The sequence below is a fragment of the Gossypium raimondii genome, chromosome 2, assembly GCF_025698545.1.
Source record: "Gossypium raimondii isolate GPD5lz chromosome 2, ASM2569854v1, whole genome shotgun sequence".
Classification (NCBI taxonomy): domain Eukaryota; kingdom Viridiplantae; phylum Streptophyta; class Magnoliopsida; order Malvales; family Malvaceae; genus Gossypium; species Gossypium raimondii.
Window position 1 is genome coordinate 44688193 of NC_068566.1, and position 71619 is coordinate 44759811.

The following is a 71619-nucleotide window of genomic DNA, read 5'->3' on the forward strand; positions in this document are numbered from 1 at the left end:
CTGGGGGTAAAAGTTCACTGGAGTCAATGAAGTGACACAGCACACAAATTTCCTCCACTAAAATCTACGATTCCAGTCTAATTGCTGTTGGAACTTGAAAAGGATTGGAAATGGGATTGTTGTGATAAGAAAGTAGGCATAAAATGAAATATGATGGTCCATACTTTATAGGATCTTGGCCTGAGTCCTGAAACTGAGATATACATGGGATTTGAAGAAATAGTCACTGAAAGAGTTAAAAAGTAGGTGGGGACGAAGAAATCTTGCCTAGATATATAGATGTGGATGTGGAGAAAGGGAAAAGTCTGTACAAAAAACTAATGAATGAATGAATATATATTGTTATTATGCTTTTGTTCGTATCTAATAAAGTCTTGCAATTGGGAAGCCAACACTTGAGACCTGTTTCTCATGGTTTACTTTCTTCTTTTCACCCAGTAAACACATATGATGCAGACTCAAAATTCACCTTCGCAACCCCACCAAAGCTTTGACAGTGATAGGAAATGTCAAGGTGACGTGTGGAGGCAACCTTCCACCCTGTCAGTCAAACTTGTTTTCTATTATGTAACTTACAAAGCTGGCATCCCATTTTTCTGATAGCGACACATGGGTCTGATGACATACATGGGCTTTCAGAATTGTTTTGGATAGGACTCTGATTGCAAGCCCGGTGAGGACTCAACCCAACCCATGCAAGCTTCATCTCGATTCTCTTCTCTCTTTCTCCATCAACTGTTTGTACACGCCTAAATTGGACAGGGAATAAACAAAAGTTTCTCTAAAAACATGCATGAATTAGTGTTCCAGTTACGGTTTAGGGTTTATGCATTTGATTTTGATTGGCATGTAGATGGTAGTATGCCGATAGGATGCATTTCTTTCCAATAAAAAGATGATGATAATGATGATGATGATGGTACTTGTTTAACTAGATTTTTGTTTTTGGCCATCTACTTGTTTAGTCTAGGCTAGTATACCTTCTTGAGCATTACTCCAAGTCGCATTTCCATTTATTTCGTAGCTTGGAGTTTCTCGAATGCACATTCATTATTTTTGTTACTAAATAAAAACTCGTAACACATTATCAAATATTTATACCTTTCTACCAAAATTACACATATTTATGTATACAAGCTCATACATATTTGTTAACCAATAACGTGAATAAGAGAAAAAAAAACAGTGACTGAATGAATGGAGGAAAGATGAAGGTTAGGGAAGAGGTTTATTTGGGAAAGAGTCTGATAGTTGGAGAAGGAGAATTGAGTACGTAGTATGTATGGGATGTTTGTATGGCCCTTTTATAGTAGGGGACAAGCTTTGTTATATGTCCTGAGATTACTGACACTAAAGCCTAATTTGATACTTTTAATAGTGACGGTGATACAATATCTTAAAATAAAACGTTTTAGGACAATTGACAACCAATTACTTTGAACTTCCATGTGATCCTCACATAATCTCAACACAGATATCCAACCTAAGGTTCGCCAACCTGAGGTTCGCAAATGGGTTCAAGGTCTCTATAGATACATCGTAAGGTTCACGAGGTATACTGTAAGATTTGCGAGATCCGTTACATAAGTATAACAATATTATGCGAAGTAGTATACCACTATTGTCCCCCTTGGAACGTATGGCTAGTTAGAAGTTTTTTTTTAGATCAAACATGAGTCTTTTATTTAGCTTATCTTCAGGACTTTTAAATTAATTTTATATCATTGGTTGATAACAATTTCCGTATTTTTAGGTTATAGATTCGTATATAAGTTTCAAATTAGATAAAAGAAGAAAGAGGAAGAGATTGTGTTGTAAAAAGGGAGAAGAAGAAAAGGAAACCATTAATACAAACCGTGGAAGCAAAGCCATTTTAGTGCTTGCATTAACAGCCATGGTGATGATGACGGCGTTAGCAACCCATACGCAAGCAGCAAAGTTTAGTTGCGTTATGAGATGTAATGTGATTAAATGCCTTTGGAGTTATTCAATAATGAATCGACAACAATGTGTCCATGATTGCTTAAGTCAATGTGGTCATTGACCAAAAACCACATCGGATCCTCAATAGCATCAACTACGACTTTAGACCTTGGTATATCAAATGTTTTTTTTAATAGTTCCATATAAATTATTAATTATTAAAATTTTAATGAAATATTGTTTTTAATAAATTCTTTTTGTTTATTTTTGCAAAAAAGTTTATTTGATGACTTCACAGATAAAAATGAACACAAGTTTAATATCAAAAAATAGGAATTTTTGAATACAAGTTTAATAAAAATGAATACAAGTTTAGAATAAACACATGTAAGTTTAGATGAATACCTATTAAAATGTTAATTATGTATTAGCGGGCATTTAAGTGGAAAGAAAGAGAATGATAATCATTCTCATCTTCTCCACCGAAATCTCACCGTAGTAGGAAGAAAAAAAAGCTCTAAGAATTTCTTCAGCTTCCAATTTTGCATGATAAGCTAATTCAAGTCTATTTTGCTTGAATTTAATGTTTTTGAAATTTTTGTGCTTCAATCTAGCTAATAGTGATGTTTGTTTTCAAAACTGTTAAAGATTTCTTGATGTTACCATGGTTGGATGCTTGAAAAATTTGGCGTTAAATGTTTAGATTCGATGAAAAGTTATGGAAAGGAGGTTTAATTGGTAAAATGAAAATGTGTTAGACAAATAACAACTAAAATGAAAACATTTCAAAACCATCTTAGAATTTCTATAAATATGGCAGTAAAAAGCTTAATTGTTTAAGTGCTAGGTTTAAGGGAATGCTAGAGCAATGGAAATGATCTGATTTATGTGTTTCATAAGCTGACGAATGATGTTAGTTAATAAAAAAATGAATTAAAATTATGTTATAGATCAAGAGTTAAATTCACCAAAAGAAGATCGCGGGAAAGGAAAAGTAATGGAGTAGACTATTGTGGCGAATTATCATTCCGCCAGGTAAGTTCACGCAATAGGAACAGTTCTCCATTTTAAAATATCCACAAGAAATGCTTCAAATTGAATATCTGCCTTACTTTTTGACTTAGGGATATCCGTGAAATAATCCGCAGTTTAATCATCTGAATTTGTGCGTGTGAGAAAAATAATCCGCCGAGGCGATCCACCACCTATTGCTCCGCAGTATGTTCCGCTACGAAAGTTTAAAGTATGTAATTGTTTTATGAATTCGCATAGTAACCCCTTGTGACTCGGGTCCGACAACCGGACCGAGTAAGGGGTGTTACATTTTAGGTGCTTGCTTCAAACTGTACAATGACTTAACCAATTTGCAAACTTTATTTTTATTTCCAGGAAGTATAAAACCTTTTGATTGTTTCATATATACTTATTCATTTAAGTCACCATTTAGAAAAGTTTTGTTAACATCCATTTTATGCACATGCAACTTATAAATATAAGCTAGTGCCATAAGAACTCTAATGGATGTTATCCTCGCTACTGGTGCATAAGTATCAAAGTAGTCTAAGCCTTCCTTTTGTTTAAAACCTTCAACAACTAATCTTACTTTAAAGGTTTGTATATAGAACCATTAGTGTTGTATTTCCTTTTGCATACCCATTTACAATCAATAGGTTTAGAACCTCTAGGTAAATCAACTAAGATTCATGTATTATTGGACAACATTGAGTTCATTTCATCATTTACAACCTCTTTCTAAAAAGATGCATCTCTTGAAGCCATTGCTTCACTAAAATTCTTAGGATCTTCTTCTAAATTTAAAAGAATCGGTGTTTTGTATAACACTTTGGTTTTATCTTCTTCAACTAAGAAGACGATTGAATCTGGAGAAACAAAGTCTAAATAAAGTCAGAATGTAGATGTTATTCTTTTCTCATTCTTTGGCTTCTTCTTAGTTCAATTGGTTCTTTTCTTTTCTTTTCTCATTTCTTTTATCACAAGCAACATTATCACAATTTTGTTCACTACAAGCAGTATTACCGAAATTTTTTCATCATAAGCAATGCTATTAGAAACAAACTTATTTTCGAAGAATTCTACAAGTATGGATTCAACAATAACATTACATTTTGAATCAAGTAATCTATAAGCCTTAAAGTTTTTTTTACATAACCAACAAAAACACTTTTTATACTTCTAGGGCCTAATTTTGTTTGATGAGAATCAAGTACTTTATCATAAGCTATACACTCCCACACTTCCAAATAATTTAAACTTGGTTTTCTGCCATTATTCCATAATTCATATGGTGATACTTTTAACTTTTTAATGGAACTCTATTAGTAATATGGCTTCTTGTTAATAATGTTTCACCCTCAAATATTATTAACTTAACATGTAACAACATACTATTAACCATTTTCACTAACGTTCTATTCTCTCTTTTTTTTTTTTACTATTCCATTTTGTTGGGGAGCATATGTTGTCATTCTTTGATGAATTATTCCATTCTCTTCACAGGATATACATAATGAATCTGGAAAATATTCAGCACTTCTATCACTTTGAAGAATTTTAATTTTTCTTCTCCTTTTGATTTTCCACCAGAGTTTTAAATTCTTTAAATTCCTCAAAGGCTTTATCCTCTGTTTTAATCAAGAAAACATAGGTGAATTGAGAATAATCATCAATGAATATTGTAAAGTATCTTTTTCCTCCTCTAGTTAGCACACCATTCTCATAACTCTTTATAATAAGAAGTATAAATGAAATAATTATCTACGTCTAATGAATATTAGAGTCCTAAAATACATCAAACTTATATTGATTTTTATGGACATCCACTTAATAATAAAATATTTATAAAATGTTTTTTTCAAAATTTTATAAATATATATAGAGTCAAAAATTAAAAATCTTAAAATTATATAATGGTAAATTATGATTTCTTTTTAAAATCTAAAATGATAAATTTGAGGCCTTAAACAAGTAAATTATTAAATCAAGTTTATCGTTCTAATTATCTCGTTTTCCTCTTATTTAATTTTTTTAAAAGTTCTTAAATATATATGATATTTATGTTCTTTAACTTGGAATTTAATCATATTGTCAACAAGATTTCAATATGGTTAGTTTAATTTTTTTTTAAATTTAGCTCATATAAATTTTTCTCGACTCGAATTTCATTTTACTTGACTCTATTCTAAAAAAAAATTAAACCAAGTTAGAATAATAAAATAGTACTTGCCTCAAGAAATTCAAAATTTTTTCACTCGATTCGACTGAATGCTCATCCCTACTCAGAATGATGGGACTATAAAAAAGGTTCAGGCGTCAAAGTGAATCATAGTTTCTTTGCGAGTGATAACCAACTCTTTATAATAATAAAAAAAAGGCTAAAGCAAGAAAGGTAGAGGAGTAGCTAGTGAATTATGAGAATAGCTTTGGCAGAAAGTAAATCTTGAGAAGTCTCTTCTATGTTTAGGTCCAAACACTCTGATAAAACAAAAATGGAATTAATGCAATTTTAGAGGTAATTATGGTTAATGATCCAGATTTGCATTTGGAATTGCTATTTGTTGTGGGAAAAAAGAAAACAAATGCAATCAAGAGATTCATTTGCATACACCGAAGGATCCAGAGCTGGTGGAAAAGGCTATTGTCTTATGGTGTCAAAGAGATATTTATAAAATATATTTTACAAGCTTTGCCTACTTATGCCATTATGAGTACCATTTGTAGGTTCAGGTGGGCAAGGAAAAGCAAGGATCGTGGTTGGTATACGTTGGCTTGGGATACTATGATGATGCCTAAGGTAATAGGGGGCTTGGTTTTAGAGATGTTTAATTGTTTAACATAGCCTTGATCATGGAGGTTGATGAATAGTTGGTATACTCTCTGCTTTCAAGTACTTAGCTCAAAATATTTCCCCAGTGGAGATGTCATGGGTATGAAGTAAGTTGATAAACCATCTTTTGTTAGGACCAGTTTACTTGGGAAAATAAATAAAATGCATTAGTGCTTTTACTAGCAAATAGAGGTAGGTGAGAGTGTCCAGACATAGATGGTATGACCTTGTCTCATTGGTACATTATTGTGCGGAGCGAGGGTGAATATAGTGTTGGCTCTCAATTAAACTGGATAGAATGTTTGTTTTGTTTAATGGTAGTTCTTTTAATCCCAACAGTTGATATGAGGACAAGTGAAGCAAGGATTTGGGGATATTGAAAATATATTACTGCAAACAAAATCGTTAGCACTAACAGGAAACCAAACTAAGTGTAAATTTCCTAGTAAAGATTGAAGGGATCATAGACGATCCCGCTCAAAATCCAATCTCCTAGATAGAATATCGCACTAATGTAATTTAATAAAACACCATAATTTTTAGAGAGTAAGAACATGAGAGAAAAGAGAGAATTGAATTTTCTTATTTTTCTGTGTTGTGAAAAATAAGTAGAATAGCTTGCTATTTATATTATTTTCAGAATGGGTAAAATGGTAAAATAGCAGTGTCAGTTTTCAAAAATAGTAGAGGATTTTCCTCAACCGAAAAAATTCTACAACAGAAAATATTTTTAAAAAATATTTCTGATTTTGTATTACCAACATTGCCCCACTAATGTAAAAGAATTGGAAAATTTTGTAAACATGAGAAAATGTAAAACGTGAGAAGAGCAATAGAGAAATTAGACGCTTAAGCACTAGTACCTTATGGATTTGAACTAGTACGTAGTGAAATGAGTGATTCTTCTTTTTAACAAGTGAACGAATACTGAACTTGTTAAGATAAAGGTTAACTCATGACACACGACTAATTTCAGCTCCAATTGAGTTTCACGATAGACCAACAATTTAGCCAATATACCTCAGGATGTTGGTAAGTACTAGAGGTGCTCATGGATCGGGCGGCCCGGCCTGGCCCGACGTCCCGCCCGAAATATGGGAGGGTTTGGGTAAAAATATAGGCCCGACATATCGGCTAGGGCAAAAAAATGAGGCCCGTTTGGGCCTCGGGCACCACTTTTTTTGCCCGGGCCCGGCCCGATATAATAAATATATTTATTTTTTAAATTTTTTTAATTTTAAAATATTTTTAAAATACTTTTTTTTAATTTTAAAAATAATTTTTGGTATTTATTAAAAAAATGGGTCGGGCCTGGGCTTATGATTTTTTCCCTGGCCGGGCCTGGGCAAAATTTCAAGCCCATATTTCGGGTCGGGCCGGGCCCGGGCCTAGGACCCGGGCCGAAATTTTTTATCGGCCCGGCCCGACCCATGAGCACCTCTAGTAAGTACTCTAAAAAATGACCCAACGTCTTTTATAGAAGGTGGCTAATCATTCACACTTATGTAGGTGATTTCATCAAGTCTATCTTAGTATAGACCACCCGGACCAAGGTTATGAAATTATTCAGAGCATTTAACAAGCTCAACCTCTCAGTTTTATAATTTAGTGAATTCATCATGTCCGTCTCAATAAAACCATCCCAACTTTGGGATATGAATTCATTAAGTGAAAGAAACTCAACCTCACACGTCAGTGGATTCATCAAGTCCATCTCACTAATAGGGGTGTGCAAATTTCGGGTAAAATCGAATTAATTAGGTTAATCGACTGAATTTCGTTAATTAATCGGTTAATCGAATTAATTTGGTTGGGGGTCGGTTAATAATTTTTTGGAAGTTCGGTTAACGGTTAATTAGGTTCGAAATCGGTTGGTTAACCATATTAATCGAACTTAATAAATAATATTATAATATATAAGTATTCAGTCGGGGGTCGATCAGTTTGGTTAATTTTTTGGAAGTATAAATTAATCGGCCGGTTAATTCGATTACTTTTTATATGTTTTATACTTGTTTTAACCAAAAATAAAAAAACATATAAATTTCAGTTAATTCGGTTAACTGACTGAATTAACCAAAAAGGTTCGATTCGGTTAATTTTTTTTGAAAAAAATTCGGTTCGATTAATGATTAAGGGTTTAAAAGGGTCAGTTAATTCGATTAATGGTAATTTGGGTCGGTTAACCGATTGAACACCCCTACTCACTAGGACCACCCAAACTCTAGGCTATGAACTCATTAAGAACAATAAGCTTATCCTTATACATGTACATTATGTGCCATAGGGATAGGTAAAGAGGTACACTATGAGTTTTTTCATGGTTTCGTTTGACCACATTGAACTTAGAAGACTAAGTTGGGTAACACCATGAATTCCTCAACCAGTGGGTTTAAAACCCATCCCTTTCGACGAATCAATAATCATTTTCCTACATAACCCTTTAGTTAGTGGATTAGCTAGGTTCCTCTCAGATTTTACGTACTCTGTAACACCCTAGGAAAATTCCACATTGGCAAAGCATGGGAGAGACCTGCGTATATACAGGGGTAGTAACACTTAAGTGGAAAGAGGCCTTTTGAGGGTCTATGACCTTTTCCAAGAACAAAGTTATGAGGGCCATGTGCGCTCAAGGCGGACAATATCTTACCGGGATGGGTGTTGGCTATGAAATTTATCAATGTAACACCCTAGGCAAATCTCACATCGGTAAAACACGGGAGGGACCTGGGCTATATAAAGGAGTAGCAACACTTTAATGGAAATAGGCCTTTTGGGGGTGTATGGGCGCTCCCAAGAACAAAACCATGAGGCCATGTGCACCCAAAGCGGACAATATTTTACCAGGCTGGGTGTTGGCTATGACATACTCCATGGCGAGTACTCCATTCTTTATTAAGTGTCTCACATATTTATGTCTTATGCATATATGCTTTTTCTTACCATTGTAAGCCTAACTTTGAGCAACACAAATGGCAGCCTGTGAATCATGTAATAAGGATACATGAAGTGTAGGTTTCCCTCATAAAGGAATCTTTGTAAGCAGATTCCTGAGCCACTCGTCCTTTGCCCGACTCAGTCAAGAGTTATAAACTCTGATTCCATTGTGGAGTGAGCAATACATGTCTGTTCAGCAGACTTCTAAGAAATATTTATTCTATCTAAAATAAAGACATACCCACTTGCAAAGTTAACTTTATCAATTACCCAGTTTGCATCACAATATCTCTCTAGGACTGTAGTGTATCTGAAAAATTCCAACTTCCAAGTCATTGTACTTTAATTTCACTTAAAATAATTTAGGGAAAGTTTAACTTTGATAGCATAGTAACTTGCGAACCATGACACTTTTCCCAAATTACTATGTCGATGCCCTCATTGACATGAAGCCATACTTTTAGTAACCTTGTTGCGTTGAGTTAACATTTCAGTCTCAAGTCCATCTTAGGCCTTTAGGGCCTAAGGTTATTACCATTCAATGTGCATCGGACTTAGTATCATCTCAATTGTTGGTGTAGTCTTGTCTATACCCATTCCTCCACCGAACAATTGGATTAAATGCTACAACATGTAATCATTAGGTTACAATCTTTAAGAACCCTTAATGGTATGACTCTTTGTCGACTGAATATTACCATGCATTTGATACTTAAAAATGCATCCCCTAGATGTGGCACCAACCGCACTCTTGCGACCCCAACACTAAAGTTCTCAACATGGAAAATCCGGACACATTGGTCATCCCCAACTTAGGCCTTCTCAGTCCCTCCATGGTCACCCCATTGGATGTGGTCATCTTGGCCAACCACAACACATGCGGCATCACCGAACTAGGTTGATCTCAATATCAATTTTGGACTTTAATGCTCATTCAAGCAAAATCTATCACGCCGCTTCTTTCCCTACACAATCTCATAGGTTGCTTGAAAAAGAAATCCCCCCACTAGTTTTTTTGTTGAAGCTCTTGGACTCGATAATCCTCTAGTCTACTTTGGTTAAAAATTTTGTGACATTTGGACTAGCTCCACAAATCTCATGTATTAGTAACTCATCATGGAAAAAGGCATTGTAAGCCCTATCCCAAACACAAGGATCCAGTGGTCCGTTCATGGTCCTCTGACCAACTCAAATTCAAGGGTCCTTCGACCCACTTAAACTCAAGCTCGCTAGGGCTTCCAAGCCCATCTTGACCGTAATGACCATTGGCCAACGCAGATGGAGCTTGCAACCAATCCAATGTTACGTAGGCACACTCTTGCACTACTCAGGTGCCTCCAAACCGATTGCCTCAATATCACACCAACTTATTTAAATCAAAATTTTCCTTTGTTGTCTTTTTTTCCCTCTCTTTTGAGATTCAAACCCTAAGACCCTTTAGGAATTCACAGTACCCAGAGTTTACAATTAACTCTCATAGGCTTAACTCGAAACTTGGAACAGGCAAGCCAGAGTTAAACCACCTGAGATCTGAATCAACAAAGCCAAACCCGCGTTCCAGCACCTTAAAGCCCCCCATTCAGGTTACAAGCTTGCATTACCAAACTCGATTTCTAAATTTCCTGTAGGAGTCTTCATTGGTTCCAACAACGAGAAACGAAAATGATTCTCATGTTCAAACAATAGCAAAGGAATCAATTCTAAATTGTTGGAAATATACTACTGCAAACAAAATCATTAACACTGACAGGAAACAAACTAAGTGTAATAAATAAAACAATCACTGTGCCGTGGAAGAACCACTGCCTTAGAAAAAATTTCACCCTGATCAATGTAATCGAAAATAAACGTCACCCCTAACGTTAACACAGTACTTCCAAATTCGTACACCTGAATGAGGAAGATGAAACTCAAAAGGATTGCCCTTCTCGTAAAAGTCGGGAAATAAACTGGAAGAAACTCAAGTAAACCACATTAGGTTTAATTCCCAGAAAAAATAGAAGAGGTCACAAACGGTTCCACTTAAAACTCAATCTTCTAGACAGAATATCGCACTAATGTAATTTAGTAAAACACCAGAATTTTTAGAGAGCAAGAACATGAGAGAAAAGAGATAGCTAAGTTTTATTGTTTTTCTATGTTGTGAAAAATGAGTAAAATAACCTATTATTTATATTGTTTTCAGAATGAGCAAAATGGTAAAATAACAGTGTCAATTTTTAAAAATAGTAGAAGATTCTTCTCAATAGTCAGAGGATTTTTCTCAATCGAAAAAATATTCTACAACAAAAAATATTTTGAAAAAGTATTTCTGATTTTGCATTACCAACTGGAGACACTAAAATTGAGGATATATTTTACTAAATTAAAATTACTCGATTTTCGCTGTTATAGGTGGTATTGGAAACTCGTTTAGAAGAACCCCACATTTCCTAAAATTAAGTTGTTTGCATGGTGCTTGGGGCATGAAATCCGTCCTAAGACTGCAAGGATAACTTATACTCCTCTCTAATGATTCTAGGTGCCGGTTCTGTGGCACACAAAGAGAAGACATTATCCATGCTCTAAGAGATTGTCTAGTTTTTTTATGATAGACTTGGACCAATTTATTGATAATTAATACTTCTGGGTGTATTGATTGATTGGAGCATTCTATAAGAGTTTTGGATTGTACTGCATTCACGAGTTTGTTGGTTCTTCTTTGGCACATTTGGAACATCAACAATAATGAGGTAATTCATGGAAAGCTCACTCCTCCACCTGTTGCATTTGACTATGCGAGAGGCTCGCATAAAGATTTTGGGAGGCATAACAATCGAGACAGATGCGTTGAAGGTGAAGACAGAACACAATTGTGGACGACAGAGAGGTAGTAACAGGTGTGGGCATTATGGTGCAAGATTGTGATGGGCTTATGACTCTACATAAAATAGAATGTTTTTGAATTTTTGAGCTTATGACTGCTATAATATAGGTGAATCAACCAAAGAGAAAAAAAACTGAAGTCAATCTATTTTTTTTCTTGGGAAGTAAAATGCAGCGAGTCTTTCACTCACGCTTCCGTTCATTTTCCATGTCGGGACTGAAAATATCACCACAAAGTATCATATCTTTGCAATTAATCCAAATTTAATGAGAATACATAATCCAATTAATGTTAAAATAGGTTTAAATGCTATACTACTATATCTATGAATCCACCAATTTGGTCTGTCACCAACATTCCTTTGAATATCGTTGTTGTTGTCGTTCCCACAGCCATCTTTTCATCGTCCAAGCGGCCAGTGGACCATACGATCAGTAATTGTATACTTTTTCAGCGTAATTTGCCTTTTCTTTTGGTTCCGCCCAAACAGCAATTAGCTTTACATTTAACAAAAGCTCGGATAGTACTTGGATGACATCTTGAAGGCTGCAAGGTCTTTAATGTGCTGCTGCTGCAAACAATCTGTTCCACTTTCACCCTCGTTTATGTCGGTGTTGCATCCCCATACACGAACTGCAAGTTTTCGACATTTAGGAGATGGTTCTTGCAAATACGTCTTATACCAGTTCACAATGTCTGCCTTTTGGATGCTTCTGAGTTCCTCTGCTTCCGCCTTTGATAAGTCAAACATGTACCTGACAGTTGACCCCATAAACAAACAGTTAACATACAGCATGGAGGAGAAGAGGAAGGCACAATGCTATTTTACATATAATATATACACATCTCACACCAGCAAAACCCTCAATAATATTCTCCACTCAACTGATACATCACTGAACCAACGCAGAAGCACAAAAGCAATAGTCTTGGCGAGGAGAATAGCCAACTTAACAGCCAATATTGACTAACATGACTACCACCTACTCTGCACAAGGTTGTCATATAATAGTTGCATGCCACAAACCGAATAATTCTTTCCTCTTCAACTTCTACTTATTCACCTAAATATAAAATTGTAGCGCTTAGAAACGGAAAATCATGTTTCACCAACCAAAGTACCATACGGATAGTACCTATTATCAACAATCTGATTCCAAAGGCGATTGGTTTCATATAAGAGGGATGGATCTTTTTCCAGCAGCTTAGCTGTTAGTCCACTCCTATAACTCTCAAACGATTCATCATCAAGGCCTGCCTGCAATGCATTAACAAGTAAAAACAGACAAACAATGTTTTTATTAAAAGATAACATAAGGAATACAGCAGAGCATGCAATGAAAAGATAGCTGACTCAACACTGACCAACAAATCTGCCAAGCTGTTTATGAAGTTGTCTGTTCTCTCCTGCAAGTAAACCGGACTATACTTGGAAGACTGAATACAGAAACAAAAGCCATAAACCCGATAGGTCACTCGTGGGCTACATTCAACAACATAACCAAGTTGCTCCTTTGTCCTATATTCCAAATTGAATAAACAATTAGACAACTCATTTTAATTTTTCAACTTAGCACTGACCAAAAAATAAAGGGAAATATATATGAAATGGCATGCTATCACATCCAATTTACACACGCAGACATCCCTAGAAACACACAATCCACCAAAGCTTGCAAAAGCATGCATACAAACAGATTTTAGTACGTAACTAGAGCAACCTAGACAATAAAGACCACAAACAAGGCATGACTGCAGCCTTCACAGAATCAGGACAACCCTTTTTTACAAACAGGAAAAAGATCAAATGAATTTCAATCAACCAGCTTTCCCCAAAAGACAAGGAAAATTTTTCACTTAATTTGCCCATTTTGGTATGCTTATGTGCTGAACACCTAAGACAGGCTAGCAGTATCAAAGATTGATTAGCACATTTTCAGACTTTCAGCCTCAGAAAAATACCTTAGCTGATTAAAAAGCGGTTCTTCCACAATTTCATCAAAGAGATCTATCAAAGCCTTCAATTTTACTGCTTCCACCTCTCCTTCAGGCTCAATTTGGAAATAAAGCTGCAACGCAAGGCCAAATGATGTAAACAATAATAGCATAAAGCATTAATAAGCAAAGAAGATATTTAACTGATATTTCATAGAGAAACTGACCATCATCATTTACCTCGAGCACTGAGTTCGTTTCAAATTTATTCTTTACACTGACATCTCTCACAAAGTTGGCACCAGAGGGAAAACATATCACTTGCTCCCTATGTCTCATTGTGACTGGCATCGGTTGTACAGAAAAGTTGCTTTTGAAGATATTTGATATGTCAACTACTTCTTTTTCTAACAAATTACCATGGAAAAGGCCCTCAATATAAATCTGTCCAACATATGCAGTTAGAATTTAAACAAACTCAAACAAATGTCCTTTAAGAAGTAAACAGGAGTAACTATCAAAAAATAAACCCAAAGATTGAATTAACCGATTCATGTTCCTATCAATAGTATCATGAAACATCAAGAAATAGCAAAACAATCAACTTTTGGAATCTGTCGTTCTAATTTCATAGTAAATGCATCACAGATGGGAAGACTAATTGTATTTTTACGTTTTCTTTAAAATATTTTAGCTCCATTCATGTGTACATATTGTAAAAAGAATAATACATAAATTACATTTAAGATTCAAATGGGAAAATAACTCTTCTTAGAACAACCACTTCCCACTTTCAGAGGCGATTTAATTGTAAGCACAAAATGCATTCCAAATAAGAAAGTTAATGATACTTTATCCAATCTTGAGATCATTAACTACAAGAATATTTTGGGCAAAAAAGAAAATACAAGAAAGTTCACCCAATCAAAAGAAAATTTAAGCTGATGGAAGAAAACAATCATATGAACTTGCCAAAACCCAAACACCATGTATCAGTGTTACCTGGGAACGGAGCTCAGGAATAAAGGCCCTCAAATCGGATAGAGAAATGTCATTTAGAGAAGAAAGCTTCTCGTCAACATCATAAAAACTCTTGCATAAAATCTGCAGTCTCAAGTAGGATGAGTGACTTAGAGGCTTCATGTTAGAGTTTCTTAAAGTTCTCTCCATGTTCTCCTTAATAACCTGTCCAATGCAGAGTCAAATTATGAAACACAGCAGAAGACCTCAAGAGATCTATAAGAACCAATTAAATTATCAATAGGTAAGCGAATAGTAGAATTAATAAATAACCTGTTCTTCTAGATAGTAAGAAAATAGATTAGTTCAGAGTCAATCTTTAAGGTGCCAATCTTGATCAAACAGCACTTTGCTCTTTTCCCAAATATTGACAGCCATATTAAATGTACACCAAACACATCACAATTTGAGGAGATGTGTGTACCTTAAAACGGTCATCTGTAGGCAGAAAAGAGTTTGTGATTGCCAAAATTTTTCCCAAGAGAACAGGAAGCTTATCATTGAATCCATAAAGCTTCAGCTCTAACTTGTCACCGGACATTGCCACTGAAGTTTCAAGCTTGGCAATACTGGCCTGGAAATAAAATTCTAATCACATTCAAATTTCAACAACAAATGCAAGAACAAACCTAAGTAACATAGAGTTAGAAAGAAAATGAAAACAAATTATGACTATGTTTAGAAACCATGCAAAATAATACAGGGGGAGAAGGAAATTTTTAAGGGGAGATTATTTGTCAACAACTCAACAAAAATGTCGGTAGGAGCTTCATCAGTGCACATTACTTATTAAATTGGTGCCGCAAAGACAGCTTAATACAGAAATGTAGATGGTTCAGCTGTACTATTGACTACTAATAGTGATTACAATATACCCTCAAATTCAAAGATCCTAAAACATGTATTTCACAAATACTTTTGAGCCATACAAATATTATTAAAATTTCTGTTTAAGAAATCAAATTGAAAAACAATATACTACAAGTAGATCCACCGATCCAGTAATCCATGTCCTAAGGCCGGCCAAATACTCACCTAAAAAAACATGATTAAGGGTGGGTTTGGATGGGCGATTGGGTGCAGTGTGGTGCGTTTAGCTTACTTTTTGTCTCACGCTACAGTATCGCTATAGTATCTAGTCTCACCGCCACCGCTGTTTTTACACTAACCGCAGGTAAACGCACCGCCCATCCAAACTCACCCTAAGTAGTTTAAGAACAAGTTAACATTTCAAGGTTCCATGCAACAAATTTCAATAAAAACGTGATCAATTACTAACAGAAAAGTTCAAAATAATAAATGATAAGTAATCAACCTGATATATAATCTCATTGAGCTCATCCTTAAGGAGGTGAATATAAAGTTCAGTCAACAAACAACTCTTCAAAGTACGGTATGCCCCTTTTAGATTAATCCGAAAATATGTATTTGCCCGAGGAAGTTTGAAAGTACGATCAAGCTTGTACCAGAACTTCATCAATGGTTCATCAAAAATGCATATAGGCAATGTTTCATTTGCAGAATTGATTTCTGCAGTGTCAGCTCGAATGGAGAAATCACATGGAATGAACTCATTTTTCAAAGGCAGATGCAATGAAACATCAATTTCTGGGGGATCTTCCCATAATTCCATCAAAGATGAAGAAATTTCTTCCTCAGAATAATGTGATTCAAACCAGGGCTCCAACTGGACATCTGCAAAAAAGAGAGTATACAAAGCTTAGTTGCTTTCCTACAATTATCAGTATATTATATTGATTAGAAGCAATTATACACATTTTAGCTGAGCGGAATCACCATAACACAAGAAACATGCTAATGGTGGAAATTCACAATGTAAAAGATGCAATCCAACCATAATAATCTAACCATGTAGCTGCAAATTAAAGAAAGTTTTATAGCTTCAAATTAAATAATTTTTCTGACTCTTATAACAAGAAACATAGATAGTCTAATAATAACAACAACAACAACAACAATAATAATATGACGGCTAAACAGAGCAGAACAGAACACGGTACCTTGTGATTTGAAGAATTTTGATACAACATCAACTCTCATGTTTTTGGGAGTGAAGTAACCAAGAATCTTTCTTATCATTTCCTCATCCCAGAACTCAAAGACATAGTCTCCATAGATAACATGTTCTGGTGGATAAACAAGCAAATTTTCTGCAACAAAGAAAAACAGGGAATAGTTAATGGTGAAAAGAAGAATCATTGTAAAGATACCCTAGGAGCAGCATCAAAATACCAGATTTAGAAATAAATATAGCTTTCTTACTATATTTATCAAATTGACGTTAAAAGTTATCCCTTAACCCAGACAATGATCAAACGATATAATGTGTTCCCAGTTGCTAACATTTGTTGCTTCACAAATGATATGGATGTACCAGTAAGTGTAAGTTTGTTTAATTTACATGAGGCACATCAACAAATTTCAATGCATATAAGCACCATATCAACTATTTTCCAGTTTCAAGCCAAAAGAAAATTCAAGGATGGCAATGACATTAATGTAAGCAATTTAGATGAATCATAATTTTTCAACAGATGCAAGTTAAAATTTTGAAAAACAAGAGGAAAGAACCTGCAAGCTCTGCAGCATAATCATCCTGAGGTTCTTCCTCAGCAAAACGGAAGTCCATGTTTCCCATATCCTGCAGCTCCTTAAATATCCATTCTTGGGGGGAAAGTTGACGCAATAATTTAAGATATTGATAAACATAACCAATGATGTCAAATATCTGCGAAGAAAAAGTGAAGCACCATTAACAATTGTGGGCAGAAACACAAAATTCAAGAAGGAGCCTCAACTAATGTAAGCACGTACAATATAGAAACACAAATGCAGCAATAATCATAGTAGCAGTAACTGACTATGTACAATTTATTATAAGATTGAGCTAGCGTTAACAGCAACACAATGGGAAGATAAAGCCAACCAATATCCTCGGAATTTGAGATGGTTTTTTCATGCACATCCCACATGGAAGTATATGTAATACCGCATAAAATGAAAAACAAGAAAGAGAAGTTTTATACAGAATGTTATTTGCTTTGAAGATGTAACAATATATGCTACCTTTTCCAAACCACAATCTGTAAGATAGATGGACATGCTAAAGATATAAGCAACAGAGGATCGCTGCATTCCATCGTCTGAAACACCAGCAGATAGAGAGGTTACCCATCCTTTAGCTTTGAGAAAGTAATGCAGGCTTCCTTTGCCCTCTGGAAAAAGGAGGGGAAAAAAGATATTACATTTGCACTTTAGTACACAATGCCAACCATATACAATTTCATCAAAGTTTAAGAAGCACAAATATGTCTCAATGAATTAGCCAACAATAAAAAGAGAACAGAGAAAACAAGGAAAGGAACTTCAAGGAATAAACATGAAACTAAGATCGAAGCATTGTTTATCTTTTCTATGGCCCTAAACATGAAGGGAATAGTAGCAACCATATTAGTTATTGTAAGGCATGGAAATTGAAGCAATAAGGAGGTATAATCATGGAAATTGAAGCAATAACGGGGAATAAGCATAGAAATTGAAGCAAATGAAAAATACCATCCACATTCACAGGCAAATCAAGAATTACTTATTACTTATAAGGCATCAAAACTGGACAGTTCACATTTTCTTCATATTTGCACATGCATCCTTTTCTTCGTTATTATTATTTCCATGAGCAACCTACTACTTAAGCATTAGGATAACACAGAATTACATACCATGACCAAGAAGATGAGCCAGATAATCTTCTGGTTTCTTCAGATACGCTTGCAAAAGACAAGGCAGAGCCCACCTTAATTCAAGGATATGGACATCCTTAACTGCCTCTAACCTGTAAAGTTTACCAGCTCTCCAGACAGGACCTTCCACCTTAAACTCTGGCTTTCCTTGAGAACCTTGTCTGACGTCAGAAAATAATTCAACAACCCATTGCTGAAGTACATCCAAAGGCTCTGCACCATCAAGAAGTATTATCATGATTATGCTATTAAAGATGTAAACAAATAATTTAGATAACAATTACACCATAATTTTCTTCCAACTCACATATGTACAATAAGCACTGAAATTCCTTCAAAAAATTAGAATAAAATGCTTAAGTATGTTTAAGCTTTTCATGGAAAAGTTATAAACTTAAAAAAATTAGTTAAAAAATCAGCTGTCTAAACAAGGTAAAATGGATATGAAAAATAAAACAAAATTTTGGACAGAAATGGAGGAAAAAAGAGGCAGTGAAAACATATGCCATCCAAGTTAAAAGCACTGTTTCCCTCAGAGACTAGAAAGAGAGAGTAAACAATGGCCACAAATCTAGAGAATCACAACAAAGTAACTTACCACCACCAATTACCACTAACTTCATCAGTCCGCCATGGTAATAATCATTATACAGTTCTAGTATTTGCTTGCGTAGATCAATCCCTTTCTCAACAGCATCAATCAGGCTCTTCTTGTTTCCTTCCATTTAAGACAAGGAAAATTCCCATTTTTCATGCCAGTAGACATAAACAAATCATTCAAAGAGAGAACAATGACAAGAATCTCACCCCAAGAGAATCTATTAAAAGGGTGACCATCTTCAGATGTATGGCACTGAAGTTGCTGAAGGCGGCAACTATCATTCTGCAAAACCTGGTTAAATTCTACAATCCCATTTTTGTTTAAATTAGAGTTCCATTGAGAAATCATGAATATACCATCAGTACATGTAATAACAAGTGTAAATGGAGGACGAGAAAAAAACTATTTTCCTATTTTAGGGGGGAAAAGGCAGAGAAAGGGGGGGGGGGGGGGCGGCGCAAGAAAACAGATATAGACTCAAATTAATGGTGCACACCAGAATCCACAGCAAGCACCTCTCGCTCCATCGCTTCAAGTTTCACAAGGGGTGAAATAAAAAATTGGGAGAATCTGGTAAAGACAAGAGACCAACATAAGTCCAAAATTCTGATGACTTAGGGAATCAGTATAAACAGTGAAAGACCAAACGATTACTCCATTAAAAATCCCTATGGTGAAGCTCGAATCAAGCAATGGAAAGTAAAAGGAAAAAGAAAATTCAATAACTAAGCTCTGCCCTTTACAGTTTAATCATTTACCTTCTCATAGCACCCTTGAGAAATTCTCTTTCAACTTCAAAATGGTAGCATGTATGCTCAGCTTCAGTATATGCATTTGATGAGCCTCCGTGTTTGGATAAGTAATTATCATACTAGCAAAGATAAGTGTCAATGGAGGTAGGCCAAACAATTATGACATTACCAACTAAAAATAAACACACCGTTTAGAAGTAGGATAAGAAAAAAAATACAGTTTAAATTGACAATAAAAGAAGCAGGCAAAAAAAAAAAATTTCTTGTGAATATCATTTCTAAATTCTGATAGGCTAGCAAAAGAATGACAAGTTAGGCATCTAGAATAGCAATAGGAAAGATTATGGATGAACAGACCTCGTTTTCATCGGGAAATTCAGTACTACCCATGAATAGCATGTGTTCTACAAAGAAATAAAGAAACTTCATGAATATAGGCAGAGCAGAAATAAGTGCAGTTAAGCAGAATGGGAAGTGAATAAAACTGTAAGTAACGAAACCTAGAAAATGAGCAAGACCCTGCGCCTCAGAAGGGTCAGAGAAGCTGCCAAATCCTACACACATTGCTGCCGCTGCCTGCGACCAAATTCGCAATATATGAATCAACTAATGTCAGGACTTCAATCAATAAAAGGAGGAGAAAAGACGAACCTTTTTAGTCTGAGCAGTCTTCTCTTTCTCATTGTCGGCGTCGGCTTCGTCTTCGTCTTCGTCTTCTTCTTCGTCATCCTCATCTTCATCCCCATCTCCATCCTCATCTTCACTTTCATCTTCATCTTCATCTTCAGCTTCAGGCTCAGTCTTATCTGGCAAATGAGAAGGTTGAGGAAGTCCGTCGGGGTAAATCTGGGGATCGTGAACCAACAAAGCGACGAGACCATTGGAGAGCTGGATTACCCTGTAGAGTCGGCGGTCGTTTGCAGACTTAATTACCACACTGTCCGATGAGTACTTCAATACGCTTCCGCCGGAAACCATCATCAATTTTTCCACTTTGATACGAAGCGTGACAATTTATTAAGAGACTAAAACTTCGATTTATGAGTAAATATTTAAATCTTCCAACAGTAAACTCTAGTTCAGCACTTCATCAGCTTAACTATAAACTATCACTCTCGCCCTTTAATTAGGTCTTCCTTCGTGGACGGTTTATAAGCCCAAAGCACACACCCCGAATCTTTTTTTTTTTTTTTTTACGTCTTGGGTTTTCATTTGATGTGAGCCCAAATGTCCAAATCCATCCAGCAGTTACTGGTAACTAAATATTCACAAATTTCTTTAAAATTCAAATTTGTTTATTATTTCTATTAAATTCAAAGTATTATTATTTAAATTTAAATACAAATTAATTAAATTATCCTTCATATTGAATTCCTAAATATTTTAATTTATTAAGTATTTTATTTTTGTTTAAATAAGTGAATAATGGAGTACAATAATTAAATCTAACTACGTTATTCATAAAAGTAAAATAAATTCAAATATTCATAATTTGAATTTGAATCTTGTATTCATAAAATTAAAATAGATTTGAATAATGGGTATTTAAAGGTTATATCTGCATCCACTCCAAATCGATGCAGATAATAATTAGATTATTTAAATTTATAATCCAAATTCAAAAAATTGAGTTAAATATCCGTAAATATTCAAATTTCACTATCCATTGTCATTCCTATGTAGTACATAGGTCTAAGAGACCGGATGAGAGTGTGTTTATGATTAGGATTAAAAAATTTAGAATGAATACCAATTCAAGCTTTGCCTCACCTTAACTTTCAACCTATTAATATTATCGAATATTTCTATCCACATACAGAAAAAACTTTTGAATAAAAACCGATCGATTAAAACTTAAAAGGGTAGAGAAGCATTACATGGTGTTTAAAAAATAGTAAAAATAATGAATGCTCTAGAAGCCAACGTCTTTGCCCAGTAGCAAAAATATTAAGTTATAGGTACGAGAGTTTGATTTCAATTCTAAGCAATCTCAACCTTATCTCAATTATAAAAAAAAGAAGATAGATACTCAACAAAGTCAATATATATTAATTTTTTCGTGATTTGATAAATAGCGTAAGTTTAAGAGTTAAAAAAGACGAAAAATTAAATGGATGACTAAAATAACTTTTTTTATAGTTGGAGGATGAAATAAGTTATTATTACTTATGTGTTTTGCACCAATACATAAGCACTGCCCTTTGAATCATCATTCTCCCTAATCTCGAGCTTTCTAATGATGGATCTAAAAGCTCCTTCAAAGACAATGTTTCTAAAGTCCATGGCCTTGGCAAATAAGTGCAGCTTGTAGAGTGGCCAAAGCTTTAACAGCTAAAGGCCGGGGGTAGGTATATTCCTGCTTAAGTAAGAGCAAGCCCTTAGCACAATCCCTCTTGAACTCTTATGATAACTCATGTACTTGATGTTTTGTTTTCCAGAATATAGTAGGTGTCAAAGTTCACCTTCACTAACACCAAAGCAGGAGGGACCAGTGCACCTTTTCTCTGACCGTTAGAGTATCCTAAACATTTGTCAATGCTTCAATATATTTAAAGTAGCCAACAATAAAGGTAAAGATTCCTCTACTATTTGGACTACCTTCATGAATGAGTTTATTTCTAGAACACAGCAAAGCCCAAATTGTGATTGCTATCTCAGTTTGTTCCAGACGACGATATTTGTCAAACAATTTGACTAACCATTCTTCATTGTTGGTTTGCATGTTGTCATGTCGACAATCAATCCCAAGCTTCACCAACAATCCTTTTGCAGTTTTCACTACCCCTAAAAACATGCTTTGAGTTTTCCACTTTCAGTGAACATCTTCGGCATATAGGATTAGACATCACTCTCTTAATGCAAAATTTTATTTTGAGGCAAGAAATTTTGTACGAATTTTCCATACGATGATTTTAATATTTGTTGGGGATGTAATTTTCCATATTCTTTTGTATAAGTTTTTATAAGCATTAGGGAGATGTAGTTTGTAAAGTCCCATCAAGCAATATATTGTATCCACTATGCACCGTATAATGGCCAGTATGCTTGCCCCTCAAGATAAGCTTCTCTTCCTGATACTTAATTGGAATAGGGATGCAAAGAACACGGTTTACCTTACCAGGTGAAGAAAAAAGAGTGCAAATCTTGATTTCTTCATTAATCAAATCTCTCACCCAGTTCAAATTCCTAATCCTTGGTGATTAAATCATGCTGCACCCACTTCTAAGTAGCCATTTATCTTCCCAAATATAAATGCAGCTACCTGTTCCAGCTTTCCACCTCAAACCAAAATTCAGCAAACCCCTAGCACTCCATATGCATTTCCATATCATCGAAGGTTGTGATCCTATCCTTGCTCTCATAAAATTACTATTTGCATATTATTTGGCTTTTAGAACATGTTCAACAAGAGAACTAGGATTCACAATCAATTGCTAGCCTTGTTTTCCGAGTAAATTTGCTTATATCACAAAATCCCATGCGCTCATTTTCCTTTACAAGGCAAAAGGTAAACTATAAACACCAATCCATGTTTCTCCTTAGAATTTGCAACCAATAGTAACTAGTAATCGCTTCAAGCTCCTTGCAAAAAGAAAACATGTCCGGGCAAATCAATATCACTTGTAAAATTGATTTAATGAACACTTCTTTACCACATTGAGATAACAAATAGGAACTCCAATTATAAATTCTCTTTTCTAACTTGTCTCCGAAACTCATAAATGTTGTTTTCTTATTTTGACCCATCATGGTGGTGTTAGAATCTAATATCCTTAGTGCAGTATATTCGTCAATTTATACTTGTAATTTTTGAATAAATTGGTTTAAATAAAATTTCATTATACAATAATATCATTTATATATGTCTTTAATGGTTGTTGGATGTAAACAAAATGTAAGCAAATATTGACTCATTAATTATCTAATGTTTAACTACTATTAAGTTGCATTATGTGGTCATATAATAATGCGAGAAGATAAATTAGATTAGTAGATATTCTAAATAGCCTGTAGTCTAATTGAAATTGAACATATTGATTGAAAGATTATTATGTCGTTTATCAAGTCTAATTTGAGATATGTCTTGTCTTGAGCATCAGAGTGAATGATTCCTAAAAAATAGAGACATAGATGTCATTGTCTGGACTAACAATACATCAAACAGGATTCAAGTTGAATTTATCCTAAACCCCTTTATGGATTCATTCACTTATGATGTTCATAATGTAGCATATCTTAATCCTGAGTGGATGATGGACTATGTATGCATGATTGATATACTTTGATGTAAATGAAGGCTTGATTTCAAATAAATAAGGAACCGAAAGTTGATACGTTGGATATACGTCTTTTGCATGATATAGCATCATTCCGCAACAGTGGAATTCATATCTCAATTAAGGGTAAATGATATCATCTCATTAACATTACATGATTGATGAAAAAAGAACATAATTACGGGCCATTTGTCATAAGTGTAACGACCCGATTTATTACGGTGTTGAAAAATTCGGTTTTGGAACCCAATTTCGTAAACCAAGTCAATGAAATTATGAACAGAAGGTGATGTGAGTCACATGACCCAACCTTAGACCCATGGATGTAATGGGCTTTCTTTAACTCAATGCTTAATAATAAGGGAAAAAACAAAGCAAATTAAGGAAAGGTTGAACGAAGCTTTTCAAGACTTTGTTATAAAGGTCTTAGAAGCACATACGAGGATAAAAGCAAATCAATATTCACTTTCTTGTTTTCAAGAAAATCAATAAATGTAATCTTAGTCCAGTTTTGCTATTTTGGGTGATTTTAAGAATTAAGAAAATCAATGTTTCAAATTTTAGAATTTTTTTATCCAAGAAATCGAACCTTGAAGTTGGTGCGCGATGGATTACATGTACAAGCCCAAGTTCATTGGTTCATTTTAAATGAGCCAATTTTAGGAGCGAATGGATCACAAGTCCAAGTTCTTGAAATTTGGTTCATTGGGATGTCTACAAGCCCATCATGAAGTTTGGAAAATGACTTAGTTGAGCACAGGGACAAACTGTTAAAGTGGTCCAATTTGAAAACATTTTAATTTTTCTGTTTAATTTTACTTAATTAGTGGACCAACATGTTAATTAGTTGATGAGTTGTTATACTTAGTTGACATATTTATTACATTCCTTACATTTAGGAGATTAGTTAAGGGTTGATAGGCTATAAATATAAATACGGTGTGACTCCATTGTATTCTTTATTCATTGATTATTCACTTTTGAGTTAATAAAACTCTTTTTAATTTTTCTTTTAAAGAATTTTTCTTAGGTTTTCTTTTAGAAGAGTTGATAAAATTAGAGTTGTTTGAAGAAGGTTATGAATTCATCTTGTTTCCAAGGCTCTTAGACTTTTCCACGCACCATGTCCATCTTTTCGATCTCTCTTCTTTTTGTTTGTTTTTTTTTTCTATTTTGTTCTTGTTACTTTGAATCTAATCTTTGATATTTCTTAATTCCAAGTCTTATTTCAATCAAGAGGGGCATTTTCCTATCTTTTCTCATCAGGAAACATCCAAAAATAGGAGTTCTTTAATTTTCTTGCTGTTTGAATTCTTTTGTTACAAAACAATTTGCTTTAACTTAATTCTTCATTCTACTAAACTATTTTTGTTATTTTGTTTAAGATTTGATTGGAGGCTTCTTTAGAGTCCAAGAACGATTTCTTCTCTTCCAAGAAACATTATTCTGCTCATTCTTGGACTCCTTTTGGTCGTCCCTCCCTTTATTTGTTGTTAGGTTTTCTTTTAATTTGTTTTCATTCAATTTGTTTTTGTTTCTTTTGTTTGACAACTTTTTCTTCATCAGCAACGATCGAAATCACTCCAAACACCTGGTTACTCATTGTTTTGCCTGATCGAACCTTCTTTTTTAGATTTTCTTGTGATTTCATTCAGGTTTTAGCCTTAGTTCTTCAAATTTGTTTTAATTGTTTGCTTTCACTTAATTGACAACCTTATTTCGTTTGAAATTCATCAAAAACAAGTATTTTCTTGACCGACTTAGATTCCTTCAAGAACCCTAATTCTTAATTTGGTCTTTTTGTGTTGTTATTACCTGATTTTTGTTGTTACCCTTTCAATTTTGACTTGGATTGTTTGCGTTTCAGATTGAGTCAAACTCTAAGTTTCCTTTCATTCGTCTAGATCCCTAGATCAAATCTACGACTTGCACAAACTTGCGATCTTATTTCGCGCACGTCCATATTATTTGGTATCAATTTACTAGACATTTTGGGTCTTCTTTGAGTTTTTATAAACTGATTTCCAGCAAAACAACCTTAAAGTAGTTTTTTACCTAGATTTTTTTTTTTGAAAAGTAATATTTTTCAGTGGGTAAACATTTTTCAAATTATCTGAAATTTTACACACTGATTTTTAGCACCCTATTGGAATATAAAAAAAATCCCACAAAAAAATGATCAAAAAAGTGAAAAAAAAACCTAGAAAAATACGAAGAATTTTTTTAAAAAAATCGTAGATTGAATTTCATGCCGAAACTTTCTAGATCAGATCTATACTATTTGAGGATGTTCTAGTTTAAATTTTTTGATTTTAGAAATCGGGAACTCCTTGAACGAAGTTTGTCAAGTTGCTTAGTGGTTTTCATGTTTCACCGGTTTTTATTGAGTCTTAGCCTTAGGTTTTCATTTTTTTCTTGCTTTTTATTTTTCCTTTACGCATTCTGACATTTTATTGTTTCCTATCTTAATAGATTTAAGCATGTTGCACATTTCTTCCTCTGTGTAACACAATTTTTTTGTGTCTAGTCAATTTTGGACTCCTAGTGCCACTAGGTTTACTTTGTTAGTTCGATTCTAATACATTCTAATTGATTGCTTATTAACACTTTTAAAAGACTTAAAAAATTAATTCTTATCTTATTGAGAATGCAATTTTATTTCTAAGTGCATAACGGTGATGTTTGCTTAATTTTTCTTTCTTTAGTGTTGTGTTTTATTAAGGATTTCACAATGACTCGTGATACTCGTAGTAACAAAGGAAGTGATAATAGCAGTGAAAAGCCATCAGTTACCATGAAAAACCATGGTTTTGTGACGAATGATACATTTGGTACTATAATCGGAAAATTGCAAATGGATCAAGAGACTCGAGATGCTCGAGATCAGTAAAGGGCCACTATTCTGAACACAATCAACAAAAAAAAATTAATTTAAAATTCAATAGTTTTTATAACTTTTATAATATTTTAAATATTTTATATGTTTGTATAAAATATTTTAATAATATTTATGATTGTTTATATCTTTTACAATCTCTTATGATTTTTATAATTTTATGACCTTTATATATACAATTTTATGACTTTTACTAGAAAAATTCATGATTTTAATGGTCAACATAGTCGTTAAAACAATAATGATTCAAATGGACGTGAATTAAATTGAAGTAATTAATTGAATTTCTGATTTTCTTTTTTCATTATTAATTTTAATTAAATGAAAATTAAAAGTGTGACCTATATATAGTTTATAAGAAAAGTGTAATCTATCCTATAATAATTAAAACAAACTTGTGATAAATAAAATTTAAGGTAGACTCAGAAATTGTTAATGATGGAAGTTTGTCTTTTTCATAAATTAAAATATTATAGAACGTTTTATTAAAAATAAAATTTTATGCTTAGAATTAGATTTATTATATTTTATTAAAAATCGTGCAAATTCATCTATTATAATGGCTATAGCGATAAAAGCGATGCGACTGAACATGACCCCAAACACCATTTAAATCCTTGTTTGGTTGATTTGGAAATTTTATTGTTCTCTGATGGGTGTTGAAAATATTGCAAATAAGTGAATATGTATTAGGAAAATTGCCTGTGGGGTACTTAGAGGTGGCCCTTCTGACCCCTTGATTGGGAAAAGTAGAGCAAGGATTAATGGTTATGAAAGGAAAAAATGAGAGTTGGGTCACAGCCTGCAAACCAAAGGTAAAAGGTGGTGCTGGAGTTGGAATGAAGCTAGCATTTTACAACACATTTATGCTATCTTGAATCAGGTAAGACCCCGGCCACCAGCACATATATAAAGATAAATGATTCTGTAATTATATCTTTTTGTATAGCTGAGGGTATAAATCAGGAGGGTTTGGCTTCACCTGTAAATAGCTATATTGATTTCACTGTAGTAGATACAGTTTTGTTTCGTAGCAGTTTCCTGCAAATTCCTTTGGACGGTAAAATACGAAGTAGTTAATGCATAATATCCTATTTCTGATAGGATGGAAAGAATTACGAAACAAAGCAACAATATAACGAAGGCTTAAAGACCAAAAATAATTAGTTCAGCTTTGACCAAATAAATATTCAATAGAGAATAATATAACAATATAGCAAACTAGATGGGAAGGTGGTGATGAGTATAAGGGGAATAGGCAGGTGAGGTAGCGACAAAAGATGGGGTGCTGCTAGTAGTAGTAGCCATCGTGGTCCTGGTCCCGGTTGGAGTCCTTTGAGGGCTTCTTGACCTTGACATCATGCTCAGGGTCACGGTACTGCGCCCATCTGCTCTCTCCCCGCTTCTCCGAGGCCCTTTCTCTGCCCACTTCAGCTCTGCTTGCTTCACCATACTCGGGTACCTCCAACAGCAGCCCATCTTTCCTGCTCTTTTTATGTACCTATCCAATCACTCATAAAACGTTCTCTCTTATTGTTTGCACATCTATATATCTATATAATTCACTCCAAAACTTAACTCTTCATGGGGAAATGTTATGTTACCTTGGGCTGAATCTTCTTCCCAAACACAGAACGCACTTTCTGCCTTCTGCCATTTCTCCCATCCCAATACATACACATTGCCTACAGTACACCCTTCCACAAACCTGCATATATATGCTAGCTAGTGGTAATCTTGAATTGTTCAAAAACAGAGATATGCAGCGTATATATTTTTGAAATTGGTTTCTAAACTAGAAATTAAAGTTTCTGACAACTTATTGACCATATCCTAACTGCATAAATTCATTAAACATCAGCTTCCGGTCATATAGTGTCTCGGCCATGCAGCCGTTGCTTTTCTTTTGCACAAATTAAATGAAATTAAATATCTTGGTTACCAGGCATCGATGGCGGAAGATGTATATGTAAGTACTGCAGATGGTGCATATGTTGGAGTGAGGAATCCCAGGGCGGCGTCTTTGCCCTCTTTCCGGATAGTTAGATGCCATGCTTATGACGCTTACGTCATCGTAGGACACCCCATGCCTAAACTCCGTATGACCCCTGGGACTAGTTCGTTGAGTTTGATCCTTCCAGGCACGATGGTGATCCATTCCCATGTGGGAATCAAAGTTGTCAGTGTCGTGAACATAATGTTTATGGTGATGGTTGGTCCCTTGCAGGCCTCTGCTGAAATCAAGGCTGGGAAGTTTGGTCAAAGATGATCCTAATTGTTTTGGAGTTGGAGCATTGTCTTGCTGAAGGGGATCCATCGCGCTGGTGCTTCTCTTGTTATCAGATGCGCTTGCCTTTTGCTTCATGTCAGCTAGGTCCTGGAAAGTGAGATTAACAGAGTCATCGGGGATCCCCAGATATAGTTGTTCAAGCTCCACTCGGGCCTTGGCCAAATCTCCCATTCTGATGTTGATGATTCTTAATTGCTTCGATGCACAAGGGAGAGAGGTTTGTGGGGGAATGAAGTGTTCCAAGTTATTAAGGGGTGAAAGCGCGTTTATTGTAATGTTTCATTGAAGATGGAGACGCGTATGTATATTTAATTTAATAAAATGCATGGCCGGACTAGACGATGTTATACTTTGGCGTGAGGTTCTTCAGCCTCATTATCAAACCACAATTCTCACCAAACTGATCTATCATTTGATTGCAATTATTTTAATGTGGTGTTGGAACCAAGGAAAGCCATATATTATTTGGTTTATGATTCATGGGTTTAGTTTGAGAGATTTAATCTTTTTCATGGTTTTGATGTATAGATTTACTTTGAGGTTGATTTCTTGACTCAATTTGAGTGGATAAATTTAGTTTGAGAGATTTGTGACATAATCGAAATCGAGAGATTGGTGAAACCGGAGAGAAGAACACCCATCTCAATTATTCATTCACGAAACTAATTATGAAAAACTTAATAACCTAACCTATAATGTATGTGAGAAGATAAAAATGAAGCAGGTGAAGGCCGGACTACATATTCATATAGAGATAAACAAATAAAGATGAAATTATATATTTGTCAGAAACAATGGTTAGAATTAGTGAAGGATTGAAGTAAAGTTAAAAGTGGTAACCAAACAAATGCATGCACTTGTTGATAAGTAAACGGAAACTTCCCCTCTTAATTACCACTCATGCATGTCGCATTCCATATTTTGGTATGTTGGATGCAAAAGCTAAGTATAATATTAAATAACACTCAACCTAGTATTATTATATTAAGATGTTTGGTTGTTAAATATTGTGATATTTATTATTTACCATCTGTCTAAAACCAAATTCCATAGCAATTAAAACAAAACCCTTTCGGGATGGAATTACTTATGCCCCTTGTATTTTATTTTATTATTTTCCTTCAGAGTTGAATGCACTTGTGGATAAATAAAATTTTGAGGCTTGTTTATTAAATTGACCAAATACGAATAAGAATAATTCAATTCATTTATCTTTATGATCAAGTTTGTTTATATTTGTTTAAAACTCATTTAAAACTTATTTATTGTTCAATTAACATATATTAAAAATTATTTTGTTCAATATGTGTTTTATTTATAATATAATTATTAATATTTATATTTAATTATTTTATATCTAAAAATAATATATATGTTTATTTATTGTTTCTTTATTATTCATGAACACATTTGAGAACATGTTAATATTAAACAAATAAGCATAAACACATAATTTTAAATAAACATGAATAGAAGTCCATGTGTTCAAACTCAATTCATTTACAACCCTATACCACCCACCATTCATATCGAAAAAAGACCTTCCCCACCAAAAGAACAGGAAAAGGAGAAGAATACAATTCACTGATTAAATTATTCTATCTGCAACAAGCTGGAAAAAGAAGGAATTAAACCAACCGATTACATTTGAATAAATTTAATATGTTATGTTCTGTTTTAGCGAATTCAACTTGTTTATATCGTTACTTATAAATATAGATGATTGATAAACCAAATCACGGCCACCACCTAGCACCAGCAGAATGTATGGATAACAAGACTGCCATAATAAATGTGGAAAGAAACAGACAGAGACAAAGACAAAGAGGCGCCCCATTTACTTGGTATAAAGGTAACCAGCTTAACAAAGGTTATTGCAGTGTGTGTGTATTTGAAGATGTGAGGCTAACACCTACAGAACTAATATACCTGTAAAAGGAAAGGAAAAAAAAAAAAAAAAAAGAGCAGCAAATCTGCCAAGGACATTTTCATTGAAGACTATTTCTCTCCAAGCAGGGCTCCTTATGCCCTACATGCTCCCATCCTACAGATGCAAGAAACTCTTCATCAGAGAGGGGTCTCTCATTCTCTCTATTAACTTTTGACTGAAAATGGGACCCAAGGCTACCCTGTTGCTGTTGCTCAGTCTTTAAGCTTTCAATTCCATTTTGCTTAATGTAATTTTCTACTGGCAAGCTGGTAGCTTCAACAAAACTCATCATATTCAATCCTCCTTCAAGTTGCACATCTTCACGAATGGGGTGACAATTCAGGTCTATTTCTCCAGTGCTGGCCTCTGCTACCTCACCTTCAATTCTGCTTCGACTTCCTTCATTTTCTGAATGATCGTTTCTTGTGTCCTTCAGCTCTGTTTCATCCATTTGCTTCTTATTATCCCTTTCGGAAATTTCTGCTTCACGTTCTGATTGGCGTTTCTTCTTCCGTAGCATGAGTGTTTTAAACCGGCGTTTTACTGTCAAGCACACATTACAGGTGCAATTCGCTTTGTGCTTTCCCTTCCCACTTGGAGGCTGAATGCACACAATGCAGGTACAACCAGGACGGTGTCTAGGATGTTTTGTTGTAGCTCCAACTGAAGACTCCCCCACATCACCCATTTTGTCACCTAGAACTGCAGCGCTTGCCAGAGCATCCAAGCCTGTAGGTTCAGGTTCTGGGGCTACCTTAGGGCTTTCTTGAACTTTTGCCTTCTTCAAATCTGGGGAAAGGTTTCAAGTGGTGATAGTAGTCAAGAAGTATAATGAAAGTCAAATAGGACACCAACTATAAGGGCTGAAATAAATATACACGCATATATATATATGCATACATGTGTGTGCATGTATGAGTGTCTATGTGAGCGCATGGCACATTTATTCATGCCAAATAATGAAAATAATGCAGCACTGTCACACATACACAAAAAAAAAAAAAAAAAAATGCAGTCTGTAGCTAGTCAAGTATCACGGTATACAAAGATATGCATATGTCTACTTGCTCAAATGTGTGCAAAACTAATGCGGCATTAACACATGAATAAAGGATCATTTACAGTATACAAAACGTTCTGAAACCATCTTCCTGTAGAAAGAAAACCTACTTTGTTTTCCTAAAATTATCCTAAATAATGTGCCACAGAACCTCTTCTGGAATATTGCCCTACCTGTACCCACTTTGAGAATATTCTCCAGTTCCTTTGGGCCGGTCTCCTCTGGTGCAGAACATGCACACCTAGGAACACATACTCAATCAGCAAAGCATAAATATCAAGACTAACGTTTCATCCCACAAAATGGTCCCTCAATAGTAGCAATCTTGTTAAAAAAAATAAAACAAAATGTCCCACCTGCTAGAATCCCAAACATTATCAGAACATTTCCACTTTGAAGGGAGGAGAACATCAACTGGTAACCTTCGCCATTTGGAGCAATCATCGCACTGGGCCCATTGCTCCTGTTCCCTACAGACAATCCTCATATATTCCAGTTAAAAAAATATAGAAGAAAAGAAGCTATACAAATATGTTCTTTACCAAATATGCAGCAATGTGAGATCTTAAAAGTTGTTCCAGCATCTATGGAACTATAATTCATGGCAAACTGGTATCATTCCAAAAGCAAGAAAAAGTTTCAATAATTAAAGTAAAAGAAGGAAACTGGAAAGTCGCGGTTATGTTCAAAAGAGACTGCATAACAAACAATTTAGAGAGACAACAGATCAGAGCGTGGGTATAAAACCAAAGTTTTCCAAACTGAAAGTTTGACCACCCTACGGAAGGATTTTAATGCTTTGAAACATTGTCAGCATTCACAATCAGGAAATAGCTCCAAAACTTAGACTTCTGCTAGCAGAAGCAAGACTACTATAGAACATGTTCAAATAATCTTTTACAGTTCAGACCCTTTTGCAGATGCCCTAACCATAATCTTGCATGATCTATGAACAATGGCAAAACAAAGACAAATACTAGAACCACATTATAACTTCATCAACTGCCAATTTTTCCAATGACTAATGAGAAAATACAGAGAAATGTGTCATGTAGGCTTACCCAGATGGCCAGGCACCAAATATGGTCCTCTTTCCAAAAACAGGGGGTTCCTAAACAAACAAACATCATTGATCACAAACTTTAATTAAACATAGTATATATGAATTTGCATCGACAAATCATCACGGCATTGTTATAACAAAAGGAAAAAAGTGATTGCTACATACATCATATTCTTCAAATTCATGGTCCTCAATAGTCACAATGCTAGGCCTGACACTTGGGGGTGGACGAAGCAAGTCCTGTGCTTCTTCCCATGTGAGCCTTAACTCCAACGCATCTACACTATGCATCAGCAACCTCTTACTTTTGGATCCAATATTTCTAGTCTTCTTCTTCTCTGCATTCATTGCTAGTTGATGCACGGAATTCTCATTTGCCCTGACTCCATGGTCCTCATCTCTACTGCGACTAATATTTCCATCAGGTAAACCAAAATGTTCAGACAGAGCATTTCCAAGAAGATCCTTTCCTCCTTTTGGGGTCTGAAAAAGACCAGAGTAAGCACTCACTGTAGACAAATACTCAATTAAGTTTGAAAATCTTCATAATGATTCCAAAAAGGTTTGCATGGAGCTTGACCTGTGTATCAGAGTTTGCCGCCTTCCGGAACCCCATAACAAGTTTACCCCCAGGATCTATTCGACTAAATGTAACTGCAACGGGAGAAAAAAAGTTATTACTAGTAAATAAGAGAAAGAAAACTTGAAGTCTGCAATGCAAGTTGACTTCTCACTAGCATTATAAAGCTATTAGATTATCAAGGAAAGAGGATACATAAATGCACTAAAGATCTCAAAAATAAATAAAATTTCACACAAGGAAACTGACATATAAAGTGAAACAAACAATCCAAAACCGTGGAGCACACAAAAAAATGCAAAGCAGGAGGAAAAGAAGAAGCAAGTACTAGTTTTGCTCTTCAGTTCTAATGGAAAAGAATTTCACACAACCTTACTGAAGAAATCTAGTGTTTTCTTTTCCTGTTTCACATCATAAATAACTATTACAAAATGAATATAGATGGAGAGCAATGTTATAACTTTCATAGCTACGCATGTACCATGAGGAAAAAAATAAAGTTCCTCAAATAGGATGTAATACCTAAAGACATAGAACGGACATCCAAGCTATTAATTGGAGTCAAGGAAACTAACTCTAGACGCAGCATAAAAGCAACAGATTCAGACACCTACACGAGATTAAGGTCCATATAGAGAAACCGAAGTGATGGAGGGGTTTTATCCCTTTAAGAATCATAAAGGGACAGTTCCTAGTTATAGCCTCCAGATCCTTTAAAGGAAAAATTATCTTTTAACAATTTCAGATAAAGACACATAATAGAAGTGCATAAAGTGATCACTCTTAAGGCTTGAACCATTCTCTTTTTGTTCTCAGATCTCTAACCTAGAGGTACATTTCACCAAGCAAATTGCATTCAAGTTCTAATTCTTGGGGAAGTTGTTTCATTAGACATCGAATTATTCCCACTACAAAACCATTAAGCTATTCTGTACAGAGAACCATTAAAAGGATTCCTTTTCTATCACAATAAAATTATCAATACAAAATCAAATAAGGAACAATAGCATAGATATCAAGCAAGATTATACATCATGCTCTTAGCAGTAAAGTAACAGATTATACCAGTATCGCCTGCTCGTAGTTGCATGGACTGGATACAAGGAGTAACACCCTCCAAAACATACATCCTACTATTGTTATTTGGCCAAAATCTGAACTGAAATGTCCATTCTTTCCCATTTACATCTTGAATCCTTAGAGGAAGGCCTTCTGATTGTGAAATTGGAGGAAAATATGCCTGCATTGATTTCTAGTTCATACAAATGCAATGCCAGGACAAGAATGAAGGGGTAGATAGGGGGACTTTGTTGCAGAGGGTGGGGTGCAAGGAAAAGGCATGAAAGTGAGTATATAGAAAAACTTACTTCAGCACATGCTTTTGGGAGCACTAATCGACCAATTCGACCAGCATCACTGGCACTGAGAACCTTCTCAAACAGTGGCACAATGGTAGATTTTAAACTTCAAATTTGCAACTTAAGGTGAACAACAAATTTGAACCAACAGAGTTAATAAAAACTACATATATAAATCATTCTAGGAAAACCAGAATTTAGAAACTTAAGCTAACAATCATGGATACTCTCCCGATAGTTTCTGTAGCTCTTGGTCAGTAATCCTGGGCCAATACCGAGGAAGTAAATGATTTTTCCCACGTCCCTCAACTGGTGGCCTTGTGATACGTGCCTGAGGAATCATGCCTTTATTCAGTTCTGAACTTGTTGTTAGACCATTTTTAGAGGGTTTGGGCAATATGCGACGAGATTGCTGCCCTTGTTGAAAAGAGGACCATGTTTTGCTCGGTTCTTTTCCATCAGCTAGCCCACTGGAAAAAGGCAGTAAAAAATTGGGATTGGCAGAAGATCCTCCCAAAGACATGCTCAAATAAGGTTGTGGAAGTGAATCCTGAATATCTCTAACGTCCAAAGCTGATCTAGCATTGTCTAATTTTGCAAAGTTAGCTGGTCGGACATATGGTTGTGTAGCATTTGAAAACCCAGCACCTACTTTCTCAGTGGGGCATATGACTTCCTCTCCTCTGTGTTGCCCAAGAGATGCATTTGCATCACCTCTCTGAGATTGAGGCAAGAGGTTGCATTCATTAGCCTCCATGGATTTGCACAATGGTGCAAGTGTTCTCTCATCAACATGATCACTAACTGCTTTACCTTCAACAGCACTGGATCCAGCATTATTCATTGGCACTGCTCCAACTCCTTCAGGGATTTCATCACCATGTGTCTGCATCACAAAAGGTAAAATAACAGTAGGAAGCAACAAGAACACGACCAATTAATATTCCAAAGACCAAATTACTTAATGTGCCATTTCAATTGTTAAAATATTGGTTCCTAGATCCTACTTTCCGTGGACTTCGGTGCTACAACTGAGATCATCACTACAAATGAAGCAAAAGATTACAAAAATAAAAAGGCTAGCAGAAGAGCTACGTTGGTGTAAAGAAGCATCAACTTTTTCCCATGATCTCAAACCAGGGTTACCATATATGTTTGACTGAAACGAAAATTCATGTTAAACATCAAAAGAAGAAACCAAGTGAGTGACAGAAAAAAGTACCTGAATTCTTTTAACTGTATGAAGTCGGGAGCTCTTTGCGCAGCTGATACACCCAACACCACCATAATCTAGGAGTTCAAGCAGATAATTGGAGGCTATGCATCCACAGTGAAGATGCTGCCATATCAAGTTTAATTACTTAAAAATGATAGACAATTGATTATTGATTGAACTATAATAAGATCAGCAGGATTATCAGCTTACATTGCCGCATATTCGGCACTCCCTCCAGCCAGATTCTTCCAAGTGGAATGTATCACAATAGACACCATCCTCGTAGGCAGAGCTTAAGCACAGAAGTCAGAAGACAAAAAAAGAAAAGAAAAGAGAAAGCATTGAAAATCAATAGAATTAAACAGTTAATACATGAATAAAACAACACTATCGCCTTAATAGTTCAGGAAAAAAAATCTAAGTCTCTATTGGAAGTAGAATATCATGCACCAATGCACACCGTCTGAGAGGAGGGGAATTCCATGCAGCTCCTGATCTATTTTAGCAGTATCAGCGCTTAATTTAGGTACATTGATGATGCGTATTCTACAGCTTTTAGCAATAATGACTCGAAATTTAGAAGACCACTAATGAAGTGCAGTTTTGAATGGTTAAATAACATATATGTTTTTGAACACCAGATTAAGCGCAAAATCTCACAGGTACTTATACGATCTATAAAATTAATACTTGTTTTGATAAATTTCTGAAAAAAGGGTGAAAGTACCTGTGAGATTTTGAAAAACGTAAAACAATAAGGGTGATAAAATAAATCCAAATTTGTAGTACTAGTAGCAAGGAAAGTGTTAAATTTGAAACCCAAAACCCAAAATGTGGAACTGATAGAAATATGAAGATTGGAGTACCCGCAGGGGTAGCAGAGATGAGCAAAACCACCAGATCGCAAAGGCCAACCCTTCTTCCATTCATTGCTGGTAGCAGCTCCACAGGAGGAATTCATGCAAATCTTGGACCCCATCCAGCACAAGCTGCTCAAATCAAAATCAAAAATCAAAATCAAATCCCCTTTCAAAGTCATTCATGAGTCCAATTATAATTTCATCAATGGAACACCCCCATGCACAACATATATCGAATATTTCCAAAAAGAGAAAAAAAAAGAAGCATGATGATAACATTAAAAGGAAGCTGACCTCGTTCAACCCACAACAAATCAGTCATTCAGAGAAGCAACCCACTTCACTTGGAATGAACAAGAAGAAGAAGGAGGAGGAGGTAGTCAACCAGCAAGAAGTGGACGAGTGAATAAAACAAAGAGAAGAAAAGAGAAGAGAAGAGAAGAGAAGAGAAGCGTAACGGCGGTGGTAGATGTAATTATGCTTTGTTATTGCTATAGTTACTACTACAACTACACATAAATTTAGAATTAAAAAAAAGGAACCCAAAGAAAACGTGCCTATGTTTATGTTTTGTGAGAGAGAAAAGAGTGAGTGCATGCACGAGCAGCGTCAGAGCATGACACTTGAAGACACACCACACCGCTTAAGCCTTAAAGTTAAAACCCCTTTCAGTTCAACCCAAACCCGAACTAACTCTCTCTCCCTCTCTGCCCTTTCTCCTTTTCGGGCACTCATACACTCACCCAGCCGTTTCCTTGGATTCTGTGACCTCTTCTGTCTCATCTTATATTACTTCAACAGGGATTGGGCCTGTGGGCTGTGTTTCTTTTACCAATGGCTACGCCCTCTTTCTGTCACTTTCCAGCGTCATCAACTTATTTATGTTACTTACGACTCCGATTTAACTCATGCTTGACTCCCCTTAGTTGGATAGTACGTGCATGTGTTGTTGTTATGCATGGTTGTACAGCACATGACATGGCCATATTTAAAGATTAATCCTTCATTAGAATATTACTTGCATGTTTGCGTAGCATAGGAACTCTACACTTTAAAGTTTTTAAAATATAAAAATGGAAGAATTCGATTCAGCTTCCTCATTACATGTCAAAAATAGGCTGTTATATACTAATTTACTTAATTAATCAATTCCTAATCATCACTCACATCACAACCTTTTAAAGCAAACGATTATTAAAGCAGCAAAGCATCCACCTCCCTCGATCCTTGTTTATTGTGTTTGATTTTGGTTCTGCTAGGGTATATAAAAGATTTGACTTAATTTCTTATTGCCTTGCTTCTTTTTTCATCCGATAAGACTTTCATTCACACACAACCAATCATCTTTTTTCTTTCTTTAAACCACTCTTGATTGTTATTGGTATTATTATTGCAACTATAATAATGCATTGGCAGTTGGCATTAATGAACCCACCAATAAGAGATTAAACCATATAATTGTAATGTCATGTGTCGTACGTCAAATCCGATGAATACTATGCCTATCATGCATAGACAACTGGAGAAATGAGATGCTTGGTTAATTGTTGTTGACTTGGCTGCTTGAAAACGTTGCGTTGCGTTTTTGGGAAAAGAAAAAGACTGTCCATTCAGAATGGTCAAAAGGGAAAGCGAAATCGAAAGTTTCAAATAGTGTATCAATGTTATTTTTTTAAAGTTCTATTCGCCTCACGTATATTATGGTGTGTAAAAGAGTTATTGACAAATGAACCTCAAGAATACAATAAAGCCTAATGACTGGTTACGTTTTGCATTAACGGAAACAATCCATTGGTTACTCTTAATGGCATATGTTGGTTGCATGTTGAATAAAGAATTGGTATGAATGGCATATAAATTAGATGATAATAGAATTTGAATTAGATGTATGCAATTGATATAAACTTATATTGCATTGACTTGAATCATGAAAATACCACTGAGTATTATCACTAAACATACGATTTGTTTTACCATGCGTAGGTATAGGTACATCTCGAGGTTCTAAGAAGTGATTCCAGCACCCAAGAGGTGATCTCGACTCAACAATATTTGTATAGTTTCATTTTGTTATATATATGGCATGTACTTAGGTTGAGTTGATTTTTGCATAAGGTGTGAATACGTTAATAATTGAAGCTTAAACTGGTAACTTGGAAGTAGTCAAATGATTGATTTGCATATGTGAATTTGGTTCTTATATGTATTAATGTATGAAAGGTTGCAAAATTGAGATTTATATGTGAATGTATATGTCAATTTGGTAAATGAATGGTAATTATAAGTGTTTAATTTAATATGTATGTTTAGGTAATATAAAGGTATATATGATGAGATATGATAAGAATGAACATTTGAGAATGACATATTTGACTGGAATGGTGATTGATTGTGATGAATTTGTTTTCTAAATGGTGCAGGTTGGTGTTATGTTGGACCATTTAGAAATAGATGATCATGTTGCGATGTCAGACCCTTAACGTCATGACAAGATCAATTCAGTGAGTTGCGTTGCGACGAGGAACCCTCAAAGTCGCGACGTCAACCCAATACTTTGAATTTTTTACAATTTGATCCTATTCGGTCTCAGGTTAGTAAAAGAGCATTTATAAGATCGTATAAGACTCGAAAATGATTACATATAGTATTATACACATATGTTACTTGTATTTGAATATTTAATGATATTAAATTGAATATAAATTATTATAGTTGCTCCAGTAATAAATATGGTATCCTGTAGCTCGAACCCGACGATTGGGTTGGATTACGGTGTGTTACAATTGCACTACCCCTATAATCCAATATTTGGAGGAGGAGGTTTACAACCAAGTGCTTATATCATATAGGCCACATCTCTAACAACTGCCTCAACTTAAAGGATGCAATTGAAGCTGCGATAAGGGAAAGATAGTTGGGAAGGTTTATAGAACAAAACCTTAACTACTCCCAAAAGCAAGGAAAGGAGGAACAAGTCTTAGGAGCCTTAAAATATTGGTGCAAAAGGAGGAGCGATCTTAGGATGCTGATCCACGACGACCAACCACTTGAAAGAACAAAGACCAGAGGGGGAAAGGCAATTGGGCTCCTTCGAAGGCTAGTGTTTAGAGAAACAACTCCATTCATCATCTAACTTGAATTGAAATAATGATTGTTTATAAATGGGTGAAAGAGGTAGACAACTAAGGTGGAAGTGAAGGCTTTTCAAGATAGTAGGTACACGAGCTTTGTAGGAAAAAAAACAACCCAGAGTAGCTCGATGTGCCTTACTCTTAAGGCCAAGAGATAACACTCTACAGATGTTATGTAGAATACCACCAAAATAGACATATGAAGAAGGCAAGGCATAAGGAGGAGATGTACACTGTCGAAACCATTTTTTGAAAAAATAAAAGTTTTAAGTTGTCGACTTTAAAAAATGAAAATTGGGAGTCGCCACCAATCTTTTATTAAGGTGTGATTGGATCACCTAAAAAAACGGCTTTGGTCTATGAGTTTTAGAAAAACAGATCCGGGAGTCAGTTACATACGAGGAAGGATTAGCACCCTCGTAACGCCCAAAATTGGTACCTAGTTAATTAATTAGTGTCTTAATGTCAAAAATTTGAAAAATATAATCCTTAGCAAAAACTTAAAAACGTTACTTATTAAAACCCTTATCATTTCGAAGAAAGAAAATGTCACACCCAATGCGTTAGGGCACAACATTCTAATTTCCTCAAAAATGAATTAGTCTAAAACTCGTGTAATAAAAATTTAAAAGAATATTCATTTGTTTAAGATTTAACAAATCGCGGCCCAATACGTTAGGGCACAATTCCTCAAAATCCCAAACTTGAAATATTTCCTTTATTATTATTTTTTCAAAAAATCTTTGTCTCGAAAAATCAATACGTCACATCCAATACGTTAGGATACAACATATTTAACTCCCCAACAACAAGCTTTTTATTTTATATATTTTTTATTAATGAGCAACCTTCGATCGTTGGATTTAACGAAGAAAATCGGAACCCAATACGTTAGGGCTCAATTTCCTTGAAAATCCTAAATACGAGTGTTATCTCAATTTTGAAAATTTTAAAATCGAAAAAAATGATGTGATGCTACATTAAATATAAAATGTAATAATAAATACAACAATGACATAGAAATAAACGAAATTAATGTACATAAACAACGACATGTAAAATATCAAATGAATATAAATGAAAACATAAATCAATAAGCAAATGAAGGAAATAAACAAAAAATATAAAGAGAAAAGGTACAAAATATATATACATTTGAAATTATGAAGAATAAAAGACATAAAGATAATTTACTCATAAAATTTTGGGTTATAAAACTTATATATATATAAAATACATAATGCATTTATGAAAACAAGGAAAATATAAATATATACATATAAAATATATTCATGCATTTACAAAAAATGAAATATATAAGTATAATATAAAACGTGGAAAATATTTATAATAAGCTTTGAATGGAGTATAAATATATGTGTATATATTACAAAATGTATAAACATATAAAAATCATAGAATATGGGCAAACGTATAAATATTATGAAATATAAATGTGTATATATATATATATGTATAAAAACTATGAAAATAAAATAATAATAAAGTATGTATATAATATGTATATATATATTAAAACGTTTAAAATAGATATGTATATATATTAACATGCATATGAGCACATATATGTAGGTATAATAATAATAATATATAATATAATAATAAAATTAATAATAATAAAATTAATAAAATAGACTAAAAACCTAAAATGAAAGATTAATGATTAAATTGAAAATCAACATAATTTAAAAAAAAATGAAGGGCCCAATTAAAAGGCGCGAATAACTCATAGGGTTCAAATGAGAAAATATTTCCATCCTTTGAAACGCGTCACTTTATTAGGGCTAAATAAAATAAATAAATAAAATTCGCAGTGGTATCACCTTCTCCCTTTTTTAAAATCGTAAATAAGTAGAAAATAATCGAAAAAGAAAAAAAAAAGAAAACAGTAAGCCACCTTTAAAAAATTGCCAATCGTTCTCCATTTTTTATTGATTCTTTTTTTTTTCTAACAATGAAGGGAGAGGCCTCTATTTATAGCTGAGCCTCCCCAAATCCAACGGTACAGATCAATTACATCAACGGCTAAGATTAAAAGGTATCTACAAATTAAATCTCTAAGATTACAAAATCATATCTTTTAAGATTGCATATATCATATCTAAGATTGTATATCCTCGAAAATTATGTTTCCATATTGAGCCCGGGCTAAAATTGAGTATTGGATCTTGGATTTTCTTACTGGAACTATAATGCCTAATAACGTCTTGAAAAGCGGTTTGATAAGAGAAAAGATAATTATGAATAAAATTAACCTTTTAGGTGCGCAAAGGCGAAGACCTTCCCCCAATGGGAAGCAATGAAGGTACAGTCTGATGGTCTCCTTCATCTAAAACAACAAAAATAAAATAACAAATAATAAGACTAAGATTTTTTATATGGTTAAAAAATAATCTTATGTTTGCAAGGCATACTTAAAAATGAATCTACAATAAAATCTCACAAGTAATTTAAGTCCAAACTACCCACCGATCACTCTCCTCCCCAACACTTTCCTTCAAGAATAAAATAATCACTTAACCGATCAAGTGAAATTACAAAGCAAATGCCCAAAAGCAATTGTTCCTAATTCAACCAGATATGGTCTCAATTCCCTTCTGCATCAAGGATGATGTCAAGCCTTATAGGCAAGGCAAGTAATATTAAATTCAATCTTTCATGACCACCTTCATTATCCTCCTATATTTGAATTTGAAATACCATATTTGTTTTAAAAATTAAATATAGTCAGGCATCACCTTATCCGATCGATCAAATGATTAGTAGTATCTAATAATACAATTCGAAAGTTTCCCACAAAACACATATCTAGTTTCACTTTTACAAAAAAAATCATATATTTATGATCTAATTTTACAAATCAAAAATGTTTGTCATAAGCATCGTTGAAACTAATATGGCCACAAATAGTTTAGATAGTAAATATTCTAACAATTTTCTCTTTTAACATTTGTGACAAAATCTTACAACAAATAACACACTCAATCAACATCCAGCATCAACAAATCATCAAGCATCATAAGCAAGAAATTTAACATTAAAAAGTCATGCATAAGTCTTAACATATCAAGTGTTGGCAGTATAAAAGTTGTAGGAGTCCCTAAGCAAATGACAGTGGGCTGGCAAGTGACAACGTATTTGAACTTCAGCCCATACCCCACATGTTTATATTAATAATTTTTTAGTTAAAATACTATGTATAAATGCTTAAATTAATTAGTGTCTAGCCAAAACCATTTTGACACCAAATGTAATAGTCTTATACCAGGTTCGTACGATCGGACCGAGTATAGGAGTGTTACACAATCCAAACAAAGATTACTCTCGCTAAAGAAAATAAATAGAACGATGGTTAAGCGTCAGCTATAGAAAGTCGACATTCTTCATAGGAAAGTGAGCAGAGCAAGACATGAGCGAGACAACTGAAAAGCTTCACTTCGTTGTGGTGCATGTGTTCGGTCATGGAGCCTGGTGCTGGTATAAAATCAGGAGTCTACTGGAAGCATCAGGCTACAAGGTCAGCTGTATTGACCTTAAAGGTTCGGGTATGGATCCATCCGATCCCAACACCATCTTCAGTTTCCAAGACTATAACAAACCCCTGATTGACCTCCTCTCCAACTTACCTCACAACGAAAAGGTCATCCTCATCCAATTAGTTTAGTAGTAACCCTACAAACTTTACCGTTACTACTCTTAAAGGATTTGCTAATATATATTAATTAGTTTGGCTATGGCAGGTGATACTGGTCGGACACAGTGCTGGAGGTATGAGCTTAACCTATGCCATACACAGGTTTTCTAAGAAAATTCGTATGGCCATTTATGTCGCCGCTACTATGCTCAAGCATGGGTGTCAAAACCATCTTTTGAAAAACAAAAAATTTTAGGTTGTCGACTTTTTAAAAAATTTAAATTGGGAGTCGCCACCAATCTTTATTAGGGTGTGATTGGATCACCTAAAAAACGGCTTTGGTCTACGAGTTTTAGAAAAACGGATCCGGGAGTTAGTTACGTATGAGGAAGGATTAGCACCCTCGTAACGCCCAAAATTGGTACCTAGTTAATTAATTAGTGTCTTAAGGTCGAGAATTTGGAAAAAACGTAATCCTTAGCAAAACTTAAAAGGCTACGTATTAAGACCTTTATTATTTCAGAGAAAGAAGATACCACACCCAATGCGTTAGGGCACAGCATTTTAATTTTCCCCAAAATGAATTGGGCCAAAATACTTGTACAATAAAATTTTAAAAGAACATCCACTTATCCAAGATTTAAGAAATAATACGTTAAGGCACGATTCCTCTAGAATCCCAAACTCGGAATATTTCCTTTACTTTAAAAGAACATCCACTTATCCAAGATTTAAGAAATCACACCCAATACGTTAGGGCACAATTCCTTTAAAATCTCAAACTCGGAATATTTCCTTTATTGTTTTTAGAAAAAAAATTCATTTCGAGAAATCAATGCGTCACATCCAATACGTTAGGACACAACGTGTTGAATTCCCAGTAATGAATTCTTATTTTTTGATTAAAGAGAAATGCTCGATTGTTAGACTTAACGAAGAAAATCGGAACCCAATACGTTAGGGCTCAATTTCCTTGAAAATCCTAAATTCAAGCATTCTCTCAATTTTGAAAAGTTTGAAATCGAGTGAAGAATGATGTGATGCTATATTAAATATACAATGCAATAATAAATATTACAAAGGCCTAGAAATAATATAAATAAATCAATAAATAAAATCAATATACATAATAAAAATAATCACATACAAAATATCAAATAAATCATAAAAAACAATTCTTTTTAACATATAAACGAAAACATGAATTAATAATCGAATGAAGAAAATAAACAAAATATAAAGAATAAAAGGCACATAATATATACATTGAAATTAAAAGCCATACACATAATTTACATATGTAACTTTGGATTAAAATTTATAAAAGCAGAATATATAATGCATTTGTGAAAATAAAATATAAATTATAAAGTAAGTGTTAAAAAATACATATATTTGAGCATTTAAAAAAAGGGGTAGGTCTGCCGCTCTTGGCACGGTTTTGGTCTGCCGTCTGGCACGGGAATCTTTTTTATTTACGTCACTTTTAGGGTTTTGTCTTCTTTATTGGGTTTTGTCTTCTTGTTAGTTAGCGCTGGATTGTGGGAGTACAATGGAAGATGCGATGGCAAATCTGAAACTATTGGATGATGAGGAAGAAGTGATTCATGAAGTTACAGGAGAGGAGAGTTCTATCTTTCAGTTTTGCTTGGTGGGTAGGTGCCTTACAGACAGTGTGGTCCATTTTCCGTCTTTGCGCAATACTATGGCGGATCTTTGGCATCCAATCGGAGGGATCTGTATTACGGAGGCGGGGGAGAAGAGGTATCTGTTTCAATTTTTTAATGTGATTGATTTTGATAGGGTTAAAACAGGAACCCCATGGTTTTTCAACAACCATTTACTTATTCTTCAAACAATACCGGAAGGGGTAAATCCGGCAGCAATGGATTTAAGATTTACGGAGTTTTGGATGCAAGTCCATGGTTTACCACCGGGATCGATGGATGAATCGATGGCAAAACAGTTTGGGAATTTTTGTGGGGAGTACATTGAGTATAATACGACTTTTCCAACATTGGGATCTCAGGTTTTTTTGCGAATAAGAGTTCGCCTAGACGTTACTGCACCATTAAAACGGAAAAAGAAAGTTTTGATTGGAAAGTCTTTGATTATGTATGCTAGATTCAAATATGAGAAACTCAGCCTGTTTTGTTTCATTTGTGGAAGATTAGGTCATGGTGAGAGCTTTTTCCCTCTTCGATTGCAAATTGAACCTTCCAAAATAATTTTTGGTTGGGATTTATCTTTGCGTGCGGCGTCAAGACGTCGAAATACAATGGACAGTAGATGGTTAAGGTCTGCAGATGGGACCCTGTATGTTTCAAATTTGGGTGGACACTCCAATCAAAGTAGTCTGTTATATGAGGAGAAAATGTCAGGATGGTCTTCTAGGAGTGCGACTGAAAATCAAAACATAGATCCTAATATGGTTCAGTTGGGTGCCGAACGCTATGGTGGGAGTAACAGAGATCGATTGGGGTTTGATGGTGGGGATGTCTGAATGGGGAATGTTGGAGATGTGTCTGGGTCGATGGAGTTGTTTTCTAATGAGGAGGAAGACCCTATAACACTCTTGGAAGGCAAGAAAAAGCAACGTATAATGGAGAGCTCGAGGTTGCCATTGGAGACTATTGGTGGATCAGGACATGGGGATGTTTCGGCTAGCTCTGGTGACCAGAGCAGCCGAGCTCAATGAAAATCTTAAGTTGGAACGTTCGAGGTTTGGGGAGACCGCGAACTGTTAAGAGGCTCAGGAATAAGTTAAGAGCCATAAATCCCCGAATTTTGTTTCTTATGAAAACAAAATTAGATCCGAAAAGGATGGAAAGGGTACGGATGAAGTGTGGCTTTGAAAACGAAATCGATGTTGGGGCTACTGGTACTAAAGGGGGACTATCGCTGGGTTGGAAAGGAAACGATCTAGTGCAACTCAGAAGCTTTTCCTTGTTCCACATTGATGTTGATATAAATGATGTTGAAGGTGGTGATATTTGGAGGTTTACAGGGTTCTATGGGCATCCGGATGGCAGCTATAGAAGAGAATCACGGAGTCTACTTCGCCAACTAAGTCTTGATCAATCTACTCCTTGGGTGGTTATGGGAGATTTTAATGAAATTATGAGTTCTTTTGAAAAGAAGGGTGGGCGTTTACGATCGGATCGGAAAATGAAGGAGTTTCGTGAGGCTCTGGAGGAGTGCAATCTTAAGGATCTAGGATTTATAGGAAGATGGTTTACATGGGAACGTGGTCGTTTTGCCTCGACAAATATAAGGGAACGACTGGATCGGGGAGTTGCAACGTTAAATTGGTTGAACAGGTTTCCCGGATACAGGGTTAAACATTTAAGTCATTCTTTTTCTGATCACTGTCCCATTCTGCTTGATTCGATGGGTATCGTAAGGACCAATGAGGCTAACCATGGAACTGATTTTCGGTTTGAAGCCAAGTGGTGTTTGAATAGTTCTTTTGAAGAGATGATCTCAAAATGGTGTGGTGAAAACTCTGGCAGTGTTCTGGATAAATTAGGTAGGTTGGGCAGTCAAATACTCCGTTGGAGGAAGTTATCTGATAAGGCAGACAAGAAGAAAAGACTGGGTTTAGAAAATCGACTGTCTATGTTGTATAAACAGGATATTTCTGATGAGGTGCTGACAGAAATTACGGAGCTTCAAATAGGACTAAATTTAGAAGCGGACAAAGAAGAACTTTTTTGGGAACAACGTGCGCGGGTGAATTGGCTAAAGAATGGGGATAGAAATACTACATTTTTTCATAAGGTAGCCGTGCAACATCATCTTCGAGGTAGAGTTATGAATTTACAAGATGATACTGGAAGATCAGTTAATTCGAATGAAGATTTTGTTACGATAGCCTCAAATTTTTATAGCAAATTGTTTACTGCCTCATATGTGGAGTCGGATGATAGATTATTTGGGTTAGTTGAGGAAAGGGTAACGAAGTGTATGAATGATGAGTTGTTACAGGAGTTTGTTGAGGATGAGATCGTGCAAGCAGTAAAGCAGATGGCACCTTTGAAGGCACCTGGTGTTGACGGTTTTCATGCAGTATTTTTCCAACGATACTGGCATATTGTTGGTCCGAAGTTTCAAGTTCTTTAGCATTTTTTTGAAGGAGAGGTGAGATTGGAGAAATAAATAAAACACGCATTGTTCTCATTCCAAAAGTTGATAAGCCAAATGATATGACTCAGTTCAGACTGATAAGTCTCTGTAATGTGATCTACAAGATTATTGCAAAAGTGCTGGTGAATCGTATGAGCAGTAAGTTGGGACAATGTATAAATGAGGCCCAGGGGGCTTTTATTCCGGGTCGCCTAATTTCTGATAACGTTTTAATTGCCTATGAAGTTCTGCACTCATTAAAGATGAAGAAACGCGGTAAAAAATGTCATTTTGCGCTCAAACTGAACATAAGTAAGGCATATGATCGTGTTGAATGGGATTTTTTGGCAGGTATGATGACACATTTGGGGTTTTACAATGATTGGATTGTTTTAATTATGCGTTGCGTGTGTTCTGTGACATACTCGGTTAGTATTAATGGCTACCATGGCGATTGGTTTTCCCCTTCTAGAGGCTTAAGGCAAGGAGATCCGCTTAGTCCTTATTTGTTCCTGATATGTGTAGAGGGGTTTTCAGCCCTTATAAATGATGCAAGTAATAAAGGAAGGATGGTAGGAGCAACAATTGGAAGGGAAAGATTTGCAGTGAACCACCTATTTTTTGCGGATGACTGTCTCTTATTTGGAGATGCATCTCCCGAGGGAGCAAGAATTGTCCGGGAGGTTATTTGTGAATATGAAAAGGCGTCAGGTCAACGGGTGAATTTTGATAAGTCGCTCATCTATTTTGGGGCTAATGTGAACGATGAGACAAATGCGGCTATTGTAAATCAGCTTGATGTTCGAGTGGCTTCAAACCCAGAGAAGTATTTAGGTTTGCCGATGATGGTAGGGAGGAAGAAAAAATGGGCTTTTGCAAATTATGTGGACAGATTCCGAAAACGGGTTGACGGTTGGAGTGTGCATTATCTATCTATGAGGGGAAAAGAGGTTTTCATAAAGTCGGTTCTGCAGGCTTTGACAACTTATGTGATGCAATGTTTCCTTTTACCAAAGGCTGTCTGTCAAAAACTTGAGGGAGTTACGAATAAATTTTGGTGGACTAATAATAAAACGTCAAAGGGGATCCATTGGAGTACTTGGGAAACTCTATGTAGACCAAAATGGTTAGGGGGAATGGGGTTCAGGGATTTGTTTCTGTTCAATAAAGCCTTGTTAGCTAAGCAGGTTTGGCGTATTTTGAATTATCCCAGTTGCCTTTTAGCTAAAGTATTTAAAGCTCGTTATTTTCCGTTTTCTGACATCTTATCAGCTAAGGTCAGTTCTTACCCGTCATTTACCTGGAGAAGCATTTGCAGTGCTCGTGAAGTTATTCGGGATGGGCTGGTGTGGCGGGTGGGGAATGGAACCCGCATTAATCTTTAGAATGATCCCTGGTTGCCTGGGAAGGATAATAACAGAATTCAAGGCCATGATATTATATCTAGATGGACAACGGTTGATCATCTTATTGAGGATACCTGGAACGCTGAGCTCATTCACAAGCTAGTTGATGATGAACAGCGAGCAGAATCCTCTCTATCCCTATTTCGGTCAGTAGTCTAGAAGACATAAAAGTCTGGAAATTCGACGGCACGGGCGAATATATGGTCAAGAGTGGTTACAGGGCCCTTGTTACAGACTTGTTACAACATAAATCTAATTTATCCTCTGTAACCGAGGTGTACAAAAATTTTTATAAGGGACTATGGGCATTGGATATTCCTGCAAAAGTTAAAATACATGTATGGCAGTTGTTCCATAATCTGGTGCCTAGCTACGGGAATCTGGCTCGACGGACACTGTGTGAAGAAGCAGTTTGCCCACTGTGCAAGACTGAAATGGAATCTCATTCTCACCTCTTGTGGACGTGTAGCAGGGCATTTGGGACGATTTAAAAGTGCAGATTCATCCACCTGTCGATTCACTGGAGCATAAAGAAAGTTTTGTTAGGACTTTTCTGGCGGGTGATAACAGCACAATGAAGCTTATTGCTATTTCATTATGGAGTCTCTGGCATTGTAGGAACAATGTGGTGCATGAAGGTGTTATTTTCTCAAAACAGGAAACTCTAGGTTTTATTCGTGGATATGTATGAGAGTTAAGTTTCCATACAGGGAATTTCAGTTCTGGTATTGGAACTGTTGTGAATGAGTTATGGAAGCCACCGAATGATGGCATCATCAAGATTAATTTTGATGCTTCGTTCTCACAGACTACAGGGTTAGCTATAACTGCAGTTTTAGCTAGGAATCATAAAGGGGAGGTAATTGGAGGGGAAACTTATCTGGTCAGTAATGTGGCGGATGCTTTTGTGGCGGAGGCGCGAGCTTGTGAGCGAGCTTTAATTTTTGCACATATAATGGGACTCCGGCGGGTGGAGGTGGAAGGGGATGCACTCTCTGTAATTAAAAATGTCAGAAGTAAGGAGTTAGGCAAGTCGATTATCAGACCGATCATCTTCCATATTCATCAGTTAAGCAAGGATCTTCGAGCAATTACCTTCAAATTTATGCTTCGAAAAGTGAATGAGGCGGCGCATGCTTTGGCCATGGAGGGCCGGCGGACAGGGGTTGGCCGGATTTGGACGAACGACATGCCGGAGCTGGTTCAGAAAGTGGTAAGGAAGGATTGGCTTGCGTGGGAACAGGTGTCTTAGACGTTGGATGAAGTTTGGCTTTATTATTGGAGAAGGTTTTGTTGAATCTCCATGGTTTTGTTCAAAGCTTTCGGGTTTCTCTCTTGAAGGAGCAAAGGTTTTTTTTTCCTGAGAGAACCATATTGGCTGGTTTTGGGAGGAATATGAATCACTGCGGCTTTGCTTTATTTGCTTTATGTTTTCTTTTGTCTTTTCATTTCAATTTCATTGCTTTATGAGGAACAGCTGGTTTTTGTCTTGTTATGGGTGCTTTCTCGATTGTTGTGTTTTTGCAGTGATTTATAAAATCAGTCTATATTCTACTAAAAAATAAATAAATATATTCATATATATATACAAGTATATAAAAATTGGTTAAAAATATTAATATGTATACATACATATATATACAAAGATAAATATAATATATATAGATTATAAAAAATAATTATATATAAATAAAATAAAATAAAAATAATTACCTCATATTAAAAAATAAATATGTGAAAATATTAGCTTTTAAAAAAATACGCACATAGAAACAAGTATACATATGTATATAGCTAAAATAATAATAATTACATATGAAAATAATAATAATAATAATAATTACATTAACAAAATTAACTAATTTTAAGAAAAATATAAAAAGGATTAAATTGAACTACAAGTAAACAAATTTGGGGTCAATCTGCAAATAAATAAAATTTAAGAGGACTAAATTGAATGAGTAAATTACATAGAGGGGCTGGAAGAGAAATTTTCCCTTCTCCTCTAAAACGGTGTTGTTCAAAAGGATTAAATTGGAATTTAAAATAAATAAAAGGGTAAATTAAAAAAAATAAAGAAAACTTAATTACAAAAAACATTAAAAGGCGGAGGGGCTAAAAAAATAAATAAAATTCGTAGTGGTATCATCTTCTCCCTTTTTTAAAATCGTGAATAAGTAAAAAAAATAATCGAAAGAAAAAAATAGTAAGCCACCTTTAAAAAAGTTGTCGTTTTTTTGTTGTTGCAATATGAGCTTTACACCACCACCACCACCTGTCTTTGCTGGTGAGAACTACCACATTTGGGTAGTAAAGATGAAGACTTACCTACAAGCACATGATTTGTGGAATGTGGTTGAGAATGACACAGAACCAACCCCATTGAGAGCCAATCCCACGATTGCACAAATCAGACAGAATAGTGAAGAGTGTGCTAAGAAGCACAAAACAATGGCATGCTTACAAAATGGTGTGTCTGATGTGATTTTCACTCGAATAATGGCTTGTGACACTCCAAAGCAAGCCTGGGAGAAGCTAAAGGAAAAGTTTTTGGGGTCAAACAAGACAAGGCAGCAGCAGCTGATCAACCTCAGGAGGGACTTTGAGAACTTGAAGATGAGAGACTCTGAGACCATCAAGCAGTACTCTGATAGGATAATGTCCACAGTCAACAACATCAGGCTCCTTGGAGATAATTTCAGTGAGAGCAGAGTTGTTAGGAAGGTCATTACAGCTCTTCCTAAAAATTTTGAGTAAAAAATCTCCTCATTGGAGGACTCAAGAGATTTATCAACCATCTCACTAACTGAGTTGATAAATTCTTTATATGCACTAGAGCAAAGAAGGACCAATAGGCTGGAGGAGCATTTTGAAGGTGCTTTCCAAGCAAAAGCCAAAGAAAGCTTAAGTTCGAGCTACAAAAGGAAGAAACCATGGTTTGACAAAAGGGAGAAACCAAAGAGGGATGCAGGAAAGAAGAAATTTCCACCATGCATTCACTGCAAAAAGTCCACACATTTGGAGAGGTACTACTGTTACAGGCCTGATATTCAGTGTAGGAGCTGCAAGTAGTTTGGTCACATTGAGAAGGTTTGCAAAAACAAAGGAAGAGCACAAGCATAGCAGCAAAATCAAGCTCAAGCTGCTGAGGATATTCAAGCTAAGGAAGAGCATGTCTTCACGGCATCTTGCTTTGCAACCTCAAGCAAAGTTAGAAGGGATTGGTTAGTAGAAAGTGGTTGCACTTACCATATGGCATCTGATGAAGAGATGTTTAAGGATCTCGATAGAAGCTTTGCTTCCAAAGTCAGGATTGGAAATGGAAACCTCATTGAAGCTAGAGGCAGGGGCAATGTTGTAATCAGCACACACTCAAGTAACAAAGTAATTTCAAATGTTCTTTTTGTACCTGATATAGACCAAAATCTGCTTAGTGTTGGTCAGTTGATAGAAAAGGGCTATTTACTTACTTTCAAGAACAACTCTTGTGTTATTGAGGATCCACTTGGTCAAGAATTAATCACAGTAGCCATGACTAAGAGATGCTTTGTGTTGGATGTGAATCAGTTGGAAATGAAGGCATAAACTAGTCTTGCTGATAAAGCTAGTTTATGGCACAAGAGGCTAGGCTATGTCAATTATAGATCACTTGGTTTGTTGCACAAATTGAATTTGGTTGAAAACATGTCCAAGGTTAAAGTTAAAGACAAAGTTTGTGAGATTTGTCAGCTTGGAAAACAAGTGAGACTGCCTTTTCCAGTTAACAAGGCATAGAGAGCTATAGATAAGCTTCAATTGGTCCATACTGACATTTGTGGACCAATGAAGACCTCTTCTTTGAATGACAGCAGATACTTTGTGTTTTTCATAGATGATTTTACTAGATTCTGTTGGATCTATTTTTTGAAACAAAATTCTGAAGTGTTTGAAGCATTTAGCAAATTCAAAGCCTTAGCTCAGAATCAATCAGGGTGTAAGCTAAAGGCCTTGAGATCAGACAATGGCACTGAGTATTTGTCAGAAAGGTTTCAAAAGCTGTGTGAGCAGGCTGGAATTCATCATTAGCTGACAACCATCTATACTCCTCAGCAGAATGGAGTTTGTGAAAGAAAGAATAGAACAATGCTTGACTTGGCTAGATGCCTACTATTTAAAAGCAAACTACCAAGCAAATTTTGGGCAGAGGCTGTGAACACCTTAGTGTACCTGCTTAACAGATTGCCAACCAATGCTGTTAAAGAAAAAACTCATTTTGAAGCTTGGTTTGGACTTAAGCCAACAGTTTCACACCTAAAGGTGTTTGGTTGTGTCTGTTACACTTTCATTTCAGCTAAGAAGAGAACCAAATTGGAGAAAAGATTTGTGCCGGGGATCTTTGTTGGTTATAGAAGCTCAAAGAAAGGCTATAGAGTCTTTGATCCTTCCACAAAAAGGATCATAATGAGCAAGGATGTGAAATTTGATGAGGAAAAGGTATGGAACTGGAATGGTACAGATGCAAGCTTGAGAGAGGAAGATCAGCAAGACAACAATCAGTAACCAGCTAAAAAAGAAGAGCAAAATAGTGATGATTTTGATGATTTACCTGTGAGAGGCACAAGAACCATCATTGACATTTATCAAAGATGTGATGTTGCAATACTAGAGCCTACTAATTTTGATGAAGCTTCCAAAGAAGAGTGTTGAAAAAGGGTCATGCAAGCTGAAATGGAGATGATACATAAGAATGACACTTGAGAATTAGTTGATAGACCAGACCAGAAGAGGGTTATTGGTGTGAAATGGGTGTTTAGGGTCAAGTACAATACTGATGGATCTCTGAATAAACATAAGGCAATGCTTGTGGTGAAGGGATACAGCCAGCAGTATGGGATCGATTTCATTGAAACCTTTGCACCTGTTGCAAGGTTAGATACTATAAGGCTTCTGTTTGCCTTGGCTGCTCAAAAGAAATGGAGAGTGCACCAATTGGATGTTAAGTTAGCCTTCCTGAATGGCCTCCTCAAGGAATAAATCTTCATTGAACAACCAGATGGGTCCAAGGTTCCTAATGAAGAGGACAAAGTCTACAAGCTGAAAAAAGGCCCAGTATGGTCTGAAGCAGGCACCAAGGGACAAGTATGACAGGGTTGATACATACATGTCTAGGCTCGGGTTCGAGAAAAGTGTCAGTGAGCCTACTCTTTATGTGAAGAAATCAGAGAGTGAAACTCTGCTGATTGTGTCACTTTATGTGGATGACTTGTTAGTAACTAGAAGAAAGATAGAGTTGATTGATGAGTTCAAAATACAAATGCAGGATGTTTTTGAAATGACTAACTTTGGGGAAATGACATATTTTATTGGCATGGAAGTAATTCAGACTGATCAAGCTATCTTGATAAGTCAGTATTCCTTTGTTTTGAAGATCCTAAACAAATTTTGCATGCCAAACTGCAAAATTGTTAGCACACCAGTGGCTCAAGGTGAAAAATTAACTAGCAATAGCAACCATGAAAGAGTTTATGAAAGGGAGTATAGAAGCCTTGTAGGTTGTCTGTTCTACTTGACAACTACAAGGCTTGATATCATATTTGATGTTAGCCTTCTGTCCAGATTCATGCATTACTGCGATGTTGTTCATTTTAAAGCAACCAAAATAGTTCTTAGATATGTGAAAGGGACTTTGGATTATGGAGTGAAGTTTGAAAAGGCAAAAGAGCTCAAGCTGATAGGGTATTGAGATAGTGATTGGGCAGGTTCCATCGATGACATGAAGAGCACTTCTAACTATTTCTTCACTCTTGGGTCAGGGGCCATTTGTTGGAGTTCAAAGAAGCAACAAACTGTTGCTCAATCAACAGCAAAAGCAGAGTACATTGCAGTTGCTACAGCTGTTAATCAAGCTATTTGGCTTAGAAAGCTCTTATGTGATTTGAATGAAGATCAAGTTGAAGCTACTGAGATTAGAGTTGACAATCAGTCAGATGTTGCCATAGCAAAAAATCTAGTATTTCATGGCAAGACCAAGCATTTTAAGATTAAATTTCATTTTTTTAGAGAGGCTGAGCAATCAAAGGAGGTTAATCTGATTCATTGCAGCTCAAAAAATCAGTTTGCTGATATTCTCACTAAGTCTCTTGGTGCCACAAGATTTGAGAATTTAAGAAGAAGTATTGGTGTTCGTTGCATACATCCAAGGAGGAGTGATGAACTTTGGCCTGCAATGCAACAACAGACCAGCATTGAAGCTGAACCAATGCAGCAGCAACATTTTGTTCATATGCAACTTGATTTAGTCCTTTTGTAATTTGTATTTAAAGTTAGTGGGATTAGTTGATGATTTGTGTTGATGTAATAGTTGATATGTCAGCTACATTTTGTGTGTAATTCAAGCTTTGTTTTTAGGCAATACATTAGTGGGAGAAGTTATGTATTAGAATTCCTTTTATTCTTAATGAAAACATACATGAAAATCAGTTTTCAGATTTCAATCTTTGCTCAATTCTCTTTGAATTCGATTCTAGCTTTTTTTCTTTTTGTTTTTGCTGCCAAAAGCCCAACAAATAGTGAAAAGTTAATGAGGAAATGTAAGGTATGTTGAGCAAATTGGAGCATGCAGGGAGATCCAGATTTATCCATCTATGGTGATGTATGTAAGATGACATACGGTTTAGGAGCTGACCAGCCCCCAACCAGCATGATAATCAAGGAGTAGTTTCAACGCAAAATTCTATATCATTTAAACCCCATAGAAGTGAGCACAAATTAAGATTTAATGCCAAGCTCGCAAGTAGCTGCTGTATAATAATAGAGTGAGACTTTGGACATGATGATGACGATGATCAGGACTCCATATTGGCGGCGATGCTGGTGCGAGCAGGACCATTGAGAGCATTAGTAGGTGTTCAGTTTAGAGAGGGAGGTGACGCAGACAGCGTGCCACGAGTGTTTATAAAGACATTGCAGGACCGAGTGTTAAAGCAAGAGCAACAGGAAGCGATGCTGAAAAGGTGGCCCCCTGCTCTAGTGTTTGCTTTGGAAAGTGATCACAGCCCATTTTTCTCCATGCCTACTCTTCTCTTTGCCTTTCTACTCAAAGCGGTGGCTTCCATCAAAGCTGCAACTTAATCTATACTCATCATCCCATCCCTTATTTTAAAATCACTTTTCTTTTCAAATAAGTTTCAGATGATGAAGGTCTTTATTATTATATATGTAGCAGTAGCTCATGATGCAGGAGAATTCACTTCATCAGCATACATAGGCTTCCCATCACTAGGAGAGAAAATAATTTATAATGGAACAGAATTGCTTCATCTTTTTGCTTAATTTACATCATGAATAATATGACCACCATTAAATTATGCATAATTTAAATATGGGGCTGAATCATCCAATTAAATTTATTGGTGTAAAATTCACCGAAAATAAATTATTATAAAACGTGGTAGGTAGTTGTCGTGCTCACGATGTGTGTCGATTTGTACGAAAAAATAAAAGGGAGGGTTTAATCTAACGAAGAATAAAAATAAAAAAAAATAAATGAAAATCGAAATTACAATCAAATAAATAGAATGAAATAAGATTAAATAAAATGAATAGACGCTCTAGTCTTATACATGATTTAAGCTCCTACTTTAAACTGATCCGGTACAATGAATTTTATTCTCCAATTGCTAAGTTGGTTATAGTAATCAAGGATGCCTCAAGCCACCAACCTTTCATTATGTAAATTAACTAAGGGAACGCTCGACAACTAATCCTTACAGAATGAAAAACTTTGAAGCATGCATCCACGATTTAGCTCCTCAGTAGCCTAGAGAACTAGAAGGACCTAACTTGAATCAATGGTCTCAACAGCGTGGGTTGTTTAAATCCGAATTGTTACTTCCCTTGACGAATCTAACCACTCAATTAGTCACGTCAATTTGCTCTTCAATAGACCAATTATGACAATTACTAATCGTATCGGTTCTTCCAACTGTACGCCGCACAACACCGAATCAATGAATCTTTTTTGACTTAATGTTATTACGACTTTATGAGACGACTGAACTTATCTCCTAAACGAAAAAAAAATACTAATATAGAAAAATTTTACGTATGGTTTCAAATTTCAGAGTTTTGAAAATCGGATAAAAAATCGAACTAAAACTAAATTCAAACTAATTCATAAAACAAAGAATAATAAAAGAAGAAAATATTAAGGGAATTTTATTAAAATAAAGAAAAGAAAACAAAGTGGCTGTGTGCGCTATTCCGGCCCCCTTCTATTATTCTCAATTGTCTATAACAATAATAATAATAAATGTATTAACCCTAAAACTAAAAAAAGAGTGGTTGTAAGTGTGGCCTCCTCTACTATTCCTCGTAATTATATATTATAATAACAATAATTATAACCTAAATTAATAAAACTCTAAAATGAAAAGAAATAAGATTAAATCAGAGTTAACGGCAATACTCAAGATTAATTCAATATTCAATGTAGGTGTGGTCAAATCTGTTTGTGCAGATCAAAGTGATCCTGATCGAGGCAAATCACAACGAGAGCAAGTAAAAGCAATGACCTTTTATAATCGATATGTAGAAAAGAGAAAAACAGTTCGAGTCAGGCGATGACAGAGACATAAACCAACACAAATGTTTTGAGGAGCGGAACTAACCAACAAAGAAAATGGGTGAGAGAGAATGTCACGGGCCGTGGATCAAACCTGTGACCATTACGTACAGAATGTCCCCTGGAGGTCAACCAATTAAATTAGACTCATTGAACCCACTTGAACTGGCCCGACTCGTAGAATATATGAAGAAACTCATCTACTTTTGGGAACACTTGGCGTGCACTATTTTTTTGTGACTTTTTGTTAGTTCGTAGCTTCTTTCGTTTCGAGTTTGTTTCCGTGCCTTAAAATTTTTTACGAAAATTCTTATTTTTAGAGAATTAAATTGACTTAAGTAAATTTAAACTTAAGAAATCGCCAAAAATTATAAATTTTATGAAACTAAAGTTCTAACCCATAACATTTCAACATACCTTATTCCACCCACTAATCCAGTGACAACATTGTCGTCTAGTAGTTCAAAATCATCACCATCATCTATAGATTCATCAGAATCCCTAGTATTCCCAAAAGAATTAAAAAAAAATTAAAAGTTGGTCTTTTAAAAGAAATTCCAACACCTATTAGTACCTTCATCGCCACATCCCCATATTTACATAGTGATATCGGTTCGGTTTAATTGGGTTTTTAAAATTTTCAAACTGTTCATCACGATTTAATTTGATTCAGTGCGATTTTTAAATTTTTTATATTAATTTTTATTTTGAATTTTTAGAATTATTTTGACAAGATAAGTTTTTATTTTATGAATTTAAAATATAATTTGACAAAATTTAAAATCTTCTTTATAAATATTTTAAAAAATAAATTTTCAAGAACTTTAAAATTATTTTCACTATTTTAAATATAAAATATTTATATTATATCATAAAATTAAAATAAATAATCTCAATTCAATTTCGATTTTTAAATATACATTTCATAAATTATCTAAACGCTTCGAGTGGAATCGATTTTCTGGTTTTTTATTTTTCTTCTGAATCCTACCCACATCAAGCAGGTTGCCTTCCATTATCCATACCTTCGTCGTCGCGCTGCCACCTCCTCCATTATTGGACGCGTGTTGATCATCGACCATGGAGTTAAAATCTAGAGTTTTATTTCTTATTGTATTTGTGAATGAATATATATATATATATATATTTAAGTAAATTCATAGATTTAGTAAGTAATTATGAATTACTTAATTTATATTATTTTTAATATTCAAATTTAATTGTTGATTGGTATTAGCTTGATTAATATAAATATTATTATTAATACAATAGCACATAAGTTCAAGTGCAATGAAATATATTATTTTTTATTTAATAATAAATTTATTATATATATATATATATATGAAAGCTACTCTAGTTCTGTCTGTATAGCAATTTTCGTTTTTTATTCTATTCCATTCTCGGGCTCTTCGTCTACCCGCCCACTCCCGCCATGTACAAAAAGCAAGCAAGGAAGACGAGAAAGGATGCGCACAACACAGTTCTTAATTCCATTTCATTAAAATCCAAATCAATTGCCCAAATTTAACATTACAACAAATCAGGAAGATCTAAATACAGATAAATGTAAAAACAAAAGGAAAACCACCCCTAGTTAAATGAACGAGAAAAAAAAATCATAAAACTACATTCATCTCTCTGAAATATTACACAACACCAACACCACTGATAATGTCGAGAAGGTATGCATGCATGGATGGGAAAACCTTGCTTTGCCCATTCTTAAAACTGCAATGCAGCAGCGTTTGATGCTCAAGGGGTCTGCACATTTGAATCTTTTGACTTGTTCTCTTCAGAGGATGGCCGGTTCTCTGAGTCGGATTGCCGGACTTCTTCAATCATTCTTACAACTTCATCCATGTTTGGTCGCATGTCTGCTACCTTTGCTACACATGCCATCGCTATTTGTAACATCTGGACCATCTCCTCTTCAATGTTTTGGAACCTCATCAACTCAACATCAAACACCTCAGCTGTCCATTCCTCCCTCACCACAGATTGTACCCACCTGGGAAGATCAACCATGTCATCCCTTCTAGGTGATTGTAGTGGTGCTTTCCCAGTCAGCATCTCTAGGAGCAAAACACCAAAGCTGTATACATCTGATTTATGCGTATGCTTACGGGTTTCAATCACCTCGGGAGCACGATACCCCACTGACCGGGATGGAGTTGCAGGGACATTCATAAGAGGGGTCAAACCCAAATCAGAGATACATCCATCATGTTCTTGATTGATGAGAACATTTGAGGACTTGATGTTTCCATGAGTGAACTTTGGACCGCCCATAGAATGGACGTGGGAAATTCCTCTGGCTATTCCGAGGGAGATTTTTACTCTGGATTCCCAGTCTAATGGGCTTCTTCCACCTCCTCTGTCTCCTGTAGTCAAAATGCTTGAATTCTTACATGCTTCTTTTCCACAAACTTAATTATTTTAGAAATTGTTTGAAATTGGAATTATGGAGAAGGGAGATGGAGTCACAAGGAAAGAAAGAAAAGGAAAATAAAATATGTACCATGCAAAAGTGTAGATAAGCTGCCGCCTGGTATATAGTCATAAACTAAGAGCTTCTCATCCTTGGAGTAATAATAAGCACGGAGTGGGACAACATTTGGGTGCTGCCCGACCCTTCCTATAATCTCCATCTGCTGCTCAAAATCCTTCTTCCCCACAACCACTTCCTTCAACCTTTTCACTACCACCGTTGTTGATTCCTCCAGAACAGCCTTGTATGCTGTGCCATAACTACCCTTTCCCAGAACTTCAGCTGAAGCCCTTAATAAATCCTCAAGGTCAAAATTATAAGAACATCCTTCAAAGAAAACTAACTTGTTTTTCTCAGGTTCTTGCACCCCACTCCCGAACTCCTCTTTCGGTTTCTCACTCCTGCCACCCCCAGAAGCCTTCCCCTTTAATACACTACTTCCACCATTATCTTTTTTCTTCAGACAGCAGCATAAGACGATTAAAGCTAAAAGAAGTAGCACTACAGACCCTCCAACTGCGATGGCAATGATAACTCCCAAACTCAGTTTCTTTTTGGATCCTTGTTTTTTAGGAAACTCTGGTGGGGGAGGAGAAAATGTAGGAGATGGTGATGGAGAGGGAGAGGGAGAGGGAGAGCAGGCTTGTAGAGGTGGACCACACAAGAGTGAGTTCCCTATAAAGGATGAACTGGGAAATCTTTGAAGGGATGATGGGATCGGACCACTAAGCTGGTTATAGCTTAAATTCAACTGCTTGAGCCTAGTGAGGTTAAGATTAGGTATTGCTCCAGAGAGATTGTTGTTCTGAAGGTTCAATCGAGTGAGAGATGTTAGGTTTTGTATTGTTTCTGAAATGTTGCCTGTAAAAGAATTGAATGAAAGATCCAATACATTGAGCTGGAGGGAAAATGAAGCAGGAAGATCACCAGTGAAGTTGTTATGTTGAAGGTAGAGGTATTGGAGTGATGGAAGAGTGGTGATATCTGAAGGAAGATCACCAATGAAGCGATTGGATCTAAGGCTGAGAATCTTGAGGGCACCTAATTTACCAAGAGTGTTGGATGGGATTCGGCCTATAAATCCAACCCCAGGGAGCCTGAGGGCAAGCACACTAGAATTATCTTGTGCGCAAGTGATGCCAACCCAGGTTGTGCATATTGGGTTGGTTGAGTTCCAGTTCAGATTTCGACGATGGGGGACAGCAGCATGAAACTCAAGAAGGGCTTGCTTATCAGAGTTTAGATCAGCTACTATTAGAGGAAGAAAAATAGTTATGATGACAAGGAAATAAAACACTGAACTCATGCAGAACTTCATTGGTTGTTGTCTGCAGAGGGGAATATGACAATGATTATGGTTATGAAAATGCAACATCTGTAGTCCCAACTGAATTCCTGTTCCAAAGAAAAGACCAGCAAATACATCAGGGCACTGTATAATGAAGAACTCAAAGAAAAGAATGCGATACTCAACATGCTGTTGCAAGAATGAAAAGTACAAAACACAAGGGGATGCCACAACACAAACACAAACAATCTGAGGTATCTGGAGCAAAGTAAAATAAAGAGTCAAGACCATATCAAATGACCTATTAATTATGTGGCACAAACCAACATCCAGAAGGCCATTGAAATTTATGCTCAGAAGCAGTTGCTAAATTTCAAATTAGCTATGCTTTTATACTTTTCAATGGAAGGGGAAACGCATCCAATAAAAATGTACACCAACATTCTCTTCTATTAGGCAGTTGGGAACTCTAACTGGTTTCTATTATATCCATTTTGGAAGTAGGGAAAAGTCCCCGATGAGAATGTACTTACACGCTCTGCTCTTTGAGGGCCATTGGTTGCTAAAATCTAACTAGCAAACATATAATATAATATCTGACAAGCAAGGGAAAACGCATACAAGAAGAAAGTACATTGACATTCTTCGGCACAATGCACCTTCAAGAAGGCACTGGTTTTGACATCCAGTCTTGATGGTGAGCAGTGACTTAAAATGTGGGGTCCAAATTATTAACATCTCCCTATCAAACAAAGAAAAGAACTAAAAACAACCAACTTATTCCATAAGAAAATTCTCTTTTAGTTGTTACTAATTAGAAAAAGGTATTCTCTTGATGTCTTCTAATAATATAAGTCGGATCTTTATTTTTCTTCCTTTTGTGAATGATTTTTTCTTCTTCTTTTTTCATTTTTCAAGTAAGAAGGATGTCTTAGAAGGCATAAACCTGAGAAATATGACTTCACCTATTCAGCTAAAAGGAAAAGGAAGATATTTGGAATAAAAATCTCTGTTATCCTACCAGCTTAAGCTTACCAAAGGGCCTGAAAGGGAAGTAAATTTTTTTTAAAATATAATCCAAAGTTAAAAGTGAAAAGGGATTCTATAAACAACAAGAGGGCAACATAAGCTCTTTTCCATCAAACAGCAGCAAGAGAAGAATATACTTGGGAAAAAGAAAAGCTAGACCTTTTCAGCACTAGAAATATAGGAGAATTTTCACAGATACATATATATAGTGACAACTAAGACAGCAATTTCATAAGAGGGTTTTTTTTCTTTTAAGAAAAGGGAATATTCAAAATTTTAGACTGGTTAAGGAAGATAGATAGAGAAGCTAAACCACCTAAGCTGCATTGTGCAAGAAAAGAGGTGGAAAACATGAAAATGAAAGCCACATTAGCGCAGAAACAACCAGGGAAAAAAAGGGGTGTTCTTTAACGAAAAACAAAAACTTAGAGAGCATAGAAGAAACTCACAAATTGTTGAATCACCATCCACTAAAGAACCATGATGGCCATACTTTGAGCTGATGTAAGAAACTAGAACATTCCTCGGATGGCACAGATCTACAAGCTTGATTATGAGAGGTAAAATGAATACTGAATGACTAAACTTCTTTATTTTACTTAATTCAAAAATTAAAAGAAAGTGCATGTGAATTTAAGAAGAAAAAGAGAAGAATGAAACCTGGGAAAACAGCCTCCAAAAATCCAAATGAGGGGAGAGGCAGGAGTTGGGTGGAAGTGAAAGTCAGTCAGGGTTGAAAGGAGATAGCCCCAGAATTCAGCCGCATTTGCATTTACAAAGGAACAAAATGGGATTTCAATTTCAGATCCGGAATTTGGTGAAACTGAAATGAGCAACAAACCGCAAACTCAAGCTCAAAAGTGAAATTGACTGAAACTCAAGCAGCTGCATCTGTTACAAAAAAATAAAAATGTCGGAGCTCATTGAAACAGGAGACTGCATTTAAGAGCTGAAAAAATTAGAAGTGGTTTTGTTTGGGATGGGATGAGATGGGGAGGAAAAATGAAAAAAGTGAAAACAACCAAACCGAACCAAACCACACCAAACTAAACCAACCCTATTCCTTAATTTTAATTATTTTTGTTTGGTCTGCAAGAGAGATAGAAGCAGCAGGTGAGGGACGGATGACTTTGCTTGATTTGCCATAGGAATGCAAAACAGAATTAAGCGTCTTCCTAAATAATCCACTCCTTGTTTTGCTCAACTATTACAGCTCTAGCACACTATCACTCCTCCCACAACCACTCACTCTTTCCAACCCACACTTTGACCATAAATTCAACTATTCACTTAAGCCTCCTTTAGTATTGTTTTCTCAATTTCACATTTTCACTTAATTCTAATTACTGAATTTAACTACTTTCAACTTTTGGAGAAGTTTCCATGTCAAACTGCGTATGAAATTAAATTAGTGCTGATAAAAGATGAGGTGTTTGAGATTTGAGCGATGCACAAGGTGTACCAAGAGACTCTAGTAGCTGTTTTAGAGTACTTGGAGAGTTGTGAGATTTTGGCAGAATGGAGTAATAGCTTAGAGTTATTTTAGTAAGGGTTAATATATATATATATATATATATATATATATATATATATATATATATTGTTTTTAAACGTGACAACTAGATTCACACCTAATTTTAAATTTGGTAATTAGATCTATTTTAGTCCCTAAATTTAAAATCTGTCAAGATTTGATTATGTGACCAGTGTTATTGAAATACGATCGGATTGGATGGACCCAGAATTGATTGATATAGCAATTTGAATAAACGGATTGGACCAATTGACTCGGAAACTGCTTGAAATTGGTAAAAATCAATAATTGAGACAAAAGAATCAACAACTAAACAAATTGAACCGATAAATATTTTTAATTTTTAACTTTTTTTAGATTTTAATGAATGTTTAATTATTTATATAATTATTATTGTTGGTCTAATGATTGAACTGGCTGAATCGAGAATTGGTGGTATGACATGTTCAACCATTGATTCAATTATTAAAACATTGAATGTGACACTCTAAGATTTATAAAAATTTATATAGTTTTTTTTCAAGTGATGATGTTGCACAATCTCAACAAATCACATCATCAAACTTTTATTTTTTTAAGTTCAAGGATCAAAATAAACCTAATTGTCAAGTTCGTGAGCCAAAAACTATATTATACTTTTTAGTAATTGAAGGAGTTTATACATAAGAAAAGCTTAGTAAGGGCCCTTTTAGATGGATGTCCTATTGTACAAGGTTGGTAATAATGTAACGGAGAGCTCTATTAGGATGTGGCTCAACCACACCATGAAGAATTGGTAGTAGAGTTATAGGGACTTTACTACAAGTGAGAATGGATGTGATAAAAGGAGTCTCCAAGTAGATCTTCCTGTGATCTAACACTGGTTCATGTGGTAAGCATGTAGAAGTCTTTATATGGGTGAGCCCCTCCTTAGTCAAAGTAGTTGACTTGGCGAGGTACCCCAAACAAAATGATTATGTATAACAATTGTACCCCAATAGAGGGATGGACTATAAATGACATTTCCCGAGATAATGCTTCTTGTTGAGGTGTCTTTTCTGGCGAAATCATATCATAGTGTTATTGGTGTGTCTGAAAAGGCATAACAGTGATTTTAACGAGGGAAGTACTATATTTTGTAGCTTTTAGTACTTTGAAGAAAAAATTTAAAATTTTCTTATTTTAAAAGTTTAGTTTGCGTAAGTGACAACTCAAGATTTTTACCTTTGTTTGGGAGAGGCTTCAGTGCCTCTATCTTACAGACGATTTTCCAAATGGTTCCTCAATTGTCAAAAGCTCCTCAAGTCGGTCTATAACTGCTCTATCGATACTCCTGCAGAATACCATTTTAACTCATTAGTGTCATGTAAATCACTAATTTCTTAAGCTAAAGGATCAATAACATTGACACTAAAGACATTCAACACTTCACGAGGATGACACATAACCTCATAAACATTTAATTTAACAATATTGATATTACTCTAAAATGACATACTTTTATGTGTTAATTACATATATATTTTGAGTACTATCCTACTAATTTGGGTTGTTTATGGTTTTTTTTATCTTATAGGGACTAAATTGAAGGTAAAAGAAAATTTAGGGGAAAAACATGAATTTAAAGACAAAACGGGTCAGCATGCGAAATTGGGAAGAAATGGTGCCAAAAATACTAAGTGTAGAAGACTTGAGGCAAAATTTCAAAGAAGAAATTTATGAACATAGGACTATGTTTAAATTTGAATTTTATTTTTAGGATTATTGTTAGGATTATTATATTGTTTAGATTTAATTTCAAATTATATCTCTTAAACATTATCATCTAGAGTTTAAATAAGAATAAACTAGGTTCTTTCATGTGCTATAAGTAGGGGATGGAGTGACATGGATATTCACTCATCACTTCTGTAAAAAACTCTTTCCCTCTAACGCTCCTAGCCTTTTTGTTTCCTTTTCAATAAAATTCCATTTCATTAAAACTTGTGTTTTTTTCCCAAAAAGCATAAGTAACTAAACTCATATAGCCAAAGGTTATTAAGACTCCTCCAAAAGAGTTCATGAGGTTTAGAACCCGCACTTAGCCCTTCTCAACGAGTATTTATCATTTCTCTACATTACGAGATTGACGCTTCCATCCATGTCCTTTAAAAAATAATCTTCTCATCTTATGCAAAGACGATCGCTTTGTATATTTTGGGAAGGTTGCACAGTCAGTTCGCTAACTTACTACGTTAGAGGTTGTCAAGCCCAAGAGACAAAATGGCGTTTCGCCATTGAGAAATGATGATCTAGTGTAAGACGGTTCGACAAAAGTGACGGTTGGCTAGAGTCAGGTTACTCTAGATAGTAAGGCTATAACCTAAATGGAGTTGGTGGTCGTAGGCGTCCTCTTCCACTATAATTGGCATATTTGGTCATGAGAAGAATCACATAAAAGCCTATGATTGAACCAAAAGAGGATCGAGATAATCGGAGGCTGGAATCCCTCAATTGGAAAACTCTTTTTTTCTCAATTCTACTTCTTATCACAATTACGATTTCAATTTATTTAATTTCAACTCAATTATATTTTTAATTCTTTTTTATTTTATTTTTTTCTACGTCAGCTATTTTTCTTGAGCACAACTATGTTCGGGATTTTGAGAAAGAAGGAGCTGTGGTGATTCCGTCCCTGAGGATTTGACCTTACTCCCTCTGTTACTATTTTTTTATTGTTTAGGGATAAGATATATTTGTTGCTCTCAATGACACACCAAATATCACTATCAAACTCCATGGTGAGCATGCCACTTCGAACATTGATTTTTTAACGAGTAATATTAAGAAACGGTCTCTTGAGTAAGAGATCGAAAGAGCCAGTCAAGTTATCCTCCTCCATGTCTATGATATAAAAGTTTGCAAGAAAGATCAATTCATTAACTTTAACTAAAACATCTTTTAAGACTCATTTTGTATAAACTATCGACCTATCCGCCATTTGAATCATAACACATGTTTCTTTCAAAGGACATGCATTAAGTGAATTATAAATAAATATTGGCATAATATTAATAGAAGTGCCTATATCGCACATAGCTTTCTTTATGCCTACATTACCTATTTTACATGGAATCACAAACATACATTGGTCTTTGTATTTTGGTGGAATTTTCTTTTAGAGAACTACAGAAGTGTTATCACTCACATTTACCCTTTCATTATCAAGTAACTTCCTCTTGCTAGTGCATAACTCCTTGAGGAATTTTGCGAAGTGTGACACTTGCTTAATATCATCTAATAAGTGCATATTCACCTCAACTTTGTGAAATGTTTCAAGAATTTCTTTCTCCTCCTCTTTCTTGTTTTCATCAATCTTCTTAAGAAGGGAGGTGGTATTGCAATAGGCTGCGATAATTCACAATTTTTTTGGTTTTTGGCACATTATTTCATTTTTCTTGACTGGAATCGTGTCTTATATTCATGTTAGGAAAGGGTTCTATGATCGTTCCACTTAAAGTCATTGCACTTGCATTTTACCTCAAGTTTGGTTCTATTTAAGATGAAATTTTCCTTGAGACTCCATTCTGTTGATCAAAATGGTAAGTTTGCTTACTTGGCTTTCTAGATTTTAGAATTTCAACTTTCGTGTCCTGTTGAACCACTTCTGTGGCCTGTTGAAACTTGAGGGAACTAGTAGTAAGAGAATTCACAATGTTCTCTAGAGACATACCTGAGGTTTGAGACTATCGATGAGGAAAAGGCTTGGGGTGGTACGGTTGATTGTATGAGGGCTTCGCTCCGTAGCTAAAGTTAAGGGGTCTCTTTATCCAACATTGTATGTGTTAGAGTAACGGTTATATCGCTTCTATGGTGGTCCTGGAAAGTTTACTACAACACCCACTTGTACTGTGAAGTATTCATGTAGGATAGGACATGCATCAGTCGTATGATCTAGGACCACACAGGTGCTACAAACTAGAGTAGGGGGTATCTTGCCTACAACCAAAATTTGAACAATGCTAAAGAGTTTATCGATCTTGTCTTTCAAGGAATGAGTACTTATCTCGTGATCCCTTTTCATGGGTTCCACATTAGTTCTAATTTGTTGGGAGTTGGCCGCCATGGTGCAGATTAATTTCTTAAAGCTTGGGTAGTCATGTTGACTAATGTTCCTCCATTTGTGACGTTAATAATTTTCCTCTCCAATAAAAGTAATCTTTTGTAGAAGTATTGCAAAAGGGATCGTTCAGTTATGCCATGTTGTAGGCAACTTGTGCACATATTTTTGAAGCACTCCCAATATTTATATAGTGATTTCGAGTCCTTTCGTCGTATTCCACAAATCTCTCATCTTAACCCAGTTGCTCCAGATGTCAGAAACGACCGATCAAGAAATAAGTGAGACATTTCAACCTAAGTATTAACCAATTTAGGGGGTAAATAAAATAGTCATTCTCTAGCTAAATTGACTAAAGAAAAAAAAAGCATTAAGTTCTATTTCGTCCTCAATAACTCCTTATGGTTTCATGCTCAAGCAAATCATATGGAATATCTTGAGATGTTTGTGCGGATTCTCATTCCATAGGTCATGGAAGGTAGGTAATAAATGCATAAGGCCTAATTTCAACTTGAATGGTGCCTTTACAGTCGGGTAGGTGCATAACGATTGTTGTTCATCCTTTGGCTTAGCAAATTATCTAATAGCTTGGTTTTTATCCACATTTCTTGTCTCAAACAATAATTCCTTGTCGTTTTCTGTTGTCAATGTGTTTTCCTCTTGAATCTCGTTGTCTTCTTCAGAATCTAGGGAGTCTGGCTACTATGGTCGTTCACCTCATTTAATCACCTATATTTGTCTAATGTGAATGGTTTTTTGGATCTTCGGGTCAAACACGGGTGGGTCTTTCGAATTTAACCTGGTCATAAAGAAAAAGAAATAAAATTAAATAGTGCTAGTCCTCGACAATGACATCAAAATTTTATAAGTGCCGAATGCACCAAAAATAAATTCCTACGCCTAAACTGAAATTAAATTAAATTTGTAGTATAGTGAGTAGGGTTAATCTCTCAGTGACTACAATGGTCAATTGTATTATTTCATACGACTAAGAATTTACGTGAACCTATGAAAATAAAGAAGGGGGATTAAATATAAGTATAAAGTAAATAACTAAAATTAAATAACAATAGATAAAAATAGCCACATTAGAGAAAACACACCACATAGGACGCGTTTTTAGGAGAGAAAATAAAAACGCATCCTACATGGCACATTTTCACTGTCACATTAGTGAAAACACACCTTGTAAGACGCGTTTTCCTTTAACGGTACTATTCCAACTGATAATTTTTTCAACTGCTAGTAGGGTAGGAAAGTTCATGAAATCGATGCACAAACACCACTTTCTATTACCATCACAACATTAGAAAGCGGGTCAAGATATGCAACCTTTCTGATGAAATGTGCATCCAATAATTTTTTTTCTTCTTCTTTTAGTACTTGGGTGCGAATCTTCTCTTTTTTATTTTATATTTGCTTGATGGTCTTAGTAATTGCTTTAACGTTGAGAGAATGTACAATGACGTAGGTTCAATGCCCAACATATCAGTAGCTCATCAGGTAAAAGTATTTAGATTCTCCATGAGCAAACTCATCACCGTATTTCTCCTGTCTAGCCAAAGCGAAAGGTGTTTGCATTACCCTTTCTACGTTGTCTTGATATAACTGTAAATCCTCTATTTGTTCTACAAGCTAAAATTTAAACTGATTTATTTCCTTTCCGACGTTTAGGCTTTCTAGATTTTATCATGCTCTTGTTAATGAGGTTTACTTGGCCTTTCGTTCCCTGTTACTTTCATTGCAAGACTTTAATGCTCTAGAATTCTGACTTTGTTGGGTTTATTAAAGAGAAATTATGTGACATTTTCTCACATTTGGATTGCATATAGCCTATTCCCATCGAGGTAGGGAGCTTTGCCTATTCAGAAAGTTGCCAAAGTGAGCTTGGCCATTTCATCAGTGGCCATCCAGAAAGGGTATCGTATTTGGTTGGCTGGTCTACAGCCAAAAATTCTACCATGATAGTGGTAGTGTGTCTCTCATTACCCATAGTATCTGGGAGAGTAATCGAGAAATTCACCTCAATGAGCTAGTTGGCAAAGCAGAAAATGAAATTTGCCCTTTTCAAGTCTCATTCTGAAAGACCCATCTTTGAAAAGACTTCCTAATGTAGCACCTCCACCACACTCACTATCTAGTGGAATAATAACTTTTAAAATATGCAAAAGAAATTTAATTTACTTGTTAAAAAATTATAGTGTTATTTTTAAAAGAAAATTTATAGATCACAATGCTAGTTACCAACTAGAAATAAATTCAGCCAACATTACAGGCAATTGTATGTATGAAAATTATTTGATACATTATCAATAGAATCTTTTAGATTTACTGATAATATTTAATAGATGACACATACTCCCATTTAGGGTGTAATAAAAAATAAGTATTAATAATTGAATATGTAACTGTATTTGAATCAAAGTAGTCAATATCGTATCGAGGGACATACCATTTTTCTATTGGTATTGTACGTACCAGCACTGGTATATTTCGGCATACCGTTAGCTTCTAATAATAAGATCATTCCATACTATGTATATAACAATTCATAATTCAACAAACCCAATAAACTCGATTATTGCAATTACTCATACTACCCTATTTTAATTTAGCTTCTAGTTAGCTTCTGGAATCTATTTCTTAGTTAAAGTTCACTTTTTACTAACTAGAATAAATATTAAATATTTAAATATTTAAATATAAATTTAAAATATATTTTAAAATAAATTTCTTTGTACCAGCCAGTACACCATATTCTGATTGGTACAGGCGTAATTAACTAATATGGCAAGTACCGATCAAAATTTTTATCGGAACGAAACCTAAAGTTGGTTTTTCCGGTTTACTACTATACTTATAAACCATACTTATGAAGTGAAATATTTCGTTGATAATGTATCAAATACTAACCGATTAACACTTAACAGCTTTCATCAACTGCATGTATGCATATGGTGATATTGTCTGTATAAGGATTATTAAATTAGGAAAGCAAGATGTTAATAGCTGTGCTCTGGTGAATGCTGGTCATTCTTCGTAGACTAGAAGCTGGGTAATAGATCATATGGATGCATGTGACGTGATGAGTTTTTTGAACTTTATGGTGTT

At 35.2% G+C, this 71619-nt stretch overlaps 7 protein-coding genes across 8 annotated transcripts; 3 read left to right on the forward strand and 4 right to left on the reverse strand.

Annotated features, from left to right (window-relative positions):
* Window positions 1–11793: 11793 nt before the first annotated feature.
* On the reverse strand, window positions 11794–20746 carry LOC105789063 (nardilysin-like). Its single transcript, XM_012616275.2, has 19 exons — window positions 20291–20746; window positions 20140–20215; window positions 19997–20043; window positions 19646–19758; window positions 19384–19457; window positions 19094–19189; window positions 18885–19004; window positions 18266–18499; window positions 17613–17761; window positions 17118–17274; window positions 16547–16696; window positions 15841–16220; window positions 14950–15099; window positions 14508–14690; window positions 13746–13949; window positions 13533–13639; window positions 12936–13089; window positions 12707–12828; window positions 11794–12325 (listed from the first exon to the last, which is right to left on the reverse strand). Exons 1-19 carry the CDS (start codon window positions 20618–20620, stop codon window positions 12076–12078), a joined length of 3096 nt encoding a protein of 1031 aa, XP_012471729.1. The 5' UTR covers window positions 20621–20746; the 3' UTR covers window positions 11794–12075.
* Window positions 20747–27927: 7181 nt separating this feature from the next.
* LOC105789064 (uncharacterized) lies at window positions 27928–29273 on the reverse strand. Its single transcript, XM_012616278.2, has 3 exons — window positions 28755–29273; window positions 28417–28520; window positions 27928–28313 (listed from the first exon to the last, which is right to left on the reverse strand). Exons 1-3 carry the CDS (start codon window positions 29271–29273, stop codon window positions 28034–28036), a joined length of 903 nt encoding a protein of 300 aa, XP_012471732.1. The 3' UTR covers window positions 27928–28033.
* A 1454-nt stretch (window positions 29274–30727) lies between these two features.
* LOC105789065 (B3 domain-containing transcription repressor VAL1) lies at window positions 30728–37920 on the reverse strand. The gene is made up of 13 exons (XM_012616279.2): window positions 37464–37920; window positions 37176–37298; window positions 36520–36601; window positions 36316–36432; window positions 35321–35979; window positions 35103–35199; window positions 34801–34975; window positions 33736–33809; window positions 33321–33638; window positions 33154–33203; window positions 32449–32562; window positions 32266–32333; window positions 30728–31821 (listed from the first exon to the last, which is right to left on the reverse strand). The coding sequence occupies exons 2-13, from the start codon at window positions 37286–37288 to the stop codon at window positions 31091–31093; spliced, it is 2598 nt and encodes an 865-aa protein (XP_012471733.1). The 5' UTR covers window positions 37289–37298; window positions 37464–37920; the 3' UTR covers window positions 30728–31090.
* A 5789-nt stretch (window positions 37921–43709) lies between these two features.
* On the forward strand, window positions 43710–44211 carry LOC105789719 (methylesterase 17). The gene is made up of 2 exons (XM_012617083.2): window positions 43710–43961; window positions 44062–44211. The coding sequence occupies exons 1-2, from the start codon at window positions 43731–43733 to the stop codon at window positions 44209–44211; spliced, it is 381 nt and encodes a 126-aa protein (XP_012472537.1). The 5' UTR covers window positions 43710–43730.
* Window positions 44212–51736: 7525 nt separating this feature from the next.
* On the forward strand, window positions 51737–52394 carry LOC128034574 (uncharacterized). The gene is made up of 2 exons (XM_052623124.1): window positions 51737–52210; window positions 52323–52394. The coding sequence occupies exons 1-2, from the start codon at window positions 51737–51739 to the stop codon at window positions 52392–52394; spliced, it is 546 nt and encodes a 181-aa protein (XP_052479084.1).
* A 2232-nt stretch (window positions 52395–54626) lies between these two features.
* LOC128034575 (uncharacterized mitochondrial protein AtMg00810-like) lies at window positions 54627–55208 on the forward strand. The gene has a single exon (XM_052623125.1). It carries the CDS (start codon window positions 54627–54629, stop codon window positions 55206–55208), a length of 582 nt encoding a protein of 193 aa, XP_052479085.1.
* A 4350-nt stretch (window positions 55209–59558) lies between these two features.
* LOC105789066 (probable inactive receptor kinase At5g58300) lies at window positions 59559–64204 on the reverse strand. Of its 2 annotated transcripts, none has more exons than XM_012616281.2 (4): window positions 63557–64204; window positions 63346–63435; window positions 60610–61974; window positions 59559–60472 (listed from the first exon to the last, which is right to left on the reverse strand). In XM_012616281.2, exons 3-4 carry the CDS (start codon window positions 61952–61954, stop codon window positions 59844–59846), a joined length of 1974 nt encoding a protein of 657 aa, XP_012471735.1. In that variant the 5' UTR covers window positions 61955–61974; window positions 63346–63435; window positions 63557–64204; the 3' UTR covers window positions 59559–59843. The 2 variants fall into 2 exon arrangements, with proteins under 2 accessions (XP_012471735.1, XP_012471734.1); XM_012616280.2 differs by having other exon boundaries at window positions 63346–63442.
* Between the last annotated feature and the right edge of the window lie 7415 nt (window positions 64205–71619).

Coding starts and splice junctions, on each gene's coding strand:
- LOC105789063 (XM_012616275.2), bottom strand. CDS start 20,620: ATGATGGTTTCCGGCGGAAGCGTATTGAAGTACTCATCGGACAGTGTG. Junction 20,044..20,139: donor GGGTCTTGCTCATTTTCTAG/GTTTCGTTACTT, acceptor ATTTCTTTGTAG/AACACATGCTATTCATGGGT. Junction 14,691..14,949: donor CTACAGATGACCGTTTTAAG/GTACACACATCT, acceptor TGCATTGGACAG/GTTATTAAGGAGAACATGGA.
- LOC105789064 (XM_012616278.2), bottom strand. CDS start 29,273: ATGGGAGATTTGGCCAAGGCCCGAGTGGAGCTTGAACAACTATATCTG. Junction 28,521..28,754: donor TCTTCCGCCATCGATGCCTG/GTAACCAAGATA, acceptor ATATATATGCAG/GTTTGTGGAAGGGTGTACTG. Junction 28,314..28,416: donor GGAAGAAGATTCAGCCCAAG/GTAACATAACAT, acceptor GTGATTGGATAG/GTACATAAAAAGAGCAGGAA.
- LOC105789065 (XM_012616279.2), bottom strand. CDS start 37,288: ATGGGGTCCAAGATTTGCATGAATTCCTCCTGTGGAGCTGCTACCAGC. Junction 35,980..36,315: donor ATACAGTTAAAAGAATTCAG/GTACTTTTTTCT, acceptor TTTGTGATGCAG/ACACATGGTGATGAAATCCC. Junction 33,639..33,735: donor CGGCAAACTCTGATACACAG/GTCAAGCTCCAT, acceptor GGTCTTTTTCAG/ACCCCAAAAGGAGGAAAGGA.
- LOC105789719 (XM_012617083.2), top strand. CDS start 43,731: ATGAGCGAGACAACTGAAAAGCTTCACTTCGTTGTGGTGCATGTGTTC. Junction 43,962..44,061: donor ACTTACCTCACAACGAAAAG/GTCATCCTCATC, acceptor TGGCTATGGCAG/GTGATACTGGTCGGACACAG.
- LOC128034574 (XM_052623124.1), top strand. CDS start 51,737: ATGAGCTTTACACCACCACCACCACCTGTCTTTGCTGGTGAGAACTAC. Junction 52,211..52,322: donor AGAGCAGAGTTGTTAGGAAG/GTCATTACAGCT, acceptor TATATGCACTAG/AGCAAAGAAGGACCAATAGG.
- LOC128034575 (XM_052623125.1), top strand. CDS start 54,627: ATGTCTAGGCTCGGGTTCGAGAAAAGTGTCAGTGAGCCTACTCTTTAT.
- LOC105789066 (XM_012616281.2), bottom strand. CDS start 61,954: ATGTTGCATTTTCATAACCATAATCATTGTCATATTCCCCTCTGCAGA. Junction 60,473..60,609: donor CTTATCTACACTTTTGCATG/GTACATATTTTA, acceptor TTTTGACTACAG/GAGACAGAGGAGGTGGAAGA.